The 60,948-nt window shown below is 41.0% G+C and overlaps 1 protein-coding gene across 1 annotated transcript; it reads right to left on the bottom strand.

The window, feature by feature from the left end:
* Nucleotides 1-1,758: 1,758 nt before the first annotated feature.
* IL20RA (interleukin 20 receptor subunit alpha) lies at nt 1,759-39,875 on the bottom strand. The gene is made up of 7 exons (XM_045066316.1): nt 39,496-39,875; nt 16,581-16,716; nt 10,659-10,837; nt 9,477-9,652; nt 8,637-8,781; nt 5,193-5,332; nt 1,759-3,015 (listed from the first exon to the last, which is right to left on the bottom strand). The coding sequence occupies exons 1-7, from the start codon at nt 39,620-39,622 to the stop codon at nt 2,224-2,226; spliced, it is 1,695 nt and encodes a 564-aa protein (XP_044922251.1). The 5' UTR covers nt 39,623-39,875; the 3' UTR covers nt 1,759-2,223.
* Nucleotides 39,876-60,948: the final 21,073 nt, after the last annotated feature.

Genomic DNA, 60,948 nt, shown 5'->3' with positions numbered 1-60,948 from the left:
GAACCATAAGATACCTGGGAATAAACCTAACCAAAGAGGTAAAGAAACTGTACTCGAGGAACTACAGAACGCTCATGAAAGAAATTGAAGAAGACACAAAAAGATGGAAGACCATTCCATGCTCTTGTATCAGAAGAATAAACATTGTTAAAATGTCGATACTAGAGCAATCTATACTTTTAAAAATGCCATTCTGATCAAAATTCCACCAGTATTTTTCAAAGAGCTTGAGCAAATAATCCAAAGATTTGTATGGAATCAGAAGAGACCCCGAATTGCTAAGGAAATGTTGAAAAACAAAAATAAAACTGGGGGTATCACGTTACCTGATTTCAAGCTTTACTACAAAGCTGTGATCACCAAGTCAGTGTCAGCATGGTACTGGAATAAAAACAGACACATAGACCAGTGGAACAGAGTAGAGAGCACAGATATGGACCCTCAACTCTATGGTCAATTAATCTTTGACAAAACAGGAAAAAATATACAGTGGAAAAAAGACAGTCTCTTCAATAAATGATGCTGGGAAAACTGGACAGCTATATGTAGAAGAATGAAACTCAACTATTCTCTTACACCGTACACAAAGATAAACTCAAAATGGATAAAAGACCTCAAGGTGAGACAGGAATCCATCAGAATCCTGGAGGAGAACACAGGCAGTAACCACTTTGATATCAGCCACAGCAACTTCTTTCAAGATATGTTTCCAAAGGCAAAGGAAACAAAAGTGAAGATGAACTTTTGGGACTTCATCAAGATCAAAAGCTTCTGTACAGCAAAGGAAACAGTCAACAAAACAAAGAGGCAACCCACGGAATGGGAGAAGATATTTGCAAATGACAGTACAGACAAAAGGTTGATATCCAGGATCTATAAAACTCCTCAAACTCAACACACACAAAACAGACAATCATATAAAAAAATGGGCAGAAGATATGAACAGACACTTCTCCAATGAAGACATACAAATGGCTATCAGACACATGAAAAAGTGTTCATCATCACTAGCCCTCAGGAAGAGTCAAATCAAAACCACATTGAGATACCACCTTACACCAGTTAGAATGGCCAAAATTAGTAAGACAGGAAACAACGTGTTGGAGAGGATGTGGAGAAAGGGGAACTCTCTTACACTGTTGGTGGGAATGCAAGTTGGTGCAGCCACTTTGGAAAATAGTGTGGAGATTCCTCAATAAATTAAAAATAGAGCTTCCCTATGACCCTGCCATTGCACTACTGGATATTTACCCCAAAGATACAGATATAGTGAAAAGAAGGGCCATCTGTACCCCAATGTTTATAGCAGCAATGGCCACAGTCGCCAAACTGTGGAAAGAACCAAGATGCCCTTCGACGGACGAATGGATAAGGAAGATGTGGTCCATATACACTATGGAGTATTATGCCTCCATCAGAAAGGATGAATACCCAACTTTTGTAGCAACATGGACAGGACTGGAAGAGATTATGCTATGTGAAATAAGTCAAGCAGAGAGAGTCAATTATCATATGGTTTCATTTATTTGTGGAGCATAACAAATAGCATGGAGGACATGGGGAGATGGAGAGGAGAAGGGAGTTGAGGGAAATTGGAAGGGGAGGTGAACCATGAAAGACTATGGACTCTGAAAAACAATCTGAGGGTTTTGAAGGAGCGGAGGGTGGGAGGTTGGGGTAACCAGGTGGTGGGTATTATAGAGGGCACGGATTGCATGGAGCACTGGGTGTGGTGTAAAAATAATGAATACTGTTATGCTGAAAAGAAATTAAAAAAAAAAAAAGAAAATGAAAAAGAAAATAGTCAACCAAGAAGCCAAACACGCTCACCTGAGTAAATTCTTCATCCAATGTGTCAAAACTTTTTTTTAAATTTAGTTTTATTTTTTTCAGTGTTCCAAAATTCATTGTTCATGCACCACACCCAGTGCTCCATGCTATACGTGCCTTCCAAAGCTTTTTGAATGCATACAACCTAGTGGATCAGCCCCTACATTCCAGATGCCCACCATCATCACGAGAGACCCACATGCATGAACCAACCCCCAGTTGAGGCAGAATGAAACAAGCGCTTTGAGAATATAGAAGAGATAAATAATTCTCACAGACATAGAAAATCAGAGTCAACTTCTTTCATCCCACATCCTTTATTGTTTGGTCACTCTTATGTACGCACTCATGTGCCTCATAACAGCAGGGGTGTGGCAAAGGGAAGTTCAGGTGTTAGTCCTCCATTTGCACATGTAATCCCCAGTCCTCCATAAATTTCAGGAGATAGGCTTTGTTTTCTTCTGATGACTCTTCTGGAGCCTGATCCTCATAGAATCTACACAAGAGGCTTTCTTCTGTGAGCTCCTTGTACTTAGGCTGCTCACATCCCTCAGAGTCAAGTTCAGAGCCAGAGAAGGACGGTATGCACAGCCTGCCAGTCTGAGGGTCCCAGTCCACCAGTGTGGTGGATGCCTCTTCACCTGGCTCCTCTTCCGCTTCCACGTGCTTCGGCAACAGCTGGCCCAAGTCTCGCAGCTGAGGGGCATAGGGATACAGTGGTGTTGGAGAACCCAGGTCTGCCAAAGCTGCCTGTTGCTCCAAGAATTGTCCTTGAAGGGATGCCTCTTCCTGCAGTCTGAGCTCTTGATCTCCAGTCCCCACACAGATATCAACAGTTCTTACAGCCTCTTCGTATCCAACGGCGGCTTTATCTGTGGGCATTGTTTCACCCAGGGACCCTTGCTGGGTTAGGGACATACCCTTGGAGCTTTCCTCAGAGTCACAGAAAATGTCCATCCAATGTAAAGCATACCCTGAGTTCTTCACCTCCATTTCCTCCTGATGTGGCTCCTGGTCCTCGAGGGGCTCATTCAGGGCCCATACATCGTTGCTTTTCCCCCTTACACTTACATCCTGATGAGAAGTGTTAGAATCTTCCACAATATTGAGGGTGATAAAATTAAGCACAATTTTTTCAGCAGGTACAAAGAATCTTTTGTCAAATTTATTTCCATAAATCAAAATCTATAAAGAGAGAAGAGAATGGTTTTCACCTTTTCACTTGAGAGAGACATGAAAAACAGCTGTTAAGTAGAACTTATACTGTCATCACATAGTTCTATAAACCTATTCTTACCAACTCATGGAAGTGACAGTTATTCTCGGAATAAACAGAAAGCCTCATTCACATGGAGGCAAGAGACCTGAGACACGTACACACAAAGGCTTATGGAAGTGAACAGTGGTCCCTGGGGGGGGCGTGGGGATATCCCGTCCAAGGATCAGGGTAGACTGCTCCCTCCCCTAACTGGCCTAGGGAATTCAGGGCACTTATTCAATTTCTTGAGCCTCAGTTTTTAATTGTGTAAAATCAGAATTTCTGCCACATGAGAAGTGGCAAGGGCTGAGTGAAAGAGTTTGGAAATTGCTTTGTTAATTACTGTTGGCCATGTATTTGTCAACTAGCAGTGGTTTCCTGGACTCCCAGGCCTGGCTGGGATACACCCTACCCTGGACATGAAATGTGGATGGGCATGCAAACTGGATGCAAAGAGGGAAGGAGGCGCGTGAGTAGGGGTGGTTTCCCTCACTTCCCCCATAGCTATCTAATCCCACTGTAATGGGGCCAAAAAGGGAAATCCATCTGCCTGTTTATGGCTGATAGAGAAACTCTCAATCATGTCAGGTTTGAGATTAACATGGTGGTAGGGATATGTGGAAGGTGTCTTTTGCGATGTCCAGTCATGACTTAAGTGTGAATCCTCATTGTCCACCCCGTGAAGTGAGTTCATTTAACATTAACATTCCTCAGCCTCATTCTTTTATAACATTTCAGTTTCAGAAAGTCACATACGCTTAATTCTCCTGTGAATGTTTCTCCCAGGAATGTCTCCCTGTGCCGTTAGGAACCTACCTCTAATGTCTAAAAGCAGGCAGAATAAGAGAAACATTTAAAACCGAACTAACAGGAATACCTTATGCATCATCATATATATGTGAATATATATTTTAATACTTTGCAAATAAATCACTCTTATTGTTAAAATATGCCCAGCCCTTCTAAACCCTCCAGAACCATATTTATTCCTTCTTAATATTTTCTTGCTGTCCTTGCTCTGAATGCTTGTCCTGGCCATTTCCCTCCTAAATGTACTCCGCATTCCATGCCAGTCTCAAGCTCTACATCCCATTTTCCTCTTTCAGATGCTTCCTTTCTTGCTCTGGACAACTGGCACAGTCTTCTAGCTCCTTTTTTTTTTTTTTTTAAAGATTTTATTTATTTATTTGACAGAGAGAAATTACAAGTACACAGAGAGGCAGGCAGAGAGAGAGAGAGAAGGAAGCAGGCTCCCTGCTGAGCAGAGAGCCCAATGCGGGACTCGATCCCAGGACCCTGAGATCATGACCTGAGCCGAAGGCAGCGGCTCAACCCACTGAGCCACCCAGGCGCCCCAACTTCTAGCTCCTTTTATTGCTTCTAGTCTTACTCCCTCCAGCAGTGTACTAGAACCACTATCTAACTGGATTTAAACACGATATTGACCTCAACACTGCCTATTCAAAACCCCATAGAGGTTTCTCCTAGCCAAGACAATAAAAAGCCCAAACTGCTTGAATAACACCCGATTCTCCTGTTACCTGGCTCTCACACCCACTCTCTGATCTTACTTCAGTAACTCCTCTTCAGCAACCTGTTGTCCAGCAATGTCACGTGGTTTTCCAAACATCTACGCACCTTGACCCTTCTGGGTTTTCTGCCAGAAGTATGTGCTCTAACTCCTTCTCCCCTTTCCTAATCATGGCCAGATGTAAAATTTCTACTGGTCCCCTACGCAGGGTTTCCATGCTCTCCCTGTAACTCTCTGTACATCTACAGTCCTAACTGTTTGCTTTCATCGTAACCTTTAAGTATCATTTTGAAATTCCCATTCCCAACTTAACTTGAACCTCCGGAAGGGCATGGATCTGACTTAAATTTATTTGTGTACCTCAAGACCTAGTCTAATCTGCTCATGACATGTGAAATCTTTGTCAAAGCTGAGGAATCTCTTTGCTACTAGTGACTAGTAGCAAAAGTGTTTTCTTATTCATCCACTCTTTAAACCCGCCTGTAAAAGGGAGTTGTGTCTGCTCTAGAGCTTCCTTTTGTACTGGCCTGGAAGGGAGGGTTTATGATCATTCCTGCCACACTGAGCACTCACCAAATTTGCTGGGTGTTTCTCTTCGCCAACATGGATATATCTGTACATGGAGTAGCCCATCACAGAAAAAAGAAACACAGTGACAGATATGGGCAAAACATACCAGAAGATGATTTTAACCTTCACTGCTGATGTTTGGTCTGTTAAAAAAAAAAAAAAAAGAGAGAGAGAGAGAGAGAGAGAGAGAAATAGAGCGTTGTGATTCAGTGTGGTGGTAGGAAAACATTGGTAATGTCAGGAGACTTTGGGTTGATTACTTACAAGTAGTAGCTCAGTTTTTCATTTATAATTTGAGAAGCTTGAAGGAAAAGTGATAAGGGGTCTCAGAATTCTTACTCTCTGACAAGAGCTCTTCTTCAGGACTTATCTGGACTTGTCACAAACCTTACAGTGTGGATGCATCACCAACCCAATCAGCAGACATTCCAACATTTTTGTCTCACCGTGAGATTCATGCAGGTTCTTATATTTGAAGCTAAGTGTGTCTATTATTCCAGCAACTTACACACTTTAAACCAAGCAACAGAACCCTCTTGATAAGATCCTATTAAGCTGCCCTCACTTTTCCATACAGTCATTTAACTCAACCATTTCCAAATATTCAGTAGAAATCAGGAATGTGCGACGTCACCTTCTGTGCGGCTAACAGAACCATCTCTGAGTGCGTTGGCTAGACTTTCTGGGTAGATCTGGAATTTGGGATGTGTGTAGGAAGTGGCTAAGCTGGTGTTGCTGAGAATGGCAGTGACTCCCCTCCAGGTCCTGTTGTACTGTGGGTTCATGACAAGTAAAAGTCCATAGAAGAATGAAAAGACTTGGTGAACAGCTTTTAAGAAAGCAGTGCTGGCCCTCCATTCACGAGACTATACAGTTGTATTCACAATAGGACTCATGTGACTGTTTTATATTTGTTGGGCTCCTCTAGGATACTGGAAGTTGTAATAGTTAATTATCTGTGCTGATTGGCTAGGCCATGGTACCCAGATATTCGGCGAAACATGATTCTAGATGTTCCCGAAAGGCTTTTTTCGATGAGATTATCATTTAAATGAATGGACTTGAGTAATGCACATTACTCTTTATAATATGGGTGGTCTTGTCTAATCAGTTGATAGCTTTAGTAGAAAAAATGGTGACCACCTTGAGAGATTTCTGCCAGCAGATAACCTTCATAAAAGAAGTGTAGCATCAACTCTTCCTCGGAATCCAGCCTGCTGGGCTGCCCAACAGATTTTGAGCTCACCAGCCTCCACAGTCATGTGAGGCATCTGCTTAAAATAAATCTTTCTGTCTTTCTACATATGTAATATGTTGGTTCTGTTCTCTGGAGAACCCTGACTAATACAGCAGTAGAAAAAGAGGTTTAGTGCACATAGCAAAAATTCTAGTATATTCCTTACATACTGATGAATTCAGTGAGAGTGTCATGGGAGCTCTTTCATCTGTACAGTTGTTTGGATACTCTTGATGCCTAGGACAGAGCAATGTCACTCTCCAGATAGCTATCTAGTGAAAGAGGGGAAACAGAAGTGTCATGGACAATGAGGGAGGTCAACAAGAGCCAGTGAGAGAAGTATAGGTACAGGGCTCCAAGGGCAGCCTCTTCCACCCCAAACCACTCCCAAGAACCCGTCTTCAGGTTCTACAGGGAAAGGTGGCAAAGCACAATTCAGGTGGTGCAGGTGGCCAACATCACCGACTGCACATGAGGCCACGATGCAGCCTAGTCCTCTGAATGCAAACTCTGGTCTCTGGATTGAACTTGCCCTACTTAAAACATGCCATGACAACAATGACCAATGACATTCAGTATACAGCAGAACATGTTTGCACAATAAACTTACAGAATAAAATTACAGAACTGTAATTGTATTTTAGTACCAGGGGATTATGGAGAGCAGAAGTATTTCTCGAAGATGGTCCCAAAAGAGGTGGTCCAGCTGGGCTATGAGGGAAAAGGTCAGAACCCAAAAATATATGTCCTTCTTTTGTCACCTCTCCTAGACTAGTGAGAAAGTTGGCTGCATCTCTTACCGGGAAGTATTTAATGGAATCCGTATTTGAGTTGCTTTCAGTGAGCCAACTGCTTAAACGTTCTCCACTGGAAATTCATTCCTACCACTTGACCACTGATCAAGCTGTAAACAGAGCACTTTTTCCAAATACAGAAACAATTTCTTCAGTCTGCTTTGTTTTGCTTTTGCTTGCTCTGCATTTCAGTTTTATTTGACATATGGCAGAGAACCCTTCATTTTAGAGGAAGGTATGAAAGGACAGAGATTCAAAAATATAGCTTCTCACTTTTGAAAATCACAAAATCCCCTTTGGATTCCTTAGGACATTTTCAACTTGTGTTCTGTGCTCTGTGCTCTGTGCAGCGTGAGGAAAGCAGGGCTCCTGTCACCCTGGCCATCCTATAGCTGGTGATGGAACCAGGCTTGGGGATGCGGGGTGGCATTTGTCCTGGACCAGAGGGTTTGGAAGAGGGAGATGGAAGAATAATGGATGAGGGACCATTCGAGGAAGGTCAACTTTAGGGTTAATTTTCAATATTCAGGTTTTGAGTGGAAAGTCCTCTGACCCTTGGGGAAGCACAAATACACAAATGCCAAGCTCCTAACCCTATGTCTCCTAACAGGAATGAGACTCTTCAGCCAAACTCAGAAAACATGAGAAGAAGGCAAAAGGAAGGAGAGAGAAGCAATGAAAATGAAGGAGTAAGTGTGGATTTGCTGATCCCAGACGCTCATGCAGCCCGTGAGTGATAGCTGAAGGCAGCTTGCAGAGCTCTAATTTGTACTCCCGAGAGTGAGCAAAGCCTGCTGTCTGCAAGTGTTGTTAGAATAGTGTTTTGTTTCTAGCACTAACATTTGACGTTCTTGAAGACCATAGAACTTCTCTTGACGAAAGGGACTATAATTAAGAAATAAAAAGATGTGTGTAAAATTCTAATTGCATGGAAGAAGTTTGTTGGCTGCAGATATCAGGACAGGTGCTGAGAGTTCCTTGAGAAGATGCAAACATGTTCTAATGGTGGCCAAGTTCAACGGCAGAGTCCCAGGCTGCTCAATGCATTTATGGTGATGATTGTTTCAGCCTTTGTCTCAAACTGTTCCTGGTAGGCGTGGATTAACCCAAACCTTTTTTTTTTTTTAAATAAAGATTTTATTTATTTATTTGCCAGAGAGAGAGAGAGAGAGAGAGAGAGAGCACAAGCAGGCAGGGTGGCAGCAGAGGCAGAGGGGGAGAAGCAGGCTCCCCGCCGAGCAAGGAGCCAGATGTGGGACTCGATCCCAGGATGCTGGGATCATGACCTGAGCCGAAGGCAGCCGCTTAACCAATGGAGCCACCCAGGCGTCCCCCAAACCTTGTTTTTAACTGCCACACTTCTCCTAGTTTCCTTAGAGTTCCCTCCACAGACCAGCTGAGACCTTTTAAGCTTACCTTTCAAAGTACGGACACACAGCTTCTCAGAAGGCTGAGCGAGGCGAGGAGGCCCTGGGACAAAGGACTCCACGTGGACGCAGTACAGAGTGTCTGGCTCCAACCAGCTCAGCACCAGAGTGTGGTTGGTCACACACTGGGACCACTAGGGCAGGGGATGGCAAACAGCAGTTAGAGCCACGGAATTCCAATACCAGACAGACAGCTCTAGAAGGAGGTAGAACACTGAGATACCACTAAATCCTTTATTGCTGCAAGCTGGGCTTTTTTTTTTTTTTTAAAGTTTTATTTAAATTGAATTTAGTTAACATATACTGTCATGCATTTTAAAAAATTCAAGTAGAATTATGAACATTTTTCCATACTAATAAATGGATATCTGAGTTAAGATTTAAAAAATTTTTTTTCTAGCAATGGCTTTAAAATACCCTTTTCCTTTAGCTCAGCAGAGCATGATCAGGAATTGGGACCATTGGGGGACAATTCTAAATAAGAACATAAGGACGGATTTCTTGCTCATCTTGCCCTGTGTTCTTGCTGACATTTTTTCTCTCTTGGAGAGTGATTGACAGATGTCATGCAAGTCGAAGCTTTCCATCAGAGTGAGGTAGACAGTCGTTCCACACCCAATAGCAACATCAGACCCCACTGAAAGAAAGGGTCTGTAAGGGAAATCTGAAGGACATTGTTGAGATGTCTATGTATCAGCTTCCACTATACCTTGCTCAGCATGTCTTTGAATATCACCCCTTCCCAGATGCCCTGCCCCTGGGCTGCTCGTTCCAGCACTAGCTGAAGGAAGGGCACAGATTCAAGGCCCCTCTTCCATCCCAGGCTCACCGTTCTATTAGATTGAGTATTATATACGGACACATTATACTTCAGATTAGAGTATATCTGTTGCATGGAAAGAGAACTGTCTTCTGGATTTCTCTTCCACTTCTCCGGAGCCGTCAGAACAATGGAAATGGATCTCTCATCTGTCGTCAGAGCGATCCCCGGTGGGCCAATTTGTGCTTAAAGGGGAGGGGAGAGGGAGTTATCATACTCAGATGTAGAAATCATCATGGATAAAACTACAATATAACCCTACTGGAATCAAAGTCTCTAAAGCCCCCCTCTTAGTTGAGATGACTCAGATTGTTCTCAGGTGAGTCTGAGTTATGCCACATCTTGAAACGATCATTTCATACTCCCTGATACAATATGAAACAGAAAATTCAAGTCTTGTATTTACTTGGTGCCTAATCTCATGGGTAAACATGTGGTAAGTACAACTAAAAGTGTTTACAACACTCCTGTGACTTGAAAAGATGGTGATAAATAACATTAACATGATTTGATGTGTGGTGGAAATCAGCCATGGAGGAATGAAACAGTGTTAAGTGACAGAATGGTCTAGAACAGAGGTTCGCAGACTTTTGCTATAAGGTTCAGACAAGAAGTACTTTCGGCTTTACAGGCCATATGATCTCTGTTGTAGCTCTTACTTATGTAAATGTAAAAAGCATTCTTAGCTCTCAGTCCGTAGACAAATGGAGAGGGGGCCGCGGTGTATTTGATCTGAAGACATAGTTTGCTGAAGTCTGATCTAGAAGGGCACCACTGGAGAGATTCTGGCTCCAGTGAGAAGCTCTTGTAAAGTTCATTATGGCAGCTCTGAGTGGGTGCTCTAGGGCTGAATCAGCCACAGAACAAGGGATGCAAAAATGAAAGAAGCAAACATCAGGAAGATGTTGCCTGAATTCTGAGTTACACCTAGAAATACGTCATCACATTACCATGTTCAGAACAAGAAGACACTTAGTTTGACAATGAGCAAAACCAGTCATTTTCATGATGAAACTCTGAGATGCAGAGAGGTGGGGCACCATGGGCTGATCACCCAGCAACTGAGGGACAGAGCGCAGAACAGAGTGTCCAGAGCCCTGGCCTCCTAGTAAGGCCGTCTGCGAGGCTGATACTGTACGCTCGATGGACAGAAGAACTTGCTATTATTGGAGTTTACAGTGTGTTACTTACTTTCTAAGAATGGATTGAATCGTCCAGTTTCTGCCCATTTGGAACAATTCGTTTCCCAAATGGCCTTAACTTTGGCATAATATTGATGTTCGTAATCAGAAGTTTCCACAGAGAGATCACAGCAGGTCCTACTGATATTTCTGCATTCGGATTTATTCAGCCACTTCTTTTGCCCATATCTGCTGAGAAAGAAACTGAATTAATAACAAGGTGCCCTCTGTGCTTTCCAATAGGAAAAAAAAGCAGTTATTACACAAAACTCAATGGAAGTTCAGACCTTCACTGCGGAACAACAAAATTACCTGTCACTGAGATAAAAAAGAATCCACATTTGCTGCTGGCAATTTTTTTCATTACCTCTCAGGAGCATGAGTCAGAGTTTCTGCAATCACCTCTCCTTTCTGTGAATTATAAGGTGGATAGTACATTTTGAAAGCCTGTATTTTTTTTATTCTTGGTCTACAGTAAAATTTTTACATATTCTATGATCAATTCTTCTAGTAATTATCTATGTATGATTTTAGTGCACTATGCCTATGAAGGTCAATTTGATGGGCTATTTTTTAAAAAGATTTTTATTTATTTATTTGACAGACAGATCACAAGTAGACAGAGAGGCAAGCAGAGAGAGACAGAGAGAGAGGAGGAAGCAGGCTCCCCCACCCCCATCCCCCGAGCAGAGAGCCCTATGTGGAGCCTGATCCCAGGAGCCTGATCCCAGGACCCTGAGATCATGACCCGAGCAGAAGGCAGAGGCTTTAACCCACTGAGCCACCCAGGCGCCCCTGATGGGCTATTTTTAAGAAATACTAGCCATTTTTTTCTTGGAAGAAAAAATACCTTGACATTCTCATAAATTTAATATCTATTTTCCATGAAGAGTCTAGAGAAAATTGGTTAGGGTAGAGTGCATGCCAACTGTGGCATGTAGTGATAGTGATGATATTGACTCGGTTGTTGATACTGATTTCTTCTTTCCTTTATTAAAGACACACACCCCTAGCAGGTAAAGAAGGGAAAATATTTTTATCAATTTTCAGATGGGAAACACTGAGGTATAGAGATGGGAAACACTATAGGTATACTGAGGTATAGAGAGTTGAAGTGCCACTGGCTAAGCCTGTGAGAGAGGGTTGTGTGGGAGGCTAGGAAGGCATTAAAGCAGGTTTTAGAAAAGCAGGGTTTTAGAAAGCTAACAGGTGTAGCATGGAGAATGCAGAGAGGTAGGGGTGGCAGTCCTGGAGCACTTGGAGAGATACTATGGTGGTCCAGCTGGGAAGATGTCGGTGGCTTGAACAAGGATGGTGGTAGTAGAACAAATGACAAGACAAAAGGAAGAACTATGAGGGGAAACAGAACTTGGTGACTGAGTGGAGGTAAGAGATGAGGGAGATGAGGGTGTTCAGGATGGTGTCTCTTTTTGTCTGGGATAGTGGTAATGTTTCCCAAGAGAAGGAATATCGAGGAGTACGTCTGGGAAATGGGGTGAAGTGGGGAGGAAGGAAAGGTAACAAGTTCAGTTTTTTGCACATTGAGCCTCAGGTATGTGAAAGACATCCAGCTGCATGGATGCCCAGTAGGCCCTGGGGCTCAGGAAAGAGGGCTGAGTGGGAGGCAGTGATTTTGAAATCAAGGGCACAAAACTGTTCATTGAAGGCTTAGGTATGAATGAAATGATCCTGGAGCCAGAGCAAAGCTTAGCATAAAATTCCAGGATCATCAAGATTTAAAGGTTGGATGCAAAGTACAGTTATAAATAGCAATTAAAGGGGCACCTGGGGTTCTCATTCAGTTGAGCATCTGACTCTTGGTGTCAGCTCAGGTCTTGATCTCAGGGTTCTGAGTTCAAGCCTTGTACTGGCTCTTCACTAGGAATGGAGCCTACCTAAAAAATAAAAAAGAAAAGAAATGGCAGCTAGAGTGGGAATAGGAGAAGCAGGCATCACGTAAGTCAAGGCAAGAGCATGTCTTGAGAATGAGGAAATGTGGACTTTATTATTTAAGCTTAGGGGTATCTTCTCCTTTCAGAATATGGCAACAGATTTCTGAAGGCCACTGTCTCCTGCTTCGTAGGTACCATACCTGCCCGAAGACGTTAGAAATTCAGTTAAGACCTGGTCAACCAACTTCTCCAGGAAGCAGTCCCCATTGCCTAAGGGCTTTTATACATTTTTTGTCTGTGAGCCGAAAAGATGTAATCCATTTTACCTTGTGAGCCAGCTCACAGAAACATACACATATTTGACATATTAAAACAAAGTTTTCACAAGATTCTATTTAAACTGTAGTGCATGCCATCAGTTCAGTTATTTTTCACTCCAGTCCACTTCACACCATTCAAGTCCTTTCCATTGAAAATAATGCTAGCTATGTCTGTCAAAACTGATTTCATGGTCCAACAACAGCTCCTGACTTAGGGTTTGTAAAATACGACCATCACCCATTGAATCCCCTCTCTTTCACTTTCCTCACTCCTGCCAGGGGCAGGGCAGCTTCCCATGACAGAGGTTGATGGAGGAGAAAATACACTTTACTGGATTCTGAGCCACCTTCCATAGCTTGTGCCAAAGCTTGTGTTTTCCATAGTGCACTATATATTTTATGCACTAAATTCTCTTGGCAGGTAGAATTTAAACTATTGTTAAAATGTCATCTTTTACTTGGAAACAAACTTCACTCCAAAATGTAAAATCATAATATGTAAGTTGCCCAAGGTTACCTGGCTAGAATGACAGCCTGGCTGCAAACCAAGGACTGTTTGGCCTTGGAGCTGAGCTTGGAGCCCTGTCAGTGACAGACACTGCTCTGTATTTCTGTCCATCTTGGACGTGCACAAGCATGTCAGCACCTCTGACATGGAGAGTTTCTTAATTTATTTTGGAAATTTGTACCGTCTAAGTTATTTGCTCTCACAGAGCAGTGATCACTCTATTTTTTTGTTTTCCTTTTCAGAATCAAACACATAAAGGACATTGCAGACTCTTTGCTTCACTTAATGGAAAAAGAGGCCAGGGCACATTCAACAGCCGCTTCCTCTTTGTAGAGTGATGTCTCCTTTCCTAAAACACCAGCTTCCAGAGAAACCCTTCAAAAACGAAAATGAGGCTCTAGATAAGTGAGGTCATTGTGAATAGCTGTTGAAGTATTTCCCTGCCTTAGAGGTCAGAATATCTTCTTCATAGAGAAAAGAGACTTTGTTCTTTTTGTTGTGGCTAATAGGGTACTTTTTTTTTCTTTAACTCAGAAAATCAGAAATGTGTTATCAACAGAGAAGGAAGTCACTCTAAAACCCATTAGCCTAAAACATTTGGCATACATGATTCTGGACATCTCATTATGCTCCTCTATTCACCCAGGAATGACTAGTAGGCTGCATATACAGACAATAACTAGATTATACCATACATATGGTTTTAATCAAGGTTGCAAATTTAGCCTGATTTGAAGTTTATTTAAGATTTATTTATTTATTTATTGAGTGCAAATTGGGAGAGAGAGAATCCCAAGCAGATTCCACGCTGAGCTCCGAACCCACCCCCAGGCTCAATCCCAGGACCCTGAGTTCATAACTGAGGTCAAAATCAAGAGTAGGATGCCTAACCAACTCAGCCACCTAGATGCCCTCTGATTTGAACTTCAACAGAAAAAGAAATTGAAGTGAGATTAAAGGAATTGTTGTAGTTTAAGTGTTTCATCATCACGAGTTAGTGGTTTCTAAAAGATCTTTTCAAGTAAGAAAACGGTTCATGAAAAATATTGAAAGTTTGGTTATCAAGGTGATGAAATATTTTCATTTTAGATCACATTTAATGGCTTCTTGCTATGAAACTCAGTACACTTATCGATATTCCCCACCTTCTAATTTGTTATATCATTGTTTAGCTTTCAAACATTTATAAGAAATTCTGATAACCCCATTCCCCATCAATACTTAGTCTCAGTTCTTCACTTAGATAGTCTCAGTGCATGTACCAGTCTTTTTACAATGACAGTTAATCTTGTCAGTACTAAGTTCTTCCTTCATCTTTACCTCTGTCAGCTGGATATCATCTTTAGTTAGTGGTTTTCTCCTTCTCAAGAAGATCTCACGGGAGTGCTCTCCCGACATCTCACTTGCTTGAAAATATGTCTATTGAAATTTGGTAAGCATTTAGATCACACCTATTTTTCCCTCAGAGAATGTATCACTTTCTTCTGTTGAGTGTCAGCAGACAGAAATCATCCCCCTACCCCTGCGTCCCTTGAGCACCCTGCTCTTGCTATGACAGTCATAAAGTACTTCCTCTTCCTAAAGTTCAAGAACCTCACCAGGATAAGTCTTCCTATTGTTTTTATTACATTTTCCTAGATTGAGCATGTACTCATTATGCACAACTCCAGACATTCTCACTTGTTCAATTACTATCAGTTAGCCATAGAGTTTTCATCTCTATATAACATTTTTATTTTCCAACTCTTCCGTAAGCTCTGCCGCCTGCTTAAAAATTCTTCCCCTTGTCTTAGAATCTTTTCTTTAACTTCTTGCTTGCTTTCTTTTTCTCTCCCCTCTCTCCCTTCTTTCCTTCTTCCTTTCTTCCTTTTTTCCTTCCTTCCCCCCTCCCTCCCTCTCTCTCTTTGGATTTACCATTAGAGATCATGTTGTATAAAGACTCAAACTATGAATAGTTATTTGTCTGAATTTTTTCCCTGGTTCCATGAGAAAGCTTTTTTTTTCTTTCATTTATTTATTTTCAGCATAACAGTATCATTATTTTTTCACCTTTTAAGGAACTTTTCACTTGTGTGTGTGTGTATGTTTGTCTTTCTTCCTTCTGGTAATAATGGAGAGGGGCTATGCCAGATTCTATGGACAAATGGGTATAGGACAGAGGGTATGTCACACACTTGCTCTCCAAATCATGTTATTCCCTTTTCTGGAGAGCCTGCCTACCCTCACGTTTGGCAACTGCTGGAGGCTGATGCGCTATAAGATACATTAGTAAAGTCGTAGTCCCCCTTGGGTGCCTCCCAGCCATCATCACCTTCCCTCCCTCCTGCACCCGCCTCACCGGGGCTACTGGGCCTTTACAGTGAAAGTGTCACTTGCCCATGACTTCTCTTTCAGCTCCTCTTTCTCTGACATTCCGTGGCTCCAAACTGGGGCTCATGGGGACATTTCCTCAATTTCTAGTGGCAGAAATCCTTAGGTTGTTAGGTACACCTTTTAATACTATGACATTTATTCTTGTAGAATTATTTTCTACTGTTGGAGTTTAAGAAGGTTTAGATTCATTTTCAGTTTCTGCAGTTGTTTTCCTTCAGACTTCACAGTATTTCGTTTGTACGCTCCATGGCTTATGGCTTGAGGTTTGGCCATTTCCTCGGTTTCCTTGAGCATGGGCATCATCTATACAACTTGCATTCTTTCTTGCTTGCCATGAAGTTTTAAAATTTGTGTTATTTTAGTCACCATAAAAATAGATCATTAGTTATTGATGCAGTGTTCCAAGATTCATTGTTGATGTATAATGAGTTTTGGGGGACAGGTGAAATGTGGAAATGTCCATTCACTATCTTCAATAGGAAGAGCTAATGGCACAGTAATCTGCACTCAGTTTCACTTAAAAATGTCTGTAATTCCAATTAAGTTTAGACATTTCAGAGACAATGGATTTCCTTGTCTTCTCAGCCACAGAATAACATTTTGACCAACTTCTCCCCACTTAACATAACTTTCCCTCACCTAAGCCCCCAATGCTTCTGTCTACACCAAGAAATGGTTTTCTAATTTAATCTCACAGAACAGTTCAAGAAAATTTAGCAGGGAATACTGAAAACTTTTCTTTTTTCCATTTAGTACAGTAGATGGTTTATCTTTGCACAGTTACTGGGTGTCTGAATCTTGGGTTTATAAACCAGCCCGAAGCAAAAGAACCAACTTACATGAAATACTGCACAGTGTAAGTAACTTCAGTTCCTTGTAGGCCCTCTGGTGGGCTCCACTGTAGGATATTCCTCATATTTATGGATAAGAAGGTGATATTTGTAGGCTTGGGTAAACCACCAGAGATGCAGAGAACTGAAAAAGGAGTAGAGAAGAAACAAGGTCTTAATGGAGAAAAAGGAAAACATAACTCCTGTGGTAGTTGGTCTTCAGACATGGCCTTAACTAGCCGCACCTTCCAGTATTTATGTCCTATTTCCTTCTAAACCGAGCTGACTCGATGACTTCAACCAATGGAATGTGGCAGAACTAACTATAGGACTAAGTCTTTAGAAGGTCTAGCATTTTCTACTTTTGCCCTTTTGGAAGTCCTCAGCTGCCATGTAAAAAGCTGGGCCACTCTGCTGGAGGCCACGCAGAAAGGGAAATGTTCAGCTGTCCTAGCGGAGCCAAGCTTTCCAACCAGGAGGCCAGAAAGAAGGCACCCTGGACCCTCCAGCCCCATCTGCCATAGACTGAAGCTGCATGAGAGACTCCAGATGAGACCAGAGGAAGAACCATCCAGTGGAGCCCCCGTTAAACCTCAGATTTGTGAGAGATAATAAAGTGATTGTTTTAAACCATTTGTGGGTAGTTGGTTAATGCATCAGCTATTAACAGAAACAATCCCCTTACCAGATACAGAAATAAAATTTAGGATAAATGGCCCCGAAATGCTCAAGTTTTGGAGATTGGCAATAGGTTAGCTTTGCTAAAGTATATAATAAAGCAATAATTAGAAAAGAAACCACTGAAAGATGACAACATATTTAATTAAATGCTGATATGGTCATATAATTGTGCTCTAAGAAAACTGTATCCTAGAGGTTTAATTTGTAGAAATCTTCTGTTGAGAAATGCTAAAGAATTGAGATACTACCAACAAATGAGAAAAAGACAAAAGGAAAGTGGAGGACAGTTTCTTATAAAAGAAAACAAAGATGATCCTTGAATTAAAATAAATTTTAAAAATCATTGGTAACATGTAAGAACCAAAATGTTAACTTAAAATATTGGAGAGACCACAAAGCCCTGGCTTATAAACAATCAGATTTTACGAAGGACACATCTCATCCTAAATACACATATTTTAGTCAATGAACTTGGAAAATAACAAATTTTGATACTGAAAACCAAACTTAGGAAATGAAATTTAGCTAAGTCACTGAAGACTGGTCTAATTTTAGCTACAGTCCCATAATTCTTGTGTAAATTGGCTGGGGCTAATGTCGGAGAAAGAAGTTAGTTTTATCCTTGGGGTAATCCCTGGCTAAGAGTAGCTCTATATGATCTATTGTAATTCCACAAACCAAATGAAAAGAGAGAAAAAAGTCCTTTGCTTTAGAATTAAACGTTGTAACTGTGACCCTAAAATTCTAAGCCAAAATCTCTTTCACATGCAGCAGAGTAACCAAAATATAGGTAGCTGAGTGTGTTTTTAGGTGTGTGTGCACATGCTATATTTGTAATGGCTCCTACTTTCAACTTGATCATCTTTTTAAAATATCTCAGTTTCATTTTTAAGAAGAAAGTTAAATAAGGAGAAGCTGATCACTGTATGGGTATATATCTAGTAGGGGCAGAGAGATCTCAAAAGGATACAACTTGCCCAATGTCTGTCTCGATTTTTATCCTTCTAACTCTCTGGAACCATTGTGTATCAAGGGTATTAGTCTTTTTTTCTGGAGATCATATGCCATGAATAATTATCATTGAATTAATACTGCTCTGTGCTATCAAGAAGTTCTGATTTTTTTAAAAAAACTTATTTGACAGACAGAAATCACAATTAGGCAGAGAGGCAGGTAGAGAGAGAGGGGGAGGCAGGCTCCCTGCTGAGCAGAGACCCCCCAATGTGGGGCTCACTCCCTGGGGTCATGACTTGAGCAAGGCGGAGGCTTTAACCCCCTGAGCTACCCAGGTACCCCAAGTTCTGATTTTTAATAAGAGCTTTGAGGATGAAATGGGAACATGGGGGGCAGGGTTAGTCCCATGAAGCATCCTGTTTTCCAACTCTTCCAAAGTAAGCAAAACTTTTAACATAAAAAGTTCCAAGGGTCTTTCAGATCTAAAATGTGTGGTCTCCATGTTCATATGACATGTGCATGTGAAGAATGGTTAGCATCTTGTAAGAATGAAAATTAAAATAGACTGTGTATTATAATATCACAGATGGAAGATATTACCAAAATATATTAGCTCCATAGAACTAACTGATCAGAAACTGGAACATTCCAATGTATGGCAACTTAAGTTTGGAGATCTAAAACACAAGTTATGTTAGATATTAGAGTCCGGACATATATTCCAATGTTTAATCTATATAAATCTTTATCTTCAACAACTCTGATTTCTGCTCGTTTTTAAAGATTTTATTTATTTATTTATTTATTTGAGACACAGAAAGAGAGCATGAGAGTGCGCTCAGTGGGGAGGAAGAGAGGGGAGAGAGGGAGGAGGGGAAAGAATTTCAAGCTGACTCTGCACTGAGGGTAGAACCTGATGGGGGTGGGGGATCTGTCTCTAGAGGCTGAGACCATGACCTGGGCTGAAACCAAGAGTAGGTTGCTTAACCACCTGAGCCACCCAGGTTCCCCTTCTGCTTATCTTTTAATGTAAGTAAACTGACAGAATTTTCAAGTGCCTAAAACATACCCAAAACAGTTTTAAGACATAACCTGGAATTAAAAAAAAAAAAAAAGTGTTGCTCATGTTAATGTAATTTAATTTTCTTGGTCATTGTTAAGAGGAAATAAAGCAGTTTTGCTATTCTGAAATGAACCATTCTCTGGAATGTGCTGTCAATCATTAATCTTCATTGGTTCAACCAACATCTTGATTCATGTTTTATAATTTTTTAAATGATCCTCTAGAAATTCTATGTCACAGTAGTGCATGCACCGAATGCCACTGAATTGTTCACTTTAAAGAGGTTAATTTTGCCTCATTAAATTATTATTATTTAAATAAATAAAGTCTATTTTGTCTGATTAAAAAATGCTATTTCAATTATCAAAATAGGTTAAAGAAAATTAATAGTGTGACAATAAACTAAAACATTAAACAGTTATTTTCTCATGTCATTCTACTTTCTAAAAAGAAGATATATTTAATTAGAAATGTTGTGAAATGCATGCACCTCCTCCAAAAGTCTGTGTTATGGGTAAATCCTATGTATCACCACAGTTTTGGTAGCCAGCCACCAAGGTGGCGCTCAATAATCTCTTCCTCCTGGCATTCACAGCCTGTATATCCCCTTACACGTTGTGTCTGGATTGCTCTCTATGTTTTAATAGTTTGATTTTACCTTTATAAAAAGTGGAAAACCCAGTCAGAAGACTGGGAACTTATTTGCTTTTTAATAGCAAGTGAGGATTGCAGTGACAACTTTTTGGATACATTATTTTAAAAAGATAAATCCTTAGTTAAGTTCGTTGTAAATCCACTGACAAGGACTCAGAGTAGTAAAACCTTTAATAGAATTCCATTAAAAAATGGATATTAGGGTTTGGCACACTATTTCTTTTTCTTTTTTTTTTTTTTAAAGATTTTATTTTTATTTATTTGACAGATCACAAGAGGGCAGAGAGGCAGGCAGAGAGAGAGAGTGGGGGAAACAGTCTCCCCGCTGAGAGAGAGTAGCATAGAGCCCGATGTGGGGCTCAATCCCAGGGCCCTGGGATCATGACCTGAGCCAAGGCAGAGGCTTTAACCCACTGATCCACCCAGGCGCCCTTGGTACACTATTTCTGAGGAAAGAATATTCCAGCTTTTAGTCTACAGAGCCTTCATTTCGATTGACATTGTTTATTTGAATACATAGGCAGAAAAGATATCAATTTGGAGTCATTCCCTTGTATCATATTCCTTGTCAAAGTATTACCAAGGAGCTGCCCTACCATGAAAAAGGAGGTCACGTTCTGATATCAGCCCATCTCTGTCACCCCAGCACACAAAACAGAGCTTATAATGACATGGTCTGCTAGTTTCTGAACTATTTCTTATCGGAGCAAAATTAAGCTACGTAATTACCTTTCTTCCCATCTTGTCTCTATGCATGTATTTCCAGGAATGTATATTCATCATTTTATTAGTAGTTTATTTACTTGTATCATTTATAACATTTGTTAATTATGGAATTTTAATAATTTATCTTTGATCAATGGAAAAAGAAGTCCCTTGGCACAGTGAGGTTTGACCTTCCTGCAAAGAAGAGTTATATGGACTGTCTGCTAGCTTCAGTTAGTTTTGGTTTCAGTAGGATATCTTTTGGCAATATTAAAAATTATGTTGATTATGAGATCCATTCATGACAGGCTAAGAGATTTTGTTTTAATAGTAGATACAGTATGTGAATAAAGTTAATTTGCGGGGCGCCTGGGTGGCTCAGTGAGTTAAAACCTCTGCCTTCGGTTCAGGTTATGATTCCAGGGTCCTGGGATCAAGCCCGGCATTGGGTTCTCTGCTCGGCAGGGAGCCTGCTTCCTTCCCTTCTTTCTGCCTCTCTGCCTACTTGTGATCTCTGTCTGTCAAATAAATAAATAAAATCTTTTTAAAAAAAAAAAGTTAATTTGCATAAGAATTTAAACATTGTGAAAACCTTTACATGTTATCATATTTAGTTGAAGTGAGGCAAATGGCTAGCATATATTGAAAACTGTAGCTAACATTTATTGAATCCTTACCATGTAGCTGACACGATTCTACGCACTTTATACAACTAAATCCTACAATTCCCATAACAGTCCTATGGACGGTATCCCCATTATCATCTCCATTATACAGATGAGGAAACTGAAGCATGGAGAAGGTATACAAGTTCACACACCTGTTAAGTGGAGGAGCCGGGTTCAGAACCCGCACTCTTAACTTCCTCACTCACTGGCTACCCTTGCAAACTAATCCGTATCAGAATTTAAACAAAGATAAGACTGATGTAAAAACACCTATTATCCTAGCTATTCATATATAAAACCATGTAAGTACTAATAAATATTAGATATAGATGCCATTGATTTATTTCTTTAGATCCCACCACACACTGTAGTAGGAGACCATTTTCCTTTCCCTGTCAGAGTTTTGTTTTGTTTTTTGGTCCATATCTGATCCTGAAGAATGCAAGTAGGAATTCTATTTCTGCTTTGACACAATCTTCGGACAATGTATGGTGACTAGAAAATCAGGGTTTCTTAGAAGGGTGTGTTTGAGTCTATTCTGGTGTCTTTTTAGTCGCTGAGTACAGATCTTCTGTCAGTCTGGAACCATAGCAAAATGTAAAGTTGTAGAAATAACATATTTTGCCTTGGCCTTGGGCTTTAGCTCTTTGTCTCCTATACAGAATACACTACAGTCAATTCCATTCATATTAATGAGAAACATCAACTAATATTTGTTAGGTGCTATTATGAGTTGAATTGTGCCCTTCCCAAAAAGATATACTGAAGTTCTAATCCCTAATCTCCAAAATGTTTCCTTATTTAGAAAAAGGGTTGTTGCAAACATAAGTAGTTAAGATGAATTCAAATTGGACTAAAAAGGACTTCTTGACCCAATATGACTGGTCTCCTTTTAAGATGGCCAGATGAAGACACAGTGACACAGGCAAAATGCTATTTGAAAATGGGGGACTGGATTCCCTACAAGCCAAGGAATGCCTGGGACTCCCAGAAGCTGGAAGAAGCAAGGAAGGAGCCATCTCTAGAGCCTTCAGAGGGAGCACAGTGCTGCCAACACCTTGATTTTGTACTTCTAACCTCCAGAACTAAAAAAAACAAATTTCTGTTGTTTTAAGCCACTCATCCTGTGGTACATGGTGAAGGCAGCCGCAGGAAGTGAATGTAGGTGCTACTATGTTGATATCTAATGGGGAATACAGCTGGGTTCCTGCCCTTCTGTAGTTCCCACACTAGCAGGAAGAGGGACACAATTAACAAGTAAAATAAACAAACAAACAAACAAACAAACAAGGACTTATAAATTTGGTGATTAGGCTATGAACAGGAATAATGTTGGAGGACTGGGTCACAGAACTTACTCAGATAGGGTTTTGGGAGTCAGCTTGGGGTGGGAGGCAGGGTTCCAGGCAAAGACCCCTGAGACAGAAAAAAATCTCATCCAAAAAGACAGTTCCTTGGAACTGTCAAAAGCCCAGTGTGTTTGGGGGGGCGGGGGAGTAAGGAAGAGGAGAGTGGCCAAGAAGAATTTGAAGAACCACATAGAACTGGAGTTCCCATCGCTGTAAGCCCTGGGAAGGAATCTGGATTCCGTCTGAAATTCAGTGGGAAAGTACTGAAGCCCTTTATACAGGGAACACCACAAACCTATCTGTATTTCAAATAGATTGATTCATTACTGAAGGGAGAAAGATTGGGTGCGGGCAGGAATAGAACCGGAGAGACCAGCAAGACCGTAACTACAGCAGTCCTGGTGAAGAAGGCTGGGCTTGGGCCCCGATGCTGGCTGTGTATGTGAAGATGGGTGGGCAGCTCACAGCTCTGTTTTCAAAGGAGAAGCAACAGGCAGACCTCCAAGAGTCTCAGCAACAGAATTCCTACATTATGAAAGCTAACAGACAAGGATTTATCAAGAAATATTTGTCCTTTTACCTGTTTTGATAATGCAAAGGAGCAATAAAAAAATAGAATTAGCAATTTTTTTAAGGAAAAGAAATAGCACACTTAAACAAAGATAGTTGTTGATAACTAGGATTTTCTTGTGGTTTTTAAATGTTTGTAAAGTTTTTAGGCACTATGTTTCAAATTTGGGAAAACATAATGGAAGATATTCCTGCATAAACATTTAAATTAAGATAAGTCATTTTTCTAACCTGTCAGTACTGATAAGATAATTTATTCAGCACTGAAGTGAAAATACGTCACACCCACATCGATGTCAGGAGTCATGTGCCAACTTATGAGTAACAAAAGCATTTTTGTTCCCATAGATTTATGGCCTGTAAGTACAGCTCTGATTCTCTGATAGTCCGTCCATTTCATATCCTAAATCATAGAGCTGTTGGATTGGCACACAGAGTTTTGTTTCTGGGAGTGCTGTAGGATTACAACTTTAGTTTGGAGCATGAGATTCTTCATGATCTGGTCTGAACTTCCCTTTTGCAATTCTGCCAATTCCACCAGTTCACCAGCCACACCAAATTACCTGTGGTACCCTAACCTGTTCCACTGTTCTATGCTTTTATGATTTTGGTGCCCTCCTCCTACAGCATCTTTTGGAACTGAAAGAACCCTCATTCCTCCATGTGTGTATCCATTTAATGAATATTGGCTTGGACTATTTTAATGATGTGATGTTGCTATGATGGTATATAAGCTATGCTTGGTCGCCGGTAAAGGATGCGGGGGAGCATTCTTGATGACAGTCATCTGGGTAAGAGCTGGTCTTTGAAGAAAAAATGGAACTCAGCAGACCTCAAAAAGGAGTGGGAACTCGGGGCTCATTTTGAGCTTCCCTGACCAGGTATGGGCTTTGAGCAATGGAGGGCTACTTAATGGTGCCCCTTGAGTTATGATTATTTAAGATGGCCTCTGGCTTATCAAAGCTGTGAAATATCAGCAAGGAGGTGTCTACTTAATGAACTTCCAAATAATGATTGGTTAGTTCTATCTGTAAGCCACATCATTCAGATTTGTGCCCACTCTCTGTGTTTATTTTCCTTTTGTAATATCTTGGCCTTTGGGAAAGATTTTCTAGTCCAGCCTCATTTAATATACACCATAAGGAGAAAGTCCTGTCTCTGTACCTGGGTCGTTCTGTTAGGAAAAAAATAGATAATGACATGGGTAAATTGAAATGGGTAAATCTATGACAACATCATTGGTGAAATATTATAAAATGTGGCTACTACATTTGTTCCAAGAGTTACGTTGTATAAATACAGATCTCTAGGTGTAGCGAAATGGTAGGGAGCATTTTCCTAGTGGCCTCAAAGCTAATACTACCTCCTCCAAGAATGTTGCAGTTTTAATTATATGCCTGACGCTCAGAGATATTTCCATTTCATTATACTGTGGGGAAAGCTCATGTATAAATTAGTACTTAATATACACCTATAAAAAGTGGTGAGGTTTTCAAGAGCGAACTCATGAAAGGTCAGGGTAATCAGTCTTGTGGTTTCGCAAACCTCTGTCTTTGGGGCTGAGGAAATTTGATTTTCCTATTATGCACTGTATGTTCATCCACCAGTGAGGAGAACAACCAGGCTCTAAGAGGCTCAACAGTCAAATGTGTCCACCTCTGGTGACTTCCCCTTTGGGGCTATTCAAGTTTCTCAAGCTCAAGACCAACTAGGGAAACTGGGCATAGAGGAAACCCTGCCCAGCTTTACCCAGAGAAGGTATCTAGCCCCCAGCCCCTTCTGTCCTTCTGAAGCTAGAGCAGAGTTAAGGAATCATGAGGTTCTGAGCCATTTGAGATTGGGCTTCACATCTTACAGTCTTTGTATCCCCAGCACCTGACAAATACATGCTTTTGAACTGAACTAACCAGGGGCTGATGGGCCTCACATAAATCTTGGAGGCAGGGAAGGACCCAGATTCACTTGAGGATTCAATGGGGGTGTGAACTGCCTGAACTGCCAAGTCTTGGTAACTTGAAACTGCCTTGGTCAATTTACATTTACACAGGGGATTGACACAGTCAAAAGACACTCAACAGATGTTTTTTTTTTTTTTTTTAATTTTTTATTTTTTATAAACATATATTTTTATCCCCAGGGGTACAGGTCTGTGAATCACCAGGTTTACACACTTCACAGCACTCACCAAAGCACATACCCTCCCCAATGTCCATAATCCCACCCCCTTCTCCCAAACCCCCTCCCCCCGGCAACCCTCAGTTTGTTTTGTGAGATTAAGAGTCACTTATGGTTTGTCTCCCTCCCAATCCCATCTTGTTTCATTTATTCTTCTTCTACCCACTTAAGCCTCCATGTTGCATCTATACTCAGAAAACTATAAAGTACTCATGAAAGAAATTGAGGAAGACACAAAGAAATGGAAAAATGTTCCATGCTCCTGGATTGGAAGAATAAATATTGTGAAAATGTCTATGCTACCTAAAGCAATCTACACATTTAATGCAATTCCTATCAAAGTACCATCCATCTTTTTCAAAGAAATGGAACAAATAATTCTAAAATTTATATGGAACCAGAAAAGACCTCGAATAGCCAAAGGGATATTGAAAAAGAAAGCCAACGTTGGTGGCATCACAATTCCGGACTTCAAGCTCTATTACAAAGCTGTCATCATCAAGACAACATGGTACTGGCACAAAAACAGACACATAGATCAATGGAACAGAATAGAGAGCCCAGAAATAGACCCTCAAATCTATGGTCAACTAATCTTCGACAAAGCAGGAAAGAATGTCCAATGGAAAAAAGACAGCCTTTTCAATAAATGGTGCTGGGAAAATTGGACAGCCACATGCAGAAAAATGAAATTGGACCATTTCCTTACACCACACTCAACAGATGTTTTTTAATGAAGGAACAGTAGCCCACACACGGCAAGTGGCTCCTACATATTGCAAGTGTCTTTTGAAATAGGGAAAATATCTTCATATGCTTGTATCGGTTCTTTATTGTGGGCAATGAGGTTAAAACAGTTAACAAAAAGCACCAGAGGGCAATGAACCCATTCCAGAAAGCAGGAGCTGTGCAGGACTCCTCCTAACCACCGAATGAGAGCCCAACTATATTGCTACCTTCAGATGGATTGACTTTCGTCTTGTTCTAACTTCCTCACGCTGAAAGGAAAAGCAGATTTTCTTTTGTTTCAAGTTGTAAACCAGTTCTCTTGAAAAATATTAACTCCTCTTTCTCCTCTTCTCTCTAATTATATATCAAGGGCCCTTAAAAATCAAGCATCTAAAAACAGCCCCGAAAATGTGATTCAGGAATGATTCACCTAAGAAAAGATACACAGCTGTGTTCTCTAAAGGAGAGAGCATGGGTTGACGTTAACATTAGTTCCTGTAAACTCGATGGTCTTCCCTGAACCACCATTTCCACAGTTATTTCTCTAATCTCTCTTAGCAAACTCACTGCTGTATGTGTGTGCTGCCTCCATGTTCTCTCTAATAATACTGGACCTCACACAGGCCTGCCCCCTGCCCTTTCTCACTGGCTTTTAGTCATTGTTTATGTGAGTGGGTCAGACAGAAGCTCTAAGAACTAGAGTTCCAGAGCCACCCTGGAGCCCACTCCCTGCTTTACCACTTACCAGCCATGTGCCTCGAGTCAGTCACTTAACCTCTGCACCTCAATTTCCTCTTTGTAAAATAAAACAATACTATGTGCTTCATAGAATTGATGGAATGATTAAATATGGTTCTTTACATAGACCTCCTGGAACAGTGCCCGGGACAAAGAAGAGCTCAGTCAATATTTGTGAAGTGTTGTCCTCCCTAGTTACTATTCTTACTTTACAGCTGAACTGAAAGAGCCCCAGAGAAGCTGTATGACTTGACCATGGTTGGACTCAGCCATTTGGAGGATACTTGACTGAGACCAAGGGTTCTGACTATGACAGACTTCCTATAGTAGGATGCTCACCTACCACCTTTAGGAAATGCTCCTAAGAACACTGACGTGGGAAGAAGGGATGATTGTATGATCATTATAAATTTCCTGTGTGATGGATGACTGCTTCTAAGGAGAGATAGAAGAAACTCAATGAGGAAATCCCAAGTATTTCTTCTTCATTGAAGCTTTTCCTGGTGGAATTGTATACAATCACGTCATTCATACATAGTCACTGAATGCCTACTGTGTGCTAGAAATAGAAACTGATAGGCACTAGGGGACAGCAGAGCCCAGAAACACACAGAAGGCCCTGCTCTCATGGAGCCAGCAGGCATTGTCTGAATCTGGGACATAGTCAATCACTATATGCTTTCCCTGCCAGGAATATGAGCATTTATGTGGATAAGTGATGCATGAGTCATACAGAAAAAGCAGTGCTATTTCTTTAGAGTCACACCTCAATAAATAAATTTATGTGCTTAAACACGTTTTTGACTGTTGCTGTTGGTACCTAGTAGCAAGCAAGAGCTTAAAGTCGAGACTACTTTTTAAAAGAAATATATTAGGGGAGGTGAACCATGAGAGACTATGGTCTCTGAAAAACAATCTCAGGGTTTTGAAGGGGCGGGGGCTGGGAGGTTGGGGTACCAGGTGATGGGTATTATAGAGGGCACAGATTGCATGGAGCATTGGGTGTGGTGCAAAAATAATGAATACTGTTATGCTGAAAATAAAAAATAAATTAAAAAAAAGAAATATATTGGAGTTTATGCATCAAAGAGAGAGTGCATCTTCCATTTAGTTCCCAGGGGAGGGTTTATAACTCTTCCTATGGTGCTGCTCAGCTTGTGGCATTTGGGGCATGCTTCCTTTCAGCTATAATCATTTTCAGAGGTAGCTTCTAAACATGCAAGACATTCCATCTCATTTTTTTTTTAATCGTCAACCTTGTTTTTGCCCAATTATAGCCTGATGTCCCAGCTTGATTACCCAAGTTTGTTGGAGATGGGTTGGAATGCTTTTGAAAATTAAATCATATCTCCAAGATGAAGGTTTGGCATTTAAAGGGCTATTCTGACCCACATGTGTGGTTTCTACTTGGAACTCTGAAAAAAATGAGTTTAAGAAATACATTGTGGTGGGATTTCTGTGCATCTCCTTCCAGAAGGCCTATTTTGAAGATGCCATTATTAACTTGTGTATGTCAGCCCCACTATTAGAAAACCAGTTGTACTATCTTATGTCATCCCTTATATCAATGTCTTCCTTTCCTTTTGGAAATTAGCCCTTTGAGGACAGGAACTTGACATTGTCTATATTTTGTGATCTCTAAATTATCTGGATTTGTAATAAAGAACATCATAGTAACTGTGAAGAAGTAGATTTGAATGTGGGTTGGAGCCTTTACTATTTAATAACTTGTCTTAGAAAAGAAAAGATGAAAGTAAGAAGAAAGTTAAGGGCAGCCCATTTGGGACCACTCAGGTATTGAAAAGAATAGCTGTTGGGAATTCCAACTTCAATCAACAGGTATTAATTAAATATCATCTATTTTTCAAATCATTTTCACAACTAGTACTTCTTTTTATCCTTATAGAAGCAAAGCCATTCTTTTATTCATAACTCTATCACTTAAAATTTTCAGAGGGAATGTCAACAACACAAAAATGTGAGAAAATAATTAATAAAAAAGTAAGAGTTTTAAAAATAATTATGTAGTGGAAAGTAGCTTGGAAGTAATAATTTAGTGGTGATTTTGATGTAATTAATATTACACTTCTTTAATATTTGCTTCTTGTTCATTTTTGACTGGGATTTTGAGGTAAATGAAGTTATTGGTGCGATCACCGTTGTAATCTGAGACTTTCCAATTGAACAAGACCAAGATGGAATTGTATACTGTCAGAAAGGTAAAAATTTTTTAATAGGCTAACTCTCCTCTGTAGTGACAAGTAATTGCTTTGATGTTTTTGAGGGTGACCAGGACTACGATGAGACCTCTTTGGGGCTGAACTGTGGCTTGATGGAATTATGTAACTAAATCCAATAAAATGAGCAGAAGTCCCACATGCTGCCTGGGCCACACTGAAGATCAGCTATTTAAGTTTCTTAACTGCCACCAAGATGTAGAAAAGCCCAGGTCATGAGAAAAGCAAAGCAACAATGAAGAAGCCTCCCATGTAGAGAAGTCAAGAGCACTGCTGCACTGACAGCTTTGGAACTTCTCCAGGGACAACTGAGAGAATGGGCCCATTAAAACAGTCTCTTTGCTGGTACTCACTAACACCGACAGAACCTCCAAAGGGCTGTGTTGATTAAGGAAGTGGGAAATAACACTTAGGACACCAGCCTTATCTTGCAAAACCACAACTGTAACAATTGTGCCTTTTGATAACCGTGTGTGGTTTGCTTCGGTATAGCAAAGAGCCACGGACCGCCGTGACTCGAGGCTGCCAATGACCATGAAGTCAGGCTGTCCTAGAGCTACTAAGCTCCATACTCCTGCCCCCATTTTGTTTGGTGATTTGTAGTTTTATAAGAAAGAACCGTAGTTGTGAAAAGAAATATTAACTACCTGGTAATTTATAGAGAGAATGCCCTCAGAGCGGAACTTGGCTTCACAGCTATACCTTGAAGACTGCAGTTTCATTTTAGCCCACTGTACCACGGTGAGTATCACAATAAGTGAGTACGATGAATTTTTTGGTTTCCCAGTGAGTACACAAGTTACGTTTACACTCTACTGTTGTCCTCTAAATGCGCAGTAGCGTTATGGCTAAGAAAACAAGGTACATAACTTTATTGAAAGACACTTTATTGCTAAAACTATTAACCATCCTCTGAACAGTCATCAAATTCACAATCACTGATCACAGATCACTGATCACCATAACAAATATAATACTGATGAAAAGGTTTGAAATAGTATCAGAATTACCCAAATGTGATGCAGAGACACAACGTGAAAAAATGCTGCTGAGGACAGTGGCGCCCACAGACCCACCTGTTTGAGGCAGGCTCGCCACGAATCTTCAGTTTGTGAAAAACGCCCTACAGACAAAGTGCAACAAAATGAAGTACGCCTGTATTTTCCTGCTAATATTTTAAATGAAAAGGAGCTGAATTTATATTATCATTTTTTTATGAAATATGGATAACAGCCTACCTATAACTATTTATTAAATTTATGCTTTTTCCTAAAAGCATTGCAAATATTTATTCATAGCAAGACATTTACTTCCACACCTCATTGCTTATATAATGCATCTTTCCTCCTCAAATAGGAAGAATGTGATATATGTAACATTTTTATGTATCTAATATACATATATATATACATATACAAAGGGTTCTTTAAACTGAGATTCATAAGAGCTACTGGTATGTGTGTATATACATATATATGTGTGTATATGTATGTGTATATATACATATATACAGTATATATACATATATATATACACATACCAGTAACTCTTATGAATCTCAGTTTAAAGGACCCTTTGTACAGGAAGCCCTGCCTGCCTTCTAGATTCGATTGGTTACCTTTTCCTGTGCTTTCTAACGAAGCGTGGTTTTCTCAATTCTGGCATGTATACTTTACATAATTACCTGCCTGCGACTAAAACTCCATGAAGAGAGACACCTTGTTTTCTTATTCCCCTCAGTGCCTACAACTCTTCTTTATAGATATGAATGAGTGACATTGAATGAATGAGAAGTGCTCAAATCATACTGTGTCAAGGTGTATGCTAACTTCTGAAAACTCAAAATGGATGCCTGGTGTGTTAAGGTAATTCTTCCTTAAATCTGATCACCTCCAATACCTTATTCCCCAAAGTTATTTGCTCTGGAGCTGCATGTCATATTCTATTTTACAATTAGAAATTACGAGCTAACTTTTAAAATAACAAAGTAGAGCGTTCAGTAGATAATTTAGTGGACTTTTTGCAATACCTGTATTTTAATCTAAAATGGAGGAGGAGGGCTGGCTTGGAATTAGATAGGTAGTTAGCCTCCAGTGTGAAAATGGTCCTGTTGGAGCAAGAATGAGGATTTTGCACTGGAAACGCCTCTCAGAGAAGCTGAGGCAGGCAGGGGAGGTCTGAGGAGAGTGAGCCCCTCTGCTGAAGAAATTTAAACTGTGCTGTCTTTATTATACAATACTGATGGCTCTCCACCCCCTTGTTTTAATTGAGGTAGAATTGACTTAGAGCATTGCATTAGTTTCAGGTTTACAAAATAGTAAGTCCATATTTGAATACATTACCAAATGGTGGCTCTCTCTTATGTTCATGTTACGGAAAGTACAGGTGAAGACCATATCTCTGCCCTCAATTTCTCAAGGAGAGACTTTCAGCCATGACACTGCTATGTCCTTTGGCAGTGGAATAGACTATAAACATGCTGAGCCACCCCATGAGGCTAAGAAGGTAACTTTTCTGCACTTCAGAAGCCAGGCTCAAGGATCCTGCCCTATGAGCCTGTGAGGTGTTATGAATTCAACTGTGCCTCTCGAAAGAAGTATGTTGAAATCCTAACCCTGAGTACCTCATAAAGTAGCCTTTACTGGGTATAGGTTCTTGGAGACGTAACCCATTAAAAAGAGGTCATTAGGGTGGACCCTAATCCAATATGACTGGTACCTTTATAAAAGGATGAAATTTGGACCCAAAGAGAGAGGGGCACAGAGGGAAGATTATGTGAAGTGACGGGGAGAGCACCATGTAAAAGCACAGAATTAGAATGATGATCAACAAGCCAAGGGAGGCCAAAGATTGCCAGCAATCACCAGAAGTTAGGAGAGAGGCATGGCACCGATGCCCCCTCACAGCCCTTAGAAGGATTCAAACCCACCAATATCTGAATTTCAGGCTTTGAGCTTCCAGAGCCGTGAGATAATAAATTTACGTTATTTTAAGCTACCCAGTTTGTGGTACTTTGTTATGGTGGCCTCAGAAAACTAATACAGGAGGTGTCTTTGCTCACTTGTACCTTTCCTCAAAAATGAACACAGTGTTCACTGAGGAGAACAATGAATGCTTTAAGGGCTGCTGAATCCCCAGAAAGTAAAGATGAGGGGATGGACGCAAGAGGCAAAATATCTGTGAAGTTGAGGAGAAAATTTAAACAGTGGAAATAATGTAAACAAATGCTTGAGCTACGACAAGGCAATTGCCAAAACAAAACAAAACAAAACAAAACTCCTATTACCAAAATACAAATGCAACTTTATGGGATGGAACTTTAAGGACGTTGGATGAAAAGCATATGTGTTGAGAATCAAGAAGTATGAGGACAAATGGGGTGCCTGGGTGGCTCAGTGGGTTAAGCCTCTGCCTTCGGCTCAGGTCATGGTCTCTGGGTCCTAGGATCTAGCCCCGCATCAGGCTCTCTGCTCAGCAGGGATCCTGCTTTCCCCTCTCTCTCTGCCTGCCTCTCTGCCTACTTGTGATCTCTGTCTGTCAAATAAATAAATAAAATCTTAAAAAAAAAAAAAAGTATGAGGATAACTTACTGACAAGTCTGTATAGGAAAAAGTATGCCAATTTTCTGGGACTGGAGGCAGAGTGGGCATCTGAGAAAGCAGCACGTAAAGGGATTGAGGCAGCTGTGTGGGAGCCATTTTGTGGCCCAATGTGCAACACAGTCACCACCACAGTCAGTAAACAGAACTAGAGTTGTATAGATAATCAGTAAAAAAATTTTTTCCAGGGTGCCTGGGTGGCTCAGTCAGTTAAGTGTCTGCCTTTGTCTTAGGTCATGATCCCGGGGTCCTGGGATGGAGTCCTGCATCAGGCTCCCTGCTTGGGGGGAAGCCTGCTTCTTCCTCTCCCTCTGCCTGCTGCTCCTCCTGCTTGTGTGCTCTCTCTCTCTCACTGTTAAACAAACAAACAAACAAACAAATACATAAATACATAAAATATTTAAAAAATTTTTTTTCCTAGAGAAGACTATCTTTAATTGCATCTAGACCCAAGCTCAAGATAAAACATTATACCCTATGTCCATCCTCTATCCTTCGAGAAGCAAACAGAAAGAAAACTACCTCCACCAAGTGAAATTGTCTTATTATGAAAGCCTGAGTTGAAATGAGGGTCCCAAGTCTGTGTCTCTGAGGAGAGGACAACAAAGAAAAGGAGGGCAGCTTTCAGGCATCAGGAACCCTATGTTCACTAAGAAACTGAAGCTGAATCATTTAAGGATAAACACGCCAGGCATAGTGCTTGAAATCTTAGTAGACTGGCTGTCTCATCAGGATCTACAGGGAGGCAGCTTGGGAGCTTGCAGAGAACACACAATGCTAAAAGGACGAGGAGAGAGAGGCTGGCATGACGTAACTGGGAAGGTGGTTGGCTGAGAGGGGGGAAGACATAGATGGGGCGTTCAATTATCTGCATATCCTGTTCTGCATGGCTTCCACAGCAGAGACTGAGGACTAACTATGGGAGAAGATGCAAGAGAGTAAGCTCTTAGCGCATTACATGGAAAGACACTGTAATAATTGGAAGTCTGCAGTGACAGGACATCCTGCCTTGGTAGGCAGTGAGTGTCCCGTGATGACAGGTGCTCAAACAGCAGACGGGTAATGATCTGGAAGTAATGCTTTAGAGCTGATTCATACGAGAAACACTTGGATGGGACTTTAATAACGTCCTGTCAACCCCAGGTTCTTCTAGCCAAAGGAATTCTGAAAACTGGAGGATGTATTTAATTTCTCCAGCTGGCAATTTTTTCCCTAAAGTTTTCTTGTTCTCCAATTTTATAAGCAATTAACATTCCTTGGAATTGATTATAATGATTTAATTCATTTTTCTGGTATCAGCTTTTGTGTCAAATAATCATAAATAGGGACCAAGAAAAATCAGAATGCTTTCAGAATATCACACTCATAGCAAAAGTGTAATGTTAATAAGATGGATAAAATGATTTTACTTATTAAATATATATGCTACATTAAACTGCAGTGGTTTCGAAGATGTCTTTTTTTCTTCTTGATTATCATGGAGATAAGTGTCAATGATACTGGTAAAGCTGTACAAAGAAGAAAAAGATGCAAATAGAAAATCATTTTAAAAAACATCATGTGTGTAATGAAATGTGCTTTTAAGCAAAACCCTGCAAATTTACTGAGTAGTATTTCGTGAAAAGCACTAACAAAGGCAACACACAGATATGCAGTTTTATTTATTTAAAATATTAGAGTGGCACCTGGGTGGCTGAGTCGGCTTGGCGGCTGACTCTTGATTTTGGCTCAGGTCATGATCTCAGGGTCATGGAATCAGGTGCCATGTTTGAGCACCGGGTTCAGCACAGAGTCAGCTTGTCCCTCTCTCTTCTCCTCCCCTCCTGCCCCCTGCTCCCATGCTCTCTCTCTAAAATGAATTTAAAAGTCTTAAATAAAATATTATAAAAATAGTTAACCTTTTTATATTGACATGCTTATCCTAACATATTCATTTTATAACATGAATAATTCCATCTGCCTATTCCTTTGTCCAAAGTTTTTGCTTAAATGGGAAATATGTGTCCCACCCATGGCTCTAATAGTCAGAGCTGTAGCAGAAGGTATACTCAGAGAACTGTCGGTCCCTCCTCAACCCTACCACGTTGTTCCTATACCACGCCACCTCCCAGAGGTAATGAATATCCTCAGTTGTTCTGCCTTTCCTGGACTCATTCTGCAGGAAGCTCAACACATAGTTACAGGCAGTAGGTACATTCTGAAGAGAGAGGCTGGTGATCTTATACAACACACTTGGATCTGGGATACTCAATGACTTCTAGACAGGCTGGGGAAGTGCCTCTAGCAGAGAGATGTGGAAGCCATGCAAATGTACAAGGAATGACCTTATGTCTGCTCCAGGTAATAGTAACTACACAATGAAAATTCCCTGCAGACACCATCTTAACCAAGCGATCAAGGTTAACATCACCACGAACAAGACATATGGATATCATAAATCCTTTGTTATGACGTACTGAGAAAGACAATATTGTAAGGGCCTATTTAGCCAGAGCGACTCCACTGTGGTTAAAAGACATTCTGTTGTTTGTGCAGTAAAACTTCAACTGACCCTGCCACCCTGCCCCCCTTCCCCCGAGAAACTTACTTAGAAGCAAGTCTGGGAAACCAGTAAAATATGGTTGGCTAGTTCTTAATAATAGAGCCCAGAATACAAGGCCAGATCGTCCAGTTCCTGATAACAGAGCCCAGAATACAAGAACGAGTCAGGCCAAGTGGAGACAATCAATCAGTAAAAAGCACACATATTGTCTCCCTAACCACCAAAGAATGTAAACCCCGCCTTTTGGGCGCCAAACTTGAGTGCCAATTCTGACCAGAGTAATAGGTTAGTTCAAACAGCTACGAAAGGGTAAATTGTAATTCAATTGGTCACCTGCGTGTGGCCTAACATGACTATGCAATGTTAAAAATCTCATTGGCCGCCTATGTGTGGCCAGGCTTTTGCTCTATAAAAGTTAGTCTGTGAAGATGGAGAGGGGTTGCTGTCTTCGGAGACGGCCCTGGCCAGTCATTCTGACTTCTAATACTTACCATAAAATAAAGCTTTAAATAACTTTCACTTTGTCTCAGTCTCCTTTCATTTAATAACAAACCTAACAAGTATTATTTGCTCAAAAAGGATAACCTCACTCTCATCGTGAAGAAACACCAAATGAACCCAAACTGAGGGATATTCTAAGAAGAGATGACACCCCAAAGTGTCAAAGACATGAAAGCAAAAACGGGCTGAAGAACTGTCATAGATTGGAGGAGATGAAGGAGGAATCAGAATTGACTGTAAAGCGGGATCCTGAAAGAGAATAAGAGCCTTAGTGGAAAAATGGCTGAAATCTGGCAATGTCTAGAGTTTGGTAAGTATATTATACCAGTGTTAATGGCCTGGTTCTGAATATCGTACAGTGGTTAGGTAAAACGTTGAACTTGGGAGAAACCAGCTAAGGGATTTACGGAAAGTCTACTGTTCCTGAAACTTTTCTGTAAGTTTCAAATTATTTCAAAATTAAAAGTGAAAAAAATAATGAGGGGAGCTTAATTAGCTCACTGAAACCATCTGTGAGTGTACAAGTAACTACTCAGTGAAATTGAATATCCAAACGCTGCTGTGCTGATATCAGAGACGTTTGAACAAATGCCTTCACTGTGTGAGTTACAGTAAATTAGTTCTAATAAGCATACATATAGTAGGAATATTTAGACTGTGTTCTGAAACCTCCAAAAACTATAGCAAGGCTCATTTGTTCCTAGACGTAATAAACACCATATTCTTTTTTTTCTTTGGGGATTTTGGGCAGATCTCCTTGAGGGAGGCATATGGGAGGTGAGATGCCAAGTCTGAGCAGGAGTCACAGCGGGGGGTAGAGCGGGTAGGAACACTTCAGTGGTGGGAACTCCAAGTATGAAGTCTCGGAGATGGAAAGTGGTTTGGTTTGCTCTCCAAACTGGAAAAAGGACGGTGCAGGAAGTAAGTGGTGTGAGGTAAGCCTGCACAACAGGGAGGAGTGGTCCGCAAGAAACCTTGCAGGCACGTGCAGAATTATTCTATGGCAATGGATACTTCTAAAAGGCTTGAGGAGGAGATAGATGACCGTAGGAAGCCATCTTCTCTCACTTTCTCTAATTGGCTTCAGATGCTTGCTTATATAATGCTGACCACATCTCCTTATCTTCACTGAAGAATATACATGTGAATGGGCCAAAAAGGCAGAGTTTGATATGCAACAGGGATAAACTCCCTGGAGAAACTTCTGTCCCTGAAGAATGTAGAGAATGACGGTGAATGTGGGTGTCATACCCATCTTGAGGGAACGTCACAGATGTTCTGAATTCCATTAAAAGCTTACCTGAAATTAAATATCAATATTTTCCTAGAATGTTGATGCTACGTTGAATTTTTTTTCTTTCTCTTGGAATGTTCGGTTTATATTGCCTGATGCAAATACTGAGTTGGGTGACTGAATATTTGTGTGGAAACATTCAAAGAATTAAAGTATTCTTCCTGCCCAAGAGTGGTAATATCGTTTAACCCTTAGAAAGTCAGCATTGTTTAGCAGATATTGTAGCTGACCTATCAGGATAGAAATCACTTTCTTTTAAGAGGTAAGTATGGTATTCCAGGTACCTTCTAACCTGGTTCTTCCAGCAGTCCTTAGGTTGCCTGAAGACCCAGAAGAAAACAGCAATGCTTAAAGAAGAGCTAAGAAAGTACCTAGATCTTGTGGATCAGGAAAGAGTTTCTTCTGTTTTTCTTCCCCCAAATTTTGCTCTGATGCTAAGAATATTACTACTTTCTAATGTCAGCCCCTAACCCAATTATGGAGCAAGCTTTTTATTTCTCTCTCTGATTAAATATAGAAACAAGCAAATTCATATGTTAGTTGAAGACTCAATATCTGCATAAGTCAGGAGTAGTCTCTTCCCACTCAGCATATGTAGGAAAGAACTAAAAAATCATAATATATTGTGAATATATTTATAAATACAAAATTAAAAACTATAATTTTTAATAAATGTAGGATTTAGAAGAGAAACATTTTTGGGAGTATAATATCTATGGTTCAACGATCTTTCCGACATCTATATGCACACTTCATAACGTTTGGGACGGTATTGAACTTATTATTACTGTGTTTTTATTTTTTATTTAAAAGATTTTTTTATTATGTTTAATTAGCCAGCATATGGTACCACATTAGTTTTTGATGTAGTGTGCAACGATTCATTAGTTGTGTAAAACACCCAGTGCTCATCACCATACGTGCCCTCCTTAATAACCATCACTCTCTTACCCCATCCCCACGCCCCTCCCTTCTGTAACTTTCAGTTTGGTTCCTGGAGTCCATAGTCTCTGTCTCCTTCCCTGATTCCTTCCTATGGAAGCATAGTTGACACATGATGTTACATTACTTTCAGGTGTACGACATAGGGATCCACAAGTATAGTTATGTTCTGCTTACATATATACCTACTACCACCATACAACACTATTATAAAGCTGCTGACCATAGTCCCTGTGCTGTACCTTTTATCCCTAGGACTCACTCATTCCATATCTGGAGGCTGCCTCTCCCACTCCCCTTCACACATTTTGCCCATTTCCCAACCCCCACCCCATTCCCTCCGGGAATCATCAGGTTGGTCTCAATATTTATGGGCCTGTTTCTGCTTTTTGTTTGTTTATTCATTTGTTTTGTTTTTTAAACTCCACACATAAGAGAAACCATATGGTATTTGTCTTTTTCTGCCTGACTTACTTCACTTAGTATAATTCCCAAGTTGTTGCAAATGGCAAGGCCGCATTCTTTGCTATGAGTGAGTAATATTCCCATATGTGGTATGTGTGTGTATCACATCTTCTTCATCCATTCATCTTCAGACAACGGGGTTACTTCCAAAATAACTGCATCAAATTTAAAACCGTTTTCTTTGACTACTAAGAACACTGCACTTTCGAGGGCAACTTTCCTTCTGCATTCACTGTGGTTCAGCTCTGGGTGAAAAGTCATCAGACATTAAAGCCTGAACCGCGTTCCTACAAAGTACAGTATTCTGGGAAGCTCTGCTGGTTTTAATTAAAAAAAAAAAAATCCCCGATTTCTTGCTTTAAAAGAAACCTTCTTCTTACATACCAGAAGAAAAAAAGAAATCGGGTTAATGAATCATCCTGGCTTACTGGATTCCAGTTGGTAGAATTTAAACTGAACAACACAGCAAAGCAAATTTCAGTTACCTGATGTCATAAATCAGTTAAAAAATTTACTTTTAATATAAGAGTTAAAAGTAAAAATCAAAGAGCACGTATCTATCTGTACACGGTCCTAACTGCAAAGGAAAAACAATGCCGTGCTCAAGAGAGGCGATCTTAACACGAGAAACGCCGCCTCTTTCTAGACCCTGTTCTTTCGGAGCAGAGCGTTCCCGGGACTCGGTATTTTCATGCAAGTAGAACCGTCACCGCCAGCCGCGGAGTTGGTCCCGGTTCAAGGGCGGCGGGTCGGTGCGGCCTAGGGCGCTGCGCACGGTCACCGTCGCCAACCGCGAGTTCCGAGCTGCGGGTTCTCCTTAGGGCGACCGCGGTCACACTCCCTCCGCCTCCCTGCAGCCCCGCGACGGGCAGAATGAAACTCTCAGTCCCGCAGCCTTGACGCCGCAGCAGGTGCGCGCCGACCCTCGCACCTCCCGCTCCGCGCGCGCGAACGCGAAACCCCCGAGCGGACGGACCCCGGCGGCGCTGGGCAGGCGGCGGGCCGGACCCGCTCGCGTCCGCGTCCCGCACCAGGCGGCCCGGCCGCCATCCACTTACCTGCGCGGCCCGAAGGCGCGGCCGCGAGCAGCAGCAGTAGCGGCGGCAGCAGCAGGCGCAGGGCCTGGCGGCGGGGCTCCTGGACCCCTCCGGCCGCCGCTCCCGCGGGGGGTCGGCGGGCCCACATGGGCGGCGGAGCCGGGTCACATATCGGCGGGCGGCCCGCAGCGCCCCCCCCCCCACCCCTCGAGCCCCTTCGTCTGCGCCCCCGGCCCTCGGCTGGGGCGGCGAGCGACTCTCTCTCCGCGGCCCGGAGCCCAGGGAGGCGGTACCCCGGCTGCGCCCCACCCGCGTCCCGCGGCCGCCCAGCTGGATGCCAGCGCGAGGGGAGGGACCCCGCGATGTCTGCTCCCCAGCCGCGTAGTTCCGAGAGTCTGAGCGAGTGTCCACGTCCCCACCTGCGAGGTCACGGGTGCACGTAAAAGCCCCTCTCCCTGGGAAGAGAGAGTGAGGTGAGCACGCAGGCACGTGAGTCTGGTATTCAGGCCCGAGAGTCGCTCCTCCGCACTTCTGAATGTCAGAATTCGGTGCGGGAAGAAGGAGATGGCTCTTTCTTCCTCAACAGAGCGGCAGGCACTCTGCCATGCGTTGCTTGATTTCACGCAGTCTTCTCCACCTGCAACAGGTACTGTTCCACTGCACAGAAGAGAGAGGGAAACGCACAAAGGCGAGGCGTCTGCTTGAATGAAGTCCCCCGAGCTTGTGAGCAGGGGCCTGCGGATTTCCACACGAGCCCGCTTCTAGGTCCCAGGCTCTTCAAAACGGGACGGCGGGGCTGCAAGGGAAATAATGTGTTGAAATCATTAAAACGGAATAAAGAAAACCCGAGAGCCAGTCTCAGCCCTGGTCCCTTGAGAGGGACTTCTAAAGGCTGGGCACCGCCTTAAAATAGACCCCTGGTGTGTTCCCTCTTTTCCTCACAGATAACCCAAGGGTACAAAATTAAAACGCTGAATTTAGCTCAACTACCTTCATCTTACAAAAAAAGAATCTAAAGGAATTGAAAAAGAAAGACGTCTTTTTGCTGGGAAGGAGTGAGAGGACGGGCAGGATTTTTCAAGAGTGCCCTAAGTATGCTATTTCCTTCTCCACAGAAAGACTTAGGAACAGAGAGGAAGTCCCGCTCGGTTGTCCTTTTGGCTGGGCTCCGTATTGGGACGCCACAGTGGGACTCGACAAACATCTGTCAGCTGGCTCCTTTAGGTTCCATCCATAGGGGGCGCTGGATGAACGCTGACCGCTGGAGGAGAAGCCAGGGGACTGGGCTTCCTCTTTGCTGTTTTCCTTAGCTATGCCCCACAGTGTCCCCTCACCTTGGCAGGTGTAGCTCGTTCCATACTCCCAGAATCAGCTTCCCTGTGCCCCCTCAGAGACACCAGCAGTGGGCCGGCCGGGTCCATTCGCAGAGGCCAGAGCTCCAGCTTCCTGGGTTCCTCTGCCAGGATAGAACCCCCACATCTTCCCTTTGTTCCTTCAGCCCTGGGGGAGGAGGGTTTGCTTCTGGTAGTTACTTCCCCTGTTTTCCGGCTGGGGTCTTACTGGTTCAGTAAGCAGTCGGAAGGACTGAACATTTTAGGAAGGACGCTATCGTAGATCATCAGCATTGTGGTGAATTATTATGGTTTTAACTGACTGCCAATTTTATGAGTAAGGTTTTATCCTTATCATTTTAAATCTAGTAGGTTAAATGTGACATATATTTGCCACAAAAGTATTTGGGGCCAATTATTCTTGGTATCTAAACTTTAGGACTTATTTGCGTTTCTATTCAAATAGGAATCATTCCTGGCCCCAAAGGAACTAAAGCAGACATGTCCAGAGCCCTCCTCCCTCCCTTATCTCCTACCCTTCTTAACTTGGGGAGTAACAGTTCTGTTCCTTCTGTACACACATCTTCCCTCTGCCCTCCTCAAGTTCCCCTTTGCACTTGTCAGACAGCATGTCAGAATTTCACCATCTCCTACCTGTAACAAATTCACCTCTCTGTCCTCCCCAGATGCCTGTGGTTCTTGTAGGATGAGTGGGACCTAAAACATTGCTAAGTGTTCAGTTGATGTTTTCCATGCATTAAATTCAAGAGTGTATTCATGACTTCTTTTGTTTTTACCTATGACCTGGAACTCACCTTAGGGAGTTTCCTTTGTACCTTTAAATTCTGCCTCCTTCCCCACCCTGTGAACTGCAGGAAGAGGTAGTCCGGTTCTCTCCCAGTCTAAACTTTCCCAGTCAAAATAAATCCTAGTATATCCTTCAGAAGATTTTTGAAATGACTCAGCACATTCAAACTGATGTTTTCTTCTGTCATAAAGATTACAACTATTCTTTCTTTTCTTTTTTTCCTGATGGGTGCCTTATTTTTCTATTAAGTTTTTAATTTTGGGGTGCCTGGGTGGCTCCGTTGCTTAGGCATCTGCCTTCTGTTCATGATCCCGGGGTCCTGGGATTGACCTGGCGTTGGGCGCTCTGCTCAGCGAGGAGTCTGCTTCTCCCTCTCCCTCTGCTGCTCCCCCTGTTTGTGCTCTCTGTGTCAAATAAATAAATAAAATCTTTTTAAAAAGTTTAAAATTTTAATTCCAGTATAGGAAATATACAGTGTTACATTAGTTTCAGGTGTATAATACAGTGAGTTAACATTAGGCATTGTTCAGTGCTCCTCAGGATATGGAGAACCAGTTTGTTCTCCATGTTAAGAGTCTCTTTCTTGGTTTGTCTCTCTTCTTCCTTTGCTCATTTGTTTTATTTCTTAAGTTCCACATATGAGTGAAATCATGTGGTATTTGTCTTTCTCTGACTGACTTATTTCGCTTAGCATTATATCTTCCGGATCCGTCCATGTTGTTGCAAATGGCAAGATTCATTCTTTTTATGGCTGAGTAATATTCCACTGTATGTATATACCCCATCTTCTTTACCTATTCATCTATCTGTGGACACTTGGGCTGCTTCTATAATTTGGTTATTGTAAATAATGCTGCTATAAACATAGGGGTGCATGGATCCCTGTTAATTACAGTTTTTGTATTATTTGGCAAATACTGGAAGTAACTACCAGTAGCATGATTATGCAATGTTAGGGTAGTTCTACTTTTATCCTTTTAAGGAACCTCCATACTGTTTTCCACAGTGGCTGCCCCAGTTTGCTTTCCCACTGACAGTGCACGAGGCTTCCTTTTTCTCTACCTCCTCCTCAACACTTGTTGTTTCTTGTGCTTTTAGTCTTAGCCATTCCGATAGCTGCAGGTGATATCTCATTGTAGTTCTGATAGGCACTTCCCTGACGACAGATCATGTGTCTGTTGGCCATCTGCATGTCTTCTTTGGAGAAATGTCTAGATGACAATCTTTCTTGCTATGATTTACCACCTGCTGAGATTTTAATTTTGTGGGATCTGATGTATGGATTTTTGAGCTTTTTGAACAGCAAGGCTGTAAACAAATACCTTCCACCCTCAACCCCAGCACTAATACTACTAACAAAAAATACAAAGCTTGTCCCATGCCAGTTGAACTCCTAACAGTTTCCAGGAATGTTACATCTTGATGATCATCACCATCATCCCATCACGTGAGGTTACTGAATTCTTACTTAGAGCTAGGTATCATGCTAAGAATTTTACATTTACCACCTTCTCAGGCCCTTACAACAGTTCTGTGATTTAGTCACATTCTCCCGAATGACAAAATGAGGAAACATGCCAGGTCATGTTGTCCACTTAATAAATGACAGAACTGGGATCTGAAGACCGGTTAATCTAATTCCAAAGTCTGTGTTCCTAATGATTTCCTTATAGGCCTCTGCACTTAAGAAAAAATAAAGGAAATACATTAATGGGGCGAACTGCAAAATAACACACTTATGAAGATTATGCTTATTATTTTACCAAAAAATGCAACATTGGTGTGATTTCCATATTTTAAACTACATTGTGACTAGGAACTGATGCTCATTCCTGGACACACAGGTATAGTCAGGGGCAGGTTCAGAATATACTAAGCTTCCAAAAGTAAACCTGAAGATTAGAGGGCAGATGAGGGCTGGGGAAAAGGGGGAAAAAGAAAGAGTCCTGGAGGTAATAAGCATCCAGTTTTAGGAGATTTCCAAAATCCTTTTAGTCTACCCTGCCACTAGTTATGGATATTTGGGACTCCTAACAGTGTTTACATTATGCTGTCTGCTCAAATCTAAATAACATCAAAATAGTTAAAACCTGGGGCGCCTGGGTGGCTCAGTGGGTTAAGCCTCTGCCTTCAGCTCAGGTCGTGATCTCGGGGTCCTGGGATCGAGCCCCGCATCAGGCTCTCTGCTCAGCAGGGAGCCTGCTTCCTCCTCTCTCTCTGCCTGCCTCTCTGCCTACTTGTGATCTCAGTCTGTCAAATAAATAAATCTTAAAAAAAAAAAATAGTTAAAACCTTATGGAATCCTATCTCATCAGACATTCTTCCAATTCTTCCAGAAATGTTTTGGAGAAGTGGTCCCTGCATTTAAACTTTTTAAAAACTGTTAAGTATAATATACATACAGAAAAAAATGCACCAAGACAGATGTTACAGCTCAGGGAGTTATCACTAGGGGGAATGCATTGACAGGCATCACCCAGTCCAGAAACAACAGAACAATGTTAACCCTACAGAGACTGTTCGCTTTCCCCTTCCCTCCTCCCCAGAATCAGTCATTCAGTGTGTATTCCATTGTATCTGGCTTCTCTTACTCAACATTAAGGTAAGAATCATCTGTGTAACTGCCTAAAGATTTAGTGCAACTCTGTAAAGTTATCAATTACGCTATAATTTCTTTATACATTTTATTTTGATGACATTTAGATTATTTCCAGTTTACAGTTATGAGCAATGGTGCTTCTTGGAACATTCTAGTTCATGTCTCTTGACTAGGTGCACATATTTCTGCCAGGTACATACCCAGAAGTGTAATTACTGGGTCATAGGACAGACATATTTCTGCTTAAGTAAATAATACCAAACCTGTTTTCCAAAATGGTTATAACAATTTACATTTCCATCAGCTGTAATGACACTGATAACTTTTTCATAAGTTTATTAGCCATTTGGATATACCCTTGTGTCAAGGATCTGTTCCCATTTCTTGCCTATTTTTTCTATTAGGTCATCTTTTTATTTTATTTTTGTTTGAAGAAATTTGTTACATATGCTGAATATGAAACCTTTGGTAGTTGTATATGTTGCCAACATTTCTCCCTTTATTGTGGCTTGCCTTTCTGCTCTCTCAATAGAGTAAGGAGTTTCTAAGTATAATATAGTGTAACTTACCAATTATATCTCTTATGGTCATTTTTTTTTGTGCCCTGTTTAAAAAATGTTATCCTACCCTAGGATCATAAGGTATTGAGTAAATAATTTTTCCCTTTGTATTTTCATATGAATTTTAGAATCACTTGTGAGTTCCCACAAAACAACTGGCTGACTTTTTTTTTTTTTAAAGATTTTATTTATTTATTTGACAGAGAGAGATCACAAGTAGATGGAGAGGCAGGCAGAGAGAGAGAGAGAGGGAAGCAGGCTCCCTGCTGAGCAGAGAGCCCGATGCGGGACTCGATCCCAGGACCCTGAGATCATGACCTGAGCCGAAGGCAGCGGCTTAACCCACTGAGCCACCCAGGCACCCCTGGCTGACTTTTTTTTTAAGCTTTTCTTTTATTAAGTCATAGCATACACAAAACAAGGTACCTAAAGCACACTAGTCTTAACCTTTTTCATAGATACACAACCATGTTACCAACCTAAGATCAAAATATAGGGTATTTCCAGCACTCCAGAAGATTCCCTCATGCTTCTTCTCATATACCTTGAACACAGGAGCTCACTGTTTTGACTTTTTTAAAGAAAAGATTTTATTCATTTATTTGACAGAGAGATAGAGAGTGAGCACAAGTAGGCAGAGCGGCAGGCAGAGGGAGAGAGAGAAGCAGGCTCTCCACTGAGCAGGGAGCCTGATGCAGACCTCGATCCCCCTTGGGATCATGGCCTGAGCTGAAGGCAGCTGCTTAACCAGCTGAGCCCTCCCGGGGCTCCTGTTTTGACTTGCATTACCATAAGATTAGTTCTGACCCTTCTTGACCTTCCCACTGGTGGAACTATCCAGTAGGTATTCTTCTGTGCCTAGCTTCTTCTATTCAACATAATAATCTCTTTGAGGTTCATTCATGTTGTTCCATGGATGAGTAGGTTTTGCCCCCCTCCCCTTTTAAAAAATAATTGTTAAGAGTGTTCCATGATAAGTTTTTGGTATCTGTTCATTTTTATGTCAAAAGCAAATATGAGGTTTCCAGGGCAGAGATCAGATTCTTAGGATTACCCATAGCAATAATTGCATCTGGTCCCTGGCTTCCATTCCCCTTGGGGGTGATGTGATGAGAGCCAGGTGAATCCTGTGGATACACTCCAGGAGAGGAAGCCCAAAATTATGAATCTAGCACTTTAGATAGGCTACACACTGCTTAGCTGCTCCTCTGTCTTTCTGAGAGAGGGACAGAAGCTCTATCTCTCTAATGCAAACTAATACTTTGGAAAGTAAATGAATGCTCTCAGGAAGGCAAAGGGGAAAGTCCCTACCCTGAGATAAGTTTTCTTGTTTTTTGAACGAGAACATAGGGCTCCAGGTTAACCCCCTGCAGTGTGAGGAGCAGAAAAGTCAGGGAAGAGGAGAAGTTTCCTTTGCTTAAGGAGGCAGACTGTCCAGAAACATGAAAATACTCATGGAGCATTGTTTCCCTGACATTCCATTATATGAACGTATATAACCTTTGATTTATCCATTCTCCTGTGGATGGACATCTGGGTTATTGCTTGGTATTGAGTTTTAAGAGTCCTTCATGGATTCTGGATACAAATACTTCGTCAGTTATATGTGTTGCAAATATTTTCTCCCAGTTCATGCCTTGCCCTTTGATTTTTACAATTATGTCTACAAGAGCAGAAGTTTTTAATTTTGATAAAATCTATTTTTTCCATATTTCCTCGTTGATGCTTGTGTTTTGGTTTCTCATCTTCAGAAATGTTCGTGTATTCCAAAGTTGAAAATGTTTTCTTCTAGAAACTTTATAGTTCTGCCTTTTACAATTAAATCTATAATACATTGTCAGTTAATTTTGATATCTGGTATGAGGAAAAAGGAGAGATAAATTCTTTTCCTCAGGCAGCTGTCCTGTTGTTTCTGGGCCATTCGTTGGGAAGATTTTCAGTCTACATGAAATTGCATCAGCACTTTCTAGAAATCTATTGACCATTGATGTGTGGGTCTATTTCTGGATCTCATTCTTCTCATTGGCCCATTTGTTTATTTTTGCACCAATACCACAGATTAAAAAAAAACTTTATAGATTTTTATTTGTGTACTTTTGTACAGAAAATTGCAAAGGCACTGCAGAGAATTTCTGCATACTCAGTTCAATTAGTACGGTAAATTTTCTAAACTAGTCAAGTTAACATTGGCACATTATTGTTAAGTAAACTTTAGACTCAATTCAGATTTCTCTAATTTTTCTATTTCTGTTCCAGGATTCAGTCCAGGGTACCATATTGCCTGTTGTTCCCATGTCTTCTCAGTCTTCTCCGGTCTGTGACATTTTCTCAATTTTTTTTCTGTATTTTTCATGACATTTATAGTCTTAAGGAGTATTGGTCAGGTATTCTGTAGAGAAAAAAAAATCCATAGATAAATTAAAAATATTAATATGGGAATTTAGCAGGGCTTCCAGGCATGAATTCAATCTCCAAAGCACAACTGTGTATCTACACACCAATAGTAAACTATTAGAAAATGAAATAAAAGAATCGTTTGTAGTAGCATGAAAGATACATAGGACATATGAAAACTCTATGGGAAAATGTATGAAATGCCAGCAAGTGGTATCAAAAATATTTTTTTAATGGGGAAATATGGATTATAGTTATGGATTGAGAAGTCAGTATTTGTTAAAATGGAATTTTAACATGGAATTTAAATGGAATTGTTATAATGGAATTTCAGTGATGGGGTGCCTGGGTGGTTCAGCCAGTTAAGGATCTGCCTTCAGCTCGGGTCATGATCCCAGGGTCCTGGGATAGAGCCCCGCATCAGATTCTTTACTCAGCAAGAAGACTGCTTCTGCCTCTGCCTGCTGCTGACCCTGATTGTACTCTCTCTCTGTGTCAAATAAGTAAATAAAATTGTTTTATAAAAAGAGAGAGAAAGGAAAAATATTTTAGAAAAAAACTACAATTCCAGTGAATATTTTAACAGATTTTTGTGAAAGGTGATTATAAAATTCTTGACAAGTGATTATAAAATTATGTGTAATTTCTAAGGTCCAGAAATAATTAAGACACCTTTTAGGGGCACCTGGGTGGCTCAGTGGGTTAAGCCTCTGCCTTCAGCTCAGGTCATGGTCTCAGGGTCCTGGGATCGAGCCCCACATCGGGCTCTCTGCTCAGCAGGGAACCTGCTTCCCTCCCCCACCCCCGCCTGCCTCTCTGCCTACTTGTGATCTCATTCTCTCTCTCTCTGTCAAATAAATAAATAAATAAAATCTTTAAAAAAAAAAAAAGACACTTTTAGGAAGTTCAGATGCGGGGATGCCTAGGTGGTCAGTTGGTTAAGTGTCTGACTCTTGATTTTGGATCAGGCCACATCTTAGGGTCATGGGATTGAGCCCAGCATCAGGTTCTGTGCTCAGCATGGAGTCTGTTTGTCCTTTTCCTTCTGCTCCTCACCACTGCCCCCTACCCTGCAGGCTTATGTGCCCTGTCTCTCTAAAATAAACAAACAAACAAACAAATAAATAAATAAATATTTTTAAAAAATAATAAAAAGTTCAGATGGGAGCAGATGGGAGGACTTTCCCTTCCACATTTCCAGAGTTGTTATAAAGATACAGTAAGACCATGTAGTAGAATAAAGAGACCAGTGAAACCGTATATACCATCCAACATTTACAGACATTCGATAAACAAAAAAGAGGGTATTTTAGATGAGTGGGGGAAAGAATGAGATTTTCCGTGAATGCTTCTGGGAAAACTGGGTGTTTACCGTTTGCCATATCACGTACAAAAATAATCTGAGGCGGATTAAGGGGCTGTTTTGGGTTAAATGATGTCTTCTTCCCAGTTCTCAAAAAGTGAAGTCACAGGTGAGGTTACACTGGAGTAGGTTGGACCTTTAATCCGATATAACTGGTGTCTTTATAAAAAGAATTTTGGATGCAAAAATGCACACAGGGAGAATGCCATGTGAACAAAAAGGCACAAATTGGGGTCATGCATCTTCAAGCCAAGAAACACCAACGGTTACTGGTAAGCCACCAAAAGCTCAGGAGAGAGGCCGGGAACAGATTCCCCCCCCTTACAGGTCTCAGAAGGAACAAACCCTGCCAATACTTGGATTTCAGATTTTTAGCCCCCAAAACTGTGAGACTACTGCTGATGTCATTTAAGCCACCTTTTTTATGTTTCTCCTAGCAAACCAATCCAAGAGCTAATTTTGAAGGCAAAGCCAGGAAGATTTTAGAAGACAATGTTGTAGAATATCTGTATGAACTTCGGGTAGGAAAGCATTTCTTAAGCATAAATAGCACTAACCATAAATAAAATAGATTGATGTCTGACTGCATGAAAATTAAGAATTTCTGCTTATCAAAAGACAACAAAAGAGAGTTAAGAGACAAGCTACAAATTGGAAGACACTACGTTCACCATATATCACATATATTATGCAGACATACACACACATATATTTCTGTGTGGCAATTTTCATTTAATTTCAAAGAATATTTTTAATTAAGGGATTCATGATATTGTTTTGGTCATTTCTATTTTGAGTTTCGGAATTACTGTGGAAAATGGAACAGTACTCTAGCAGAAACAATGGCTTCTGGAAGCGTTTATAAATGGCCACAGAAGTTACATTAGTACCATAAAGAATGGTGGTGATAAAGAAGACGAAAATCCTTACAAATATTGAATGATTTTGGCATTCATGATCACCAGAAAGTTCTCAATGCAACAACTGTTAGGTATAATAAGTCAGCTGGTGGTTGTACCTGCTGGGGATGCTAATTAGCCAGAGTGTGTGAAAAGAAACTGAAGATTCCTCTTTTCTGGTATGGAAAGACAAAGCACAACATTAATAATTTGCGTTGGTCCAAATTCAGAGGTAGTGTGGTTTTACTCGGTTGTAGTGTAGTTCCTTCTGCTGGGTAATTTAAAGAATTTAGATCTGAAGACTTCTGAAAATGCCAGGTCATTACATAGGGCATTCAGAGTTTTTATTTAAAAAAAAAAAAAAAGGTCATGATAATAGTGAAGAAGAACGAAGCTGGTCAGCTGAGACCAAGACAGCAAAGCTTACTATAAAGCTGTAAATTGATACATAGAATTAATTAAAATGAACTGCTGTTTATAAAAAAACAGTTAAGAGAGTGAAAGAGTACAGAGAAGATATTTGCAATATATCTGCACATGGAAAGAATGCAGAAAATATGAATAACCCCTACAAATCAATGAGAAAAAGACAACCCAGTATAAAAAGGGGCAAAGGTTCTAACAGGTAGTTTAGCAAAAGGAGCTATCCAAGTGGAGAACAGGCCTCTCCACATCAGCATCATCAGCCATCAAGGAAATGCAAACTCGAACCAGCATGAGCTACTAATCCACTCCCAGTAGGATGGTAAAATGATAGCAAGTGTCCATGAGGAGTTCAAGCTCCCAGAGCTGTCACATGTTGCTGGTGGGAGTGTTAGACTGGGAAAGCTGCTTTGGAAAACGGTTTAACAGAACTGCTTGCAAACAGGGCCTACTTTGGGGAGAGATGACCAGTGTAGTCCATCACTCAGGGCCCAAAACTCATCAGGGCTCTGTGCATGGCTTAATGCGCATCTGGCCACATCTTGACATTCTGAATGATTTTCCCTTTTAATGTGTTTTTTTGTAACAAGTGCAGTCTTGTTCAGAGTGGGGAGCAGGGGCCTGAGCAGGGAGCCAGGAGCGACTTGTGTGCCTGCCACTGTTCTCTGCTGTCCTGTGTGCATACAGCACATGCCATGCCCGCAGCACCCCCTTCTGTGCACGCTCCTGCATCAGAGGTCAGTGAGGCTCAGAGGAGTACAAGGTGCGTGGGGGCCACTGACATCCCTGAGCAACGTCGGCTCCACTCGAACCAGAACTTGCACTCACTGGAGAAAGAAGGCAGTGCTGTTTTAGAAAACCTGAAAGCTCAAAGAATCCTATCCTATCATTTCTTACTTAAGTTACTTCACTGCCTTAGCCAAACACTTATGCTTGAAATGAGAACATGGAAGGAAAGGAAAAGAGAGGGCAACCTACAGTTCTTTTTCCCTTTTAGTCCTCCTTTCTCATTGGTAAGCTGAGGGTAGGAGCATTGGTATAATGTGCATGTCACAAGAAACAAAATTTAAAACATTGATTTAGCTCAATGCAGTATTTTCACTGTTTTGTTAAGAAAGGAATCTATGGGGAGTCTGGGGGGCTCTGTGGGTTGAGTGCCGACTCCTGACTTTGGCTTGGGCTGCAGTCTCGGGATGGAGCCCAACCTGTCCACCTCGGGCCCCTGCTCAGCAGGGAGGTGGCTTGAGATCATTTGCCTCTGCCCCCCACCCTCTCAAATGAGTAAGTAAATAAGCCTTTAAAAAAAAAAAGAAGAATGGAATCCATATGCATGTATAAGCTATGAAATACAAATTATGTAATTGAAGTGTTGCCCTTACATGTGCATTTAAAACTGCCACTGCCGGGCACCTGGTGGCTCATTGGTTGAGCGACTTGAGTCTTGGTTTCTGCTCACATCGTGATCTTGGGGTGGTGGTATTGAGCCCTGCGTGGGGCTCCACACTCAGCTGGGAATCTCTGCTTGAGATTCTCTTTCTTCATCTGCCCCTTCCATCTCTCAAATAATAAATAAATAAGTCTTAAAAAAAACTGTCAATGCACAATATAAAGGTGAATGGGAAAATACATGCTGCTATCTAAACGTTCTAATTTTTCTTTAAAGTGACATTGAAGAGCAAAGAAAAGAACTCTATGACAAGTTTAGAGAGATTGTGGATAAAAGGAAAGGGTTTTGTATTTTAGTATGTTGGTGGCACTTTTCCCTTACTTTTTAAGCAAGAGGAATTGCATTTTCATTTTGCACTGGGCCCTGCAAATTAGCAGCTGGCCATTTACGAACCAGTTATTTTGATCCTGGAGACATACTCAACGAAGGTGAATACTTATTTTTGCCAAAAGACATGTGCAAAATGCTAATAACAGATTTATTTGTAATAACCCCAATCAAGAAATGACCCAAAAGTTTGTCAACAGTGCAACTTATCCACTATGTATGTATATATTTATACTAGAATACCAGACAGCAATGAAAACAGATTATTGTTATGTATAGCAGCATGAATGAATCTGACATTGTGATGTTGAACAAAAGAACCCAGATATAAAAAGAATAGATACTCTGTGATTTCCTTTATAAGTTCAAAGAACAGACTGAACCAAATAAATTCATAATGACTGAGTGAGAATAATGATCACCTTTTGGGGGTTGTGGGAAGGAGGGCAAAAGAGAGTCTGAGGAGCTGGGAATGTTTTACATGTTAATCTGGTAGTTAAATTTATACATATGTAACAGATGTAAAAATTAAGCCAGTTGTACCCTTAAAGATATGTGTATATCACAACTCGAAAAAGAGGGAAAAGAATTAAGTTATCTTTCCCAAAGTTGCATCTTTACTATATTCCATGATGAATGTGGATCTTCCCATTGTGTGTGTGTGTCGGGGGTGGGGGGTGGACAGAGAGAGAGAAAGGTAGTGACCTTTGTTACCATTGGGTGGCTTGTGTTGTTATGTTCCTTTTGAGTGTACTCCGGTAGGGAAGGGACTGAAGGAAGCAGGTGTCTATCTCCATTTCTAACCTTTTGCCTTTTCATTGAAATAAATTATTGGTAAATAGTGGCATTTTGTTGTTTTAGGGCGCTGCTTTACTTTAGATCTGAATTCCTAATTCAAAGCTTGACTGTAATTAACTTTTGTACTCTTCCATCTGAAGTATGAAAGTTGAGCTTAGGCTCATAGCTTAGGCTCTTATGTATAAGCACTTTTGTTTTGACACTGAAGATCTCATTTTTAATTTTCTCTAGAATCTTGATTTCATACGGCAGTCATTTTTATTACTTGCTTTTTTCTATGTTTAGAATAGAAAAGTTCTGATACATACATTATCTGACCCTTCCGTTTAGTTTGCTGCTCAAATGTGCTCAGAGAGACCTTGTATAGTCACCATCACAAGTAACATTTTGTCAGATTCCTTGTTTTTACCTTGTTTCTTTTTCTTTTTCTATTTTTTAGCACGTATCATGACTCCACATGTCTGTATGTGTGTATGTACAGTTTACATACATTACTGTCTGTTTTCCCCAGTAAGAATATAACCTCCTAGAAGGTAAGAATTATTTTTTTGATCACTGCTTGGCACCTAGTTGGCACACAAACCTTATTCTGAAAACTAAGAACAAATGTAATTTTGGAATTTTACATTTTAAGTGTCGAACATGAACAGTTATTTAATTTGTGATGCCATTTAAAACATGGCAACTCCAGAGAGAGAGATGAATGATTACTCTGAAAGAAAAAAACCCAGAAATATGGAAGAATAAATATTACTGGTAGAACCTGGTTGGTTTGCCATCAGAATTTCCCTGAAGTGTCCCAGGGTTCCCAGGTTGGAAGGACAAAGCAGAAGCCAGCATCTCTAGCAAAGAGAGAGCACCCCCTTCGCAGTCTGTGTGGCACCGCATGTCAGAAATGCACCCAGCTCACCACTGGGTGTCACTCTTCTCTCATGCTCCAGAGTCTGGGTGCCCTAACTGGTCTCTCCGTGTATGAATATGCAGTGTCCTAGTTTACAATCGTGACAGAGGGCACAGACACACCTGTACAGGCCTCCTCAATATGGGACCACTTATTGTTCCTTCATAAAATTGATTTTCAGTTCTGAGCTGCACAGAAAGGTTTAGATGACAGGAGTGATCTCAAGTGCCGCGCTCAGCCTCAGACTCAGCCCTGAAACAAGGCTCAAGAGAAGACACAGCTGCCAGGAGGAACAGAGCTGCCATTTTATCTTGCAGTCAAGAGTGATGGAGTCTTCTACAGGCCCAGTCTTGGAAGCAGGACTGGACATACTCTGTATTTCACAGCTAGATGAGATTACCTTCAAAGATAACACTAAAATCCTTCCATGAAAACAAAACAAAACAAAACAAAACAAACAGGAAATGACAAGCATGGCAGAATGACCAGTTTATGTTGAAACATGATGGTTGCTCTCCCGTTGAAAGAACTTCTTCACAGCACAAGGTTACAGCTTGACTCAGAAGTGTACTTCACCCAGTCCCATTAAGATTTCAACCTACAGGCATTACCTGTTTGCCTCCCATACTTACCCACACCTGTAAAGATAACAAAGCAGGCAAGTTGCTATAGTCTGCTCACCCAGTCCTTCTCTCCCACACCTTTAAGCCTGTGCTCACATTTATCATTCAGATCAAGGTATAGATGTAGGAATTTGCTACACTCTCATAAGGAATATTTCCTTTAAAAGTTATTTATCCAATTTTCAACAACTATTTATTGAGTATCACCTTTAAGTACTGAGCACTCTTCTTTTAAGAGCTGGGGACACAGCTGTGACTGATAAAGTCCATGTTAACAGTGGAGCCCACATTCTAGTCAAATAGAAATTAAAATCTTAAACAAAAGGGAAATGGCCCAAATTGCTTCTGGAGACATCAACCAGTAAGCAGAGGTGCACCGGCCTTCCCACCAGCGAGATGGTGTTTGAGAGCTCAGTGAAGAAACAAGGCTCCGGTGACAGTCACCTCCTCCCAGTGTGGGCCACTCCAACAGCCTGTAGGAGGGCACAGACTCACCTGTCCAGGCCTTTTCAACATGGGATCACTTACTATTCCTACATAACATTGATTTTTAGTGCTGAGCAATCCAGAAAGTCTTGCCTTGTGTACATTTTTGTTCTCGTACATCAGTTCGGAAATAGCCGAAGGGATCTTTCTTAAGGCAAATCTGATCTTGTCGCTTTCTTGCTCCCAATCCTGCAGTGATTCATCATGGCTGTGCAGTAACAACAACAATCTCGACCATGCTGTGACTTGGCCCCTACCTGGGCCTCCAGCGTCATGAGACACCTTCCCTCCCCAGTTTCACTTCCACTCTCTGGAGAATTGACCCTCACTCTCAGTTCCCCTCCTTCCCAGGCACTTTTCTGTATCAGAGGTTCTGTCAATGCTATTTCCTTTGCAGGGGGAGGGGGGGGAAGGCTCTTTTGTAATCATTCCTCCCCCTCACATATGCACTCACCTTTCAGTGTTGGCTTGAAGTCTAGGCATCTCTGCAGTGAAATCTTTCTCCCTGATTAATCAGGTTTCCCCTATTCCATGGTCCTGATAACAGCGATGCCCACGGCTCCTCTCAGATGCCTGAGCCCGTGCACTGCCTTTCCTCTCATTCCATCTCAGTTCAACAGCCGCTGAATGCTTGGACAGCCAGCCCCTACAATGTGTCAGGATATCAGTTCTGTGCTTCCTGCCCTCGGTGGGGTCCTCATTGTCAGGAAGCCAGTGGGCACTCTATCACCAAAATCCCATATTTAGAGTCTACTTCCTAGGGCCCTTTCTGTAGCCAACTGTCTCTGGCTGGGTCCCCTGGAAACCGCTTGAAATGGAGGTTTATGGCCAGTCATTTGTTGGTGAGTGCTCCAAGGATGGACATGGGTGATGGGCTGAGGGAAGGAGTATTGGTAGACTGAGGTTAAGCTGAGGTTGTAAAAGAAGCTTCAACCAGTTGCTTAAGGGGCTCTGGGGCTGGGGTGAGAGGACAGGCTTCAGAGTTATCTCAGTTGAGGCAAGGCGCTGCTGGACCTCATAACTGTGCATGCCTCAGTGCCTGAGCACCAGCTGCTCCAGGAAAGAGGAGCATAAACTTGGGTGAGGCAGAGCTCCCGTTAGCCACAGGCAGTTCCCTGGGAAGGACATACCTGTATCAGCCAACACTTCTAGCAACTGGAAAAGGATCATGTCCTTTTGAATTGAGGATATGGTTGGTATAGTTCAGTATCCGTTATGGCAACCCAGACAGGCTGTTCCCACATGGGACTTTGAGAAATTACTGACGGGCTCTTTTATATTTCTATAAAACATGAACCTACTGCTAACCTTGAACTGATTCTACTTTGCTGCTCTCTCTACTTTCAGATTTCATCTTTGTTGATGCATTATCGCTGCTTTTTATTCTTCGGAAACTAGAATACACGTTCCCCTGGCAGAAAAGGAAAACTTGCCTAGAAAGCTTTCCACAAGACACAGTGCTGGGAACTTTATGTAGGTCCTCTTTTCAAATACTAAACTTTATTTGTATTTTCTTTCAAAATTTGTTGAATCCTTGAATTACCTTTTTTTTTAAATTTTTTTAAAAATTTATTCCTTTGACAGAGACAGATCAGAAGCAGGCAGAGAGGAAGGCAGAGAGAGGAGGAAGCAGGCTCCCTGCTGAGCAGAGAGCCCGATGCGGGACCCGACCCCAGGACCCCGAGACCATGACCCGAGCCGAAGGCAGAGGCCCCTACCCACTGAGCCACCCAGGCGCCCCTTGAATTACCTTTTTGTTTCACTGTTTTATTTCTGAGATTTTCATGAAGTCCTTCTAAAATTTCACTTTTTTAAAAAGATTTTTTTTATTTATTTGTCAATCAGAGATCACAAGTAGGCAGCGAGGCAGGCAGACAGAGAGGAGGAACCAGGCTCTCTCTCCCTGCTGAGCAGAGAGCCTGATGTAGGGCTCGATCCCAGGACCCTGAGATCATGACCTGAGCTGAAGGTAGAAGCTTTAACCCACTGAGCCACCCAGGCATCCCTAAAATTTCACTTTTAAATGAAGACTTCTAGGGGTAGGATATACATGAAAAATAGACAAAAAGTGAAGAAGATATTTTACCAGTATACTTAACTATACTATGAGTTAATTTATTATCTTCTAAGTTGCTAAAACTGATGCAGCCTTACTATTTACCATGAACTTTGCCAAGTAAAACCTTTTAAGAACTGCTTTATATATTAATGTATATATTTTATCTGTAGATTTCTGCAATCATTGCAAACAAGAGAGGATTTTTAAATGAATTAGTCCACAACTCTCCACAAATAATGCTAAAACCTATACCTTGCATTCTGTAATTCTTAATGAGAAATTTATTTCTAACCCTCCATGGTCCCAACTATGTAGTGAAAACTGAAATGCATACCACCTGGGTCGCCGTAATATTATTTCGTCTACTGACTTCATAGCTTTAAAAACCTTCATCATCGTATTTCGATCTTCAAGTCTGTTCACCATTTTCAGCTATATTCAATCTAGTGAGATTCACGCAGGCTGAGAAGTAGCCTGGGTAACTAGGGTCTAGTGTGGGTTCTAGAATGAGCCTCGGGTTCTCGTACGTGAAAAGGAGCTTGTGGTTCTATCAGATACTGCTGTGAGATACGCTGATAAAATCTGTGTAGAAGAGCTTTGAAAGCAGTGAGATGTTTTTAAAATGAAAGCATTATTACCGAAAAGAAAAGATGGAGAAAGAAAGGTCAAACACATGAGCTGGTGGTGTGCCATGTTCCAGGAACTTTCTACAGGCTACTTCGCAACTATGCTAAGAGGCAGGTGTTACTAGCCCCATCTTAAGGATGAGGACACAGAAGCAGTGAGAGTAAAATAACCTCTTAAGGCCACTGACCAGTAGGTATCTGAAGCATGATTAACACTTCTTTTGGATTCCAAGCCCTGCCTTCTGTTCACTTCACCAAAGCTGGCTTTTAATGAATCATGTGTAATCTGTGGAGACTGGTTTGCTTTTGTGAGTTTCCCTACTTGTTCTCATTCCCGTCTCTTTCCTGGTCATTTTTAGTAGTGGCCCTTGAGATCTTAGGGAGTCAGTGGATTATGATTTTTTTTTAATGTGTCAAGACTTTTTCTTTTTTTAAGATTTTATTTATTTATTTGACAGAGAGATCACAAGTAGGCAAAAAGGCGGGGGGCGGGGAGAGGAAGCAGGCTCCCTGCTGAGTAGAGAGCCCGAAGCGGGGCTCGATCCCAGGACCCTGAGATCATGACCTGAGGCGAAGACAGAGACTTAACCCACTGAGCCACCCAGGTGCCCCTGGTGGATTATGATTTAAAATCTCCTGCTTTTGGCATTACAACTTGTTTCTCATATTTGTCATTAGATCAAGAAATCTGAACCTGAACATGCATGTTATCCCTGCTAGTTACGTGTACCTTTCTATATCTAATTTCTAATGTCCTTAGGGGGAAGAAACTGGTTTCAGGTATCTGAAATCTCGCTGGTATCTCGCAGGTCAGTTCCAGAAGGTCAGGAGGTGCAAATGAGCTGAGCTGTTGATTCCGTTGAAGTAATTTTGATGAGCACATGCTTGTATGTAGGTCTATAATGTGGTTCATCTCCATAAAATCCCAAGCTTTATGGGTTTGAAAGCATTAACTCATGTCTTAGGAACATCCCGCATAGATTATTATAATTCTTGGTATGTTGCCTGACCATCTGCTTACCTACAGGAATTACAATCAGATGGAATGGCCCTGTTCAAATCTAGGCTAAGAGAAGAATTATGAGAATACCTGAGTCTTTTAGTTTTGTTGAAGCAGCACTAATTTTTTTTTTTACCCTGCCCAGCATAATAATAAAAAGTGTGTCAATTTGTGATTTTTCTTGCTTCACATTGATTAGGGTAGAAAAATAAAGTTATCTTCCCCCCTCTTGTTTTTTTTATAGGAATGTGTTAGTGATCTCATACAGCATGCCTATAAATGCTTGCTGCCTTGTATTCTATAAAGTTGTCCACCTAATTTCCATTTGCAGATTTAGCCAAATCACAGGGAAAAATATACAGCAGCTCTGTAGGGTCACCTAGTGATCATTTTAGTGGAAAAAAGGAAAAATGTGACAAAGAATGATCACATTCTCTTATTTTCCTTCACCTCTGATAATAAAATGTTAATTTTTTATGCACATTGCTAGCTGAATGGTAGTTGACAGGAAACACCCAGCACAATCTAGCAAAGAGTTTGTAGGACTTAAAGAGTGTCATGATCATGAAGACCATAATGAGATTTCTGTGAAAATCGTAATGATAGTTACGTGTACCTTTACGTGTACAAATACTCATTTCTTTGCAGGCAAACAGTATAAAAATACTACATTTCAACTCCCCCCATCCATTGCTTTCTTCATCAGATTTCATATAGATCACGTGACTCTATCCAGGTGTAAAATCCAGATGGAATCCATTTAGTATGAGAACTACATCTTTTTCTATTATTCTATTATTTTTTCCTACTATTGGAAACACTGATCAGAATATAAGTACACATAAAAGTGTCATGATTTAGTGCCTATATGGATTCATTATCTCCTATTTCATGGCCATAGATTATATAGTTAACCTATGTGACCACTGAAAGAACCAGGCAAAAGAGTGGAAACCCACGATCACTCTGGGAAAGCAATCAGACCTCAAAATTACCACACTCTTCTTCTCTTGTTCCCTCCTGCCCTCTCACTTTCTAAATTTCCTCCTCCTTTCCAAATTTCCACAAATATTTTATTGGTACTTTCTGAGTGCTGGTGCTGTATTACTCTTGAGGACGGAGAGATGAACAAGCAGAGACAGTACTTTTTCTTAGGAAGATCACACTCTAGTAGGTGAGACAGATATTAAACCCATCACTTCACCACAACCCGTGGCATTACAATCACGGTAAATGCTATGTGTGGAAATTCCTGGATGTTCTGGAGGAAAATGTGGTATTAGTATTTTACTTTCTTTTTATTAATATTTTCTTTTTATTAATATTTTCTTTTACTTTTTCTTTTATCACTGACATGTGCCAATAGATTAGTTTCAGGTGTACAACACAATGATTTGTTATATGTATATATTGCAAAATTATCATTCCTATTCGTCTAGTTTACATCCATCACCACATGTAGCATTTTCAGAAGTGAGATTATTTTCTTTGTCACTTTGCTGTTAAGAAGAAACATTCTGGAATTCAACAGGCCATTTCTCATCACTTTCTTTTCTATTCTTCTCTCTACTTCTTGACCATTCCCAACAATTGCTTGGTGTTTTGAGCTAATGTAATTTCATGAGAAAATAGTCATAGTTCTAACACCTTTGCATAGCTCAAACACCATTACATACTTCTGAAAATGACTATTCAAAAATCACTTTCTATGTTTTTACCTATTTTTCTTAATCATGTCCCTAATTTTGTCCTACTTGGGTACGTGTATTTTTTCAAATATTGCTAGCTTCTGTCTAAAGACAGAGGCTTGTCTTTTACTAAGGCTCAAAGAACTTCAAAGTATTTTGTCTTTAAAACAATGCTGATAGATAACTAGAGTGGCTGTGGTGGGAATTGGAAGGGAGGGGAGTTATGGTGTTTGGACAGAGCACTTAAAAGTAGGAAATGGATTGGAGCAAACAGTAGGGCCCAGAGTTGTGTGTGTGATTCTGGCTCTCTAAAGTTTGGCTTTGAACTATAGTTATGGAATTTATTATCAGTTGTTTTATCTCCCTCTTAGTTTATTTATAGAAGTTTTCCCAAAGTGTGCCTGTGAATACTTGTTCCGTGAGATGTTAACAAATGTTAACGAGGGAAAAAACAAAAAAGAAAAACAAAATAAACCTGCCCATGATCAAATAAATTTTTTTACTGCCAGACCCCTCAGAAATTTTAAAATCCAAGGCACATTGTGAGAAAGGAATCATAGACAGTATATATTCAAATTTATTTGATGATGAACCTCATTTTTACAGAACATCTCATAAGAATAGCATTGCTTGGGATGAAGTTTGGGAAATATAGGCTTGATTACTTTCTGAATAAATTTTTTCTCTTGAGGGTACCAGTGGATGGCAAGGAAGATCTTTCATAATGTATAGAAGAGTAAAGAATAAGATAAGTTTGGGCATAAAGTGTTATTATAGATAATTTACAAAATGGCTAATTCACAGGGATAAAATCATTGAGGATTGAGAGTCAGTATGATTTAAATTCCTAAGAGAATGATGAAGATGGACACTAGTGTAATTTTTTAGAAAGATATATTTATTGGGGTGCCTGGGTGGCTCAGTCAATTCGGAGTCTGCTTTCTGCGCAGGTCGTGATCCCATAGGCCACATTGGGCTCCTTGATCAGCAGAGAGCTTGTTCCTCCTTCCCCCTCTGCCTGCTGCTCCCCTGCTTGTGCTCTCTCTCTCTGTCACATTAAAAAATAAAATCTTTAAGAAAATATTTATCTATTTTAGAGCACATGCGCCTGCGTGAGCGAGGGCAGGGAGGAGCAGAGGGCA

This window comes from Mustela putorius, unplaced genomic scaffold (genome assembly GCF_011764305.1).
Source record: "Mustela putorius furo isolate JIRA1106 unplaced genomic scaffold, ASM1176430v1.1 tig00003863_pilon_pilon_pilon, whole genome shotgun sequence".
Classification (NCBI taxonomy): Eukaryota; Metazoa; Chordata; class Mammalia; order Carnivora; family Mustelidae; genus Mustela; species Mustela putorius.
This window is presented reverse-complemented; position numbering and strand designations above follow the sequence as displayed.

What these genes read in the sequence shown, in the direction of transcription:
- IL20RA (XM_045066316.1), bottom strand. Translation starts at nt 39,622, where the DNA reads ATGTGGGCCCGCCGACCCCCCGCGGGAGCGGCGGCCGGAGGGGTCCAG. An exon ending in ATTCAATCCATTCTTAGAAA is followed by an intron (nt 9,653 to 10,658) that starts GTAAGTAACACA and finishes CTCCCCTTTAAG; the next exon opens with CACAAATTGGCCCACCGGGG. An exon ending in ATACTCAATCTAATAGAACG is followed by an intron (nt 8,782 to 9,476) that starts GTGAGCCTGGGA and finishes CCCCTGCCCTAG; the next exon opens with TGGTCCCAGTGTGTGACCAA.